Source organism: Tamandua tetradactyla, chromosome 8, assembly GCF_023851605.1.
Source record: "Tamandua tetradactyla isolate mTamTet1 chromosome 8, mTamTet1.pri, whole genome shotgun sequence".
In the NCBI taxonomy this organism is placed as follows: Eukaryota; Metazoa; Chordata; class Mammalia; order Pilosa; family Myrmecophagidae; genus Tamandua; species Tamandua tetradactyla.
The window spans coordinates 78658402-78730490 of NC_135334.1; the positions used below are offsets into that span (position 1 = coordinate 78658402).

Below are 72089 nucleotides of genomic sequence, written 5' to 3' on the forward strand. Positions count from 1 at the left end.
CTTGCTAATTCCTTCTCCTCAGGATAGAGACTTTTGGAAAAATAGAGAGACTCCTCTATTAAATTAGTTATGCTGGAATCCAGCAGTTCATATGTGGCCCTAGAATCTTATTCTTAATGGCATTCCTGGTTTGGGAAGAGCACACATTTGGATCTCCCTTCCACTCTGCGCAATGTATATCATCTCCCTTGTGGGTAACCTTGGCCTTGTGTACCGCATTCAGTATGAAGAGTCCTTACATCATCCAATGTACTTCTTTCTGGCTATGCTGTCCCTTGTTGACCTCTTCACTTGCACCACCACTCTACCCAATGCACTGCGCTTTTCTGGTTCAATCTCAAGGAAATTAACTTCACTGCTTGCTTGGCCCAGATGTTCTTTGTCCATGGGTTTACAGGTGTGGAATCTGGTATGCTCATGCTGATGGCACTGGACCGTTATGTGGCAATTTGCTTTCCATTGCGTTATGCTACCATCCTCACTACTCCTGTCATTGCCAAAGCTGCACTTCCTACCTTCCTGAGGGGTGTGATGCTGATGATTCCTTTCCCATTCTTGGTCAAGCGTTTGCCCTTCTGCCAAAGCAATGCTATCTCCCCTACATATTGTGACCACATGTCTGTGGTGAAGTCATCCTGTGCCAGTATCAAGGTCAACATCGTCTATGGTCTGATGGCCACTCTCCTGATGGAGTGTTTGACATCTGCTGCATCTCTGTGTCCTACAACTATGATTCTCCGAGCTGTCGTCAGCCTCTCATCAGCAGAGCCCAACAGAAGGCCTTCAGCACCTTCACAGCTCATACATCTGCCATCATGATCACCTACGTTCCAGCATCTTCACGTTCTTTACCCACCATTTTGGGGAACACACTATACCTCCTCCTCTTCACATTATTGTGGCTAACCTCTATTTGCTTCTCCTCCCAACGCTGAGTCCCATTGTTTATGGGGTGAAGACAAAACAGATCCAAGAAAGTGTCATAAAGTTCTTCAGGGTGAGAAAAGATCAAATTGATCCAGAGTAACTGAAACTAGATAGAAAGAACACAAATGAAAAACAATAAAGAAGAAAATGGCTGTTCAAGCATGTAGATCATCATACATTTTCCATTTTCTCTCTCAGAGTATGATTTTGCAAGCACAGTGGAGAATTTTATAGCTCACTGTAGATGAATATCTAAGCATCTTTGTCTTTCTTTTTGTATCATCAGTTTTGATTAGGTAATTTATATGAGCTCACTGCAACTTTCCTCTAATACATCTATCTAAGATATTTTTCTTAACCTTTTGAGAAAATCCTTTAATGTTTTGTTTATGTTGATAATCCTTCTCAATCTTGCTGGTCACCACACACACTGGATTATCATAATACACTTACAATAATAACTTTGCTACAGTGTGTTTAGTTAATGATAGAACATGCTTTCTTTGAAGGTGCTTGCTATATATATATTTTTTTTTCCTGTTTTTTTTTTTCATGGGCAGTCACTGGGACTCAAACCCAAGTCTCAGGAATGGCAGGCGAGAATTCTGCCACTGAGCCACTGTTGCACTGCCCTCAGCAAGTTTTTATATTGTAGTTAGTCCATATGAATGAGTGTACATTTCCTGTGCCCTTCTTAGGTTCTAACAATTGGGGAAAAACTAGAAACATTCCCCATCATAAAGAAGGTCACAGTCCAGTTGAGATGTAAAATATTAATAAAAATATATTTAATTATGTGCTTTGCAAGTGGTTTTCACGAGCAGCAGAGGAGTAAAGCCAATTCAAACTGAAAAGGAAAGGAAGGAATTTTGTGTAGTGGAACATCTTCTTCACAGAAAATAAATATGAGTGAATGAAAATTTAGTCATTCAAATGTGCAGTGTAACAGAGATTTGCACAAGTGCTAAAATGTTGCAGAAAATGAGAATTAGAAAGTCACAGAAATGTGGTATTTAAACCAGGATTGAATCATGAGGAAAACTCTCATGATTTTTACATTTCATTTCATTCAGCCAGTCTGTCCTTTACCTGTGTGGCATAATCACTCCAGAGAATTATATTCAATTTATAAATACCTTTATAATGGAAGATTTATGTACTTCTAGTTTGAAAAATTTTATAAATCAGCAAATATAACCGAAGAATGAATTTGAAAAAAGATGCATATTTGAACACTGGTGATTCTTAATGACAATAAAAAGATAAAAATAACAGTCATGTTTTTTTTTAATGGCATTTAGTACACATCATTTTTCTGAAAGAGCTGTGCAGACTAACTTCATAAGAAATAAAGACATGTATAATATATGATAAACTCCCAAAATAATAAATGCAATATAAAACTCAAAGTACACTGATTTTGAATATTGATTTGTTTTTCATGGTTTATTGATCTTAGGACAATTTCTCTACGGAATAAAATTGCTTATTGAGAATACCATGGCCACTGTGTCAGTAAGATTCAAAACTAGCAGAGGAATGAAAGTCACAGAGATGTACTCTCTCCAATATCGTCTCCCAGAAATATTCCTTTTGTAGCTCACAATCATCAGTGATCCATCTTGTTTCTTCCAATCTTATTTATCTCTGGAACTTCTAATATAATAGTTCTTAAAATGTAGTCCATGGATCTCTGGGAACCCAAAAACTTTTGGGGGGGATCTTTAAGGTCACTGATAACATCATAGAAACACTGAGACATTATTTGCAGTTCATATATACTTATATAATAACCTACATCAAACTTTGGAAGATATGCATAATTCAGATTTTATTTTCCAAATAACAAATGCTTGATATTATAAAATGTGGCATGGGTTAAAGATTCATTCAAATGCAAAATAGATAAATAGGTTTTAATGTTACAGAATATAAACATTCATTGTATGGCTTACACTCTATATTTCAATTAGCCTTTAGGAAACAATCACTTATGATTTTAGGGTAATAGTATCAAAGAAGAATAACCACAATTAACTGAAAATATTATTTAAAAATAACACATATTTTTTCCAACTATATAGCTGTATATATACGTGTGAGAGAGACCAGATTTTCTTCATACAGTTTAAACTAAACAACATATTTCAACTTATTGCATGAAGAAACAGAGAAGTGAATCTAGCAATGGTCTCTCATTCGAACATTAAAAGACTTCTGAAATTGTAAAATATTACTCGGCTGAGTTTATTTTATTTTGAAAAAGATGGTTGTGTCATTAAAACATGTGATTACAGTGATATATAATAGAGATATTTTCATTTTAAATGAATTAAAAATATTTTAGAAATTACTCCATTTAATTTTGAATACAGCAAATAGTTACACTATAACTCACATGAACAAATTCCCTTCTTGGTCCCATTTATGTTTAATAGGGCGACCTGAATCCTAAGATGAAAAGCTTTGAGAACCGTTGATCTAACACATTGTGAATACATTCAACTTTAATGACAACTTTTTCTTGAGGTCATCTTTTTATCCCTCAGTATTAGTTTCCTAGCTGATACAACAGATACTGTACTCTGGGTTGATTTAACAGGGGGACTTTATTGGCTCTACTATTTCAGAGGATCTAAGGCTTCTTTCCTATTCTTCCGGATAGCTGGCAAATTGTGGAGTTTCTGGTTCTTCTGTCATATGGCTATGCACAAGGTGATATCGTCTACTTCTCTTCTGGGTTCCATTGACTTCCAATTTATGAAACACGTGCCCCTCTACCCCCATCCCAAGGTTTCTCTTTATTTACCTAATTTCCTTTGCTTATAATGACTTCTGCCATATTGGATTAAGTCTCATCCTCTTTGAGTTTGGGTACATATTGACTAATTTTAAATCTTCAGAGGTCCTATTTACAAACAGTTCCCACCTCCTGACCAAGGGATGGGACCTGAAAATGCCTTTTTGGGGGGACATAATTAAATTTAGGGGGAAAACACTTTTTTAATTAAATTATAATTTATAGAAGGTGACACGCACAAATATCAACTAGAGTGTCTTCTCTTTTGCAGCATAAATCTGCATGTAGCTTTGTTACCAACACCCACACCCATATAAAGATAGTTTATAGCATCCCAGTAGGTTTTACCTGCCCCTCAGTGATAGCCACTATCCATAGATTGACTTGTTTTTAATGTTGTTTTAAAGGAATTATGCAAGATGTTCTCTTTGTGTCTGGTTCCTCTTATCTATGATAGATTTGGGAGAATTATCCATATCACTTCACATAGCAGTACTTCAATTGCTTTTTATTGCTGTGTAGTAGTATATTTTAGAATATATATAATTTCTTCTCTTGTACACACTTATTGACTTTCTTTCCTTTCCTGTCCACTTTTCCTCTCCAACCAGTGTTTCTCAGGGTCATCTCCCAAGTAAAACACTTAAATTAAGCTTTTATCTCAAGTTCTGCTTCTGGGAGACCCATATAAGTTAGTGCATTATTTTGAAGCATATTGATATAATCTCTTCTATTTTATTTATTGCACTGCTGATCTTGGACACAATAATTTCAAGCTGGATTAGTTGGTCTGACCCACCCACCTCTTTTGCAGGTGAAGGCATTGAGGTCCAGCAAGGAACATGATTTCTTGAAGACCATATAATGTCAGAGTTGGAACTGGAAACTAGCTCCCATGTCAACAACAATTATTTGAAACACAACATGCTACCTCATACATTTAATTGCCATTGTTGACAGTGTCTTTTAAACACTATGCCCAAGAACTGACCAGAAAAGTTAAGAAGTAGCTCTTTTTCATTCTATACAAAATATTCACTTTCTGGATGCAAAAGAAAATAGATTGGCATGAGATTAGAAGACAAGAGTCTCTTGCATAAATTATTTGCTAAATTATTCTTCTTGCTAGAGCAAAACTCTGGAAGTATTGTAAACTTAATTCAGCATAAATTCAGATTTATGCTGCCTTAAGCTTCCATTGTCCAATAAATCTAAGCATTCAATGGGTAAAAACTTAGCTATATTTTTTTTTAATACACAATAATTATTTTTGCATTAAAAATATCAAGCATCCAACTTTGTTTTGGAAGGTAATGCATATTCACATTTAGAACTATTAGATCTTGAGCTTTGGCTTATTGTCTTATCTGTAAGGTCTTTAGGCTTTAAAATAAATGTAGTCTCACTAAGGTCTTGCAGGATATTGTGGGGCCAAAGGAAACCTCTAGGACATCTTTTTTCAGCATTTAGTGGACAACAACAAGAAGAAATGATCACTCACAGGTTTTTTTTTTTTCATGATGATAAAAACTAATCTTTATTTAGCAGTAACTGCAGGCTCAGCACTTCACTAAGTACCCCTCTTTTTTAGAAAAGTTTTGTTCATACCCCATTCAATCCATCCTAAGTCTAAAATCAATGATTCTTGGTATAATCACATAGTTATGCATTCACCACTACAGAACATTCTTCTTTCTTCTGAAGAAAAAATTTCCATACCCGGTATGTCCCCCATAATTGACATTTAGCTTTGATATCTTGCCATTGTTACAATTAGTGAAATAATGTTACAAAGTTAGTTAACTATAGCCCTTATTTTACTTTAATTGTATTTTTCCCATACAACATCCTTTTAGTAACACCTTATAATAGCGAAGTATGCATGTTATAGCTCATGTAAGAACTCTCTTATATTTATATCATTAACCACCAGCATTACTTACTCCATGTTTTGCTAAGTTATACAGTCCCAATTTTTATCCCCTTGGTTTCTTTCTGGTACCATACGGTGACATACATAACTCTAGCCTTCCTTTTCCAATTATACTAACATTCTTTTTTGTTAATTATACTTACAGTGTTGTGCTAATATCATTGTGCTATTTATTTTGAACCTTTGCAATGAAACTTATTGAAGATTCTATTCTTCTTAATCATCAATTGCCAAATTTCTGTCCACTTTTTATCTCCTGGTATCCCATGTTATGGAATTTAATTCTCAAGAGTTTCCTCTTTATAGTTAGTTCATAGTGAGCAGTACAGTATTTGTCCTTTTGTTTCTAACGTATTTTGTTCAAAATATGTCCTCACGGTTAATTCGCATTGTTGGGTGCATCATGATTTTATTCCACTTTTCAACCACATATATTCTATCATATATATGTACTACAGTTTGTTTATCCACTTGTCAATTATTGAACATTTAGCTGCTTCCATTTATTGGCAATCATGAATATGCCACTAGAAACATTGGTGTGCAGATGTTGTTTGTGTCCTTGCCTTCAGTTCTTCCAGTATAAACCTAGTAATGGTGTTGCTGAATCATATACAGTTCTATACTTAGCTTTCTTAAGAACTGCCAAATTATCTTCCAGAGTGGCCACACTGTTCTGCTCTCCCACCATAGTGAATAAGTATACTATTTCTCCACATTCTCTCTAGCACTTGTAGTCTTTGTTTTTTTTTTTCAATATAATGGCTATTCTGGTAGGTATGAGACAGTGTCTCACTGTGATTTTGTTTCCCTAATAGCTAGTGAAGTTGAGCACCTTTTCATATGCGTTTTAGCTATTTACATTTCCTCTTTGGAAAAAAAGTATTTACCCATGTTTTTTGTCCATTTGGCAATTTAGGCTGTTTGTGTTATTGCTGTTGAGTACATGAGCTTTTTATATATTTGGATATTAAATGCTTTTTGGATATGTGTCTTCCAAATATTGTCTCCACTGGGTAGACTGCTTTTTACTGCTCTGACAAAATCATTCAATATTTAAGTATTCAATTTTGAGGAGATTCATCTATCTTTTTCTTCTTTCATTGCTTGTGCTTTGGTATAAGGCTAGGAAACCATCTTGGATTGCCGCATACCTAAAAATCTCATTTTGATGTGATATATGCTTGTAAATAACTAAAAGACATGGACACCACCTATTTTAGTCTGCCAGGGTTCTGTAACAAAGCCCCACAGATTAGTTGGTTGAACAACAGGAATTTATTGTCTCATAGTTTTGGGAATTAGAAGGCCAAAATCGAGGTCCTGGCCGGACCATGAGTTCTGTGAAGCCTGTAGTGCTTTGGTGTTGGCTTGCAGGAATGAGTTTGGAGGATGATGCTTACTTACCTCGAAGCACATTAAATGTTCATTAAATGTGCTCAATCTCTACCTCTGCACATGGCCACTCCTCTCCTGACCTTCTCTCTCCATTCCTGACTGGGTCAGATTTCCTCTGCTTATGATTATTCTATCATATTGGATGAAGGTCCTCCCTGATTCAGTTTCACCTCCTATTAGCTAATAATATCTTCAAAGATCCTATTACAAATAAATTCAATCAATAGCACCAACTTTTGGCCAGCGCAATTATCTGAAAATCCATATTGTTTACTTTGCTGTATGCAGCATTCAAGGACTTGCTGCCCGGTGGTTAGATTGTAACACGATTCAGATTACACGCAGGCATGAGTGGATCTGCTCTCGTTCCAGCCTCTCTATTCACTGAGGAAGATTGGAGAGGAAACTGGAAAGAAAATTGTGTGTTTTTTCTGTTAATGTTCAAATCCTCAAGAACTATGTTATAAAAATGATGAAGGATTTACTGTTAAAAGAGAGCCTATTTCATTGTAAGAAAGATATTTGATCTTTACTAGGAGGAAAATATCCTAAACAATAATGACTATTATTATCCCTACATCACAGATAAAAGTCAGAGAAATTATTTGATTTCCATAAAGGTGCCAATTGTGATATAAATCATAAGTCAACAACTTCATATTAAGGTGAAGAAAACCTATTTCCTCGGACAAAAGAAATTGTTTAAAAGTTATACTATGCATCTGGCATTATACTGATGTGTTATTGATAGACGGATGGATCAGTCATTTCTCCTTACATGAGATGTTCAGACCAGAGCTCCCATAGGCATAAAACAAGCACAAATGCTAAGATATAAATTGATACAGTGTGGTACTTAACGTCTTCTCATAATGCAGATAACAGAGTTTTTAACTTTAGAGCCTGTACTTACTATTTAAACATTTGATTGTCAAAAAAAAAAATGGAATAGAGTTTGTTCAACAACACATTATTCTAGTTGTACCCCCAGATCCTAATAGTGTTAATAACCTCAAATTTACATTAAAATTCTAGATAGAAGTGACATTTAAAAGGATTGAATAGTCTATTATTCTTTCTCATTTAAATATACATTTGAGATTGATAGTCTCAAATGTATACTTAAATGAGAAAGAATAATAGAGAAATTTATACCAGGGTAACATTGCTATCCCCTTATAAAACTGCTTGCAGTGCATTTCCTTTTCATGTTATTTCCTTGACCTTCCTAGCTGCATTACATGAAACCATGATAAGCACCTTCCAATTATGTTTGTTGTAGAGATGCTATTGGGAATGCCATAAAATACATCCCTGAGTTATGTTGACTGGGAAACATGAAAATACTATCTCCCACATCTCAGTGTCAGGAATGGTAGGCCTCTACAGAACAACTGATTTGGAGGTGGGGGGTCGAGGGGATGCATGGGCCAAGAATCTAACTGGGTCTCCCTTACGGCACACGAGCTGTCTACCATGGAACCACTGATGTGCCCTGGAACAACTGATTTTGATGAAACTTTTATAAAACTTTTAATTTTCCAGTATTCTCTTATTTTTTATTCAAGATGAATAAAAGTCAATTTGAATACCAGGCATAGCAGTTTATTAGAAAAGCATAGTGGGAATTTCTGTTTGATTATCTTGTGATAGATTATAAATCTTGTTCATATCTCCCTTAGCCCTATCTCTATCAGTTTCTGTTTTTCCCATCCTATGCTTTTTTATAATCCATGTCAAGTCATAAGTTGAATATGTGTCAGTACAGAAAACAACAACAATAAACAGTAAATAAATCACAGAATGATTTGTCCTACTGTACGATAACTTAGAGAGGCCCATCAAATAAGTGCAGATTGAATAAGAGCGAAACTTTGAGTATTTGAATACCCCTTGAAAAAATGGGTAGCCTTGGGAAAAAGAATAAAGGGTTGTAAAAGAGAAAAAACATGAAAGTATTATCCTGGCAAAGAACATGTTTTCGTTTTGTTTCGTTTGTTGTTGTTTTTTGTATACTATATACCTGAAGTCACATTTTGTTCTTTTTCCATGTGAATATCCAGTTATTCAGCACCATTGTTGAGTTTTTGTTTGTTTTTTCTTTCTGTGTTTGCTGTCTTTGGGAAGTGCATGGGCTGGGAATTGAACATGATTCTCTGCAGGCAAGAATTCTACCACTGAACTACCTTTGCACCCCAAACAATGTGTGTTTTTGTGCATATAATTATCAGAGATATTTTTAAAATAGTGAAACCATGGCACTAGCAATATGATTAGCAGTCATGATTCTTTCTCATTCATAAGATTTGTTATATATTTTATACACAGTTACATTGTGAGAATGATTATCTACCTCAAAATAAATTATGTAGAATTTCTTTGTTTTATAATATTTTGTTTTGCTTACCAGTGACAACTTTTCCCAGTTAAGTTCTTCCTCTTTCTAGAAACAATCCTTCATCCCTTCCTATATATCACCTTGTAACCTGTGGAACTCACTTTGCAGGTGCAATAAGCCCCAAGGATGCTTAGTGACATTATAGATCTAAGCACTTGAAATATGAAAAATGAAGGTACTTTGATGATATACAATTTTAGAGTTTTACAAACTTTTTATTAAATAAATATTTTATGATGATAATCATATAACATTTTATAGACGTACAGATTAAAAATGTACTATTCTCAGGGGTTTTAGTTCTTGTTCTGCTAGTATCTTAAGCATATCATGACATCCTCATGTTGAGTGACCCATCAAGGGTCTGATTCTTGGACCATGGTTAATCATTCCAGAAAGGATCTCTCAGACCAAACTGGGGCAATGAGAACACTTCCTGAGTGTTAGGAAAAGGGATAAAATAGTCCAAATGATTCTCAAATGTCTTGAAATAAAATGTATGATCCATCTTGGCCATAGTTACTTTCTTCTTGTGAACTGGAAAATGGAGAAAGATATTCCGCAAAAAAGAAAAAAGAATGTCAAAGACAGATAGGAAGAAAATGTATCAGAAACACAAAAAGTGTCCTGAGGAAATTCAGGTCACATATTCCATTTGATCTTCCCTTGGATTTCTTGAGACAATCAACATTATTATAATAATCACTCTATTTGAGACTTATCTTTGGTTCTTATAGATTTCAAATATTAGTGCTTTCTTTTTGCTTCTTTTTTTTTTTCTTTTTTAGGTTTCAGTACTTGCCACTGATTCCTCATACAAATTGAATAGCTGATACAGAGTCCCTTTTCCTTAGATCTTCTAACTCTAGGAAATCACTGGACAATATAACGAGTGTGTCTGTGGATGTATGAACACATTCTGTACCTTAGTTGCTCTTTTTTTTTTTTTTTTTTTAAAGGAAAGACAGAGAGAAGGAAGGAAGGATAGAAGAAAGGGAAACATCTTTAAACATTTTCTTGTTTTATTGTATTCTGTTTCTCCGTTTTTGTTACATGGGCTGGGGCCGGGAATCGAACCGAGGTCCTCCGGCATAGCAGGCAAGCACTTTGCCCGCTGAGCCACCGCGGCCCGCCCACCTTAGTTGCTCTTGATGCACAGTTTAAGCATTTTATGCAAGCCCTGCCTTAGCGCCTTGGTCTTGAGGGCATAGACCAAGGGGTTGAGGGCAGGGGGGATGACATTGTGTAATACATTGAGAAGAACTGGAAAGATGGGTACTGTCTTTATTGTGCTATGGGTGATGGAAATGACAATAACAACTGTGTAGAAGAAAAGAATTAAGATGAGATGAGATGTACAGGTACTCAGGGCCTTGAATGCAGCTTCTGCTGACTTTAACATTAGCACAGAGTGAAGTATCAATGCATATGATAAAATAATCATACCCAGGTCACTGCCCATTAATGTCCAAGCCAGAAATAGCTGGTAGATACTATTGACCATCCTGTCATCACACGATAAGCTAGTGACTCCAAGGTTAGAGCACAGACAATGATCAATTTGATTGCGGGAGCAGTAGTGTCTCTGAGCAGCCAATACAGGCACCGGGATGGTAAGCAGGCTGTTTCTCAGTAACATGAGCACAGTAGCTTTGACCACAAAAGAGTCAGTAATTATTGATGGGTATTGTAGGGGTCGGCAAATGGCTACATATCTATCTACAGCCATGAATAAGAAGACGCCTGACTCCATGCCCACAAAACAATGGATGGCATACATTTGAGCAAAGCACTCAGGAAGACTTATGGCCTTAGCATTGAACCACAATATGGCAAAAATCTTGGGCATGATGGTGGTAGCCAGACCCATGTCTCCCACAGCCAGGATGCCCAGAAAATAGTACATGGGCTGGTGCAGTGCAACCTCTTGTTTGATGATGATCAGAATCAGGATGTTGGCACTGAGAGCTAAGAGGTAGAGCAGAGCCAAGGGCAGGGAGAGCCAGTGCTGCCACTTGTGAATGCCTGGGAATCCCATGAGGATGAATTCAGAGACCTGGGACTTAGAGCTGTTAAATCTCTGAGAAGCTGCATTATCCTTCACTAAAAGGAAAGTATTCAAATAGTAATTTTACATCACACAGTATGTGAAAGGCAATTACCTACAATTAAGACATTGAATGTGGAATCAATAAAATCCTGTTATTCTCATCATTCCCAAAACATTTTGGTCAAAACATTATATTTTCAATGTGTAATAGAAAGTAACAGCAAAACTGAAATTTATATCTCATTAAAAAATAAAGATTAGGGCAAAATAAGGTGAATGTTTTATACACATATTCTGAATTTGATCCTAATCATTATGAAATAAATCAGAACAAGGGGTAAAATGTAAAGGATAACTGTGGAAAAATGTTTGAAAATGTGAGCAAATATAAGTAATGATTGTTAATTAATGTAATAATGTCTCATAAGAGAAGTACTGATTTATTTTCTGTCTCTTCTGTTAGAATGCATACTGCATAGTGGCAAGAAGTATGCAAGTAGAGAAAGAGGGAAGTAAGAGAGACAGGGGAAAGGGAAGAAAAGTGAGAATAATATAAATTAAGTGAAGGAGAAGAAAATAGAAATTTTATCAAGGCAAAAAAAGTTAAAGAAAAGGGTGAGTATTTGAAAATAGAAGAAGTGAAATCATATACAGCTGTAAACATTGTAATTATTAATAATTTGTGTTTGCCAAATGAAAAACAGAAATTTTCAGACTCATTTTTAAAAACTATGTCTTCTTTATAAAAGACAAACACAAAGTTTGAAAGGAAATCAATGGAATGTATATTGTATTCTTGCAAAAGAAAAATGATTTAACTCTTAATATTAGGTATTTGCAATGATTCAATTAAACATAATTATACAATGATATAAGATAACTTAGGCAGAACGATGTAATATTTGTAGTTCTCCTGAACCTAGGCACATCACCTCAGTTTAGCACAAATTAAAGAAGGTAATGGAAAATTCACAATTACAATAAGAAACACAATATTTGAAACAAAAATTTGTAATGATATAGATTTGACAGTACAATTAATACGCAGCAAAGGATTTCAACATAAATCTACATGCGAAAGAATGGAGATTACGGATTATATTCAGCATGCAAAATATCTAATAAGTATTGTCAATATAGAAGGTTGGAAGCAAGAAACTAGGGTGGTGCGAAGGTGGCTCAGTGACAGAATTCTCACCTCTGTGAAGGAGACTCGGGTTTGATTCCTGGTGCCTGCCCATGAAAAATAATAACGATAAAAATAAAGAATTGATATCATAAGGATTACAAAACAAAATACCAAACAATATTGTTTGCCGACAAGGTAATGGAAATACTTGGAAAAGCTTCTTCATACAATGAAATGATAAATGGCGTAAACGTAAAAGTAATAGAAATCAAAAAAAGAAAAAAAAACTGAAAAATAATAAGTATCTTAAGAGGTTAGGAAAATAGTTCAAATGATATTTAATAAATCACTCTGCATATAATACAAAATTTTGCTAAGGATTAATGGACTAATCATTTATCTCATTGAATTACAATAACTTTACAGTAAACATAAAGTAACAATAAAATGTATAACAATAAATTATTGGAATTGGAAAAAATTAAAGGCTTAATTAAAGATAGGTATAAAATACACAAAATCTAAGAAATGATTCAAGGGAAATAAACACAGGACAAGGCATAGAGAAAGATTAATTTAAAAACACTAAGGAATACAATGAATGACTTTATGATTCAAAATTGAAATTTTTGACTTCATAAACAAGTAACAGATTTTGAATACTATACTGTAACAAATGAAAGAGAAAAAGAAATTTATTTTTAAAATACCAGAAAAACTTGTCAGAAAATATCAATAAGCCTTCATAAAATATATAATTAATACTCTCTGTTTTTCAAGGAATTATAAAAAGAAGAAAAACAGTCCAACCTCTAAGACAATTTTTAACTGGAAAAGACATATCAAAAATAAATTTAGGACTATATTATGAATGTCAATGCTAGGAAATATCATCATGCAACACGTAAAAAAATATACAACATACATGACCACTGTGCTTTGAAATTAGAAATATATCCATTGAAATTACCTACATTAAGAAAATTCAAAAGAAAAATCACAATACAACAAACAGATCAAAATTATATTTGATATACAGTCATAATTTTTTTAAAATTTAACTTAAACCAAGAAAAAGGGGACTTCTGCAGTTAAGTAAGAATTATCTAGTGAACGTTTTAGCATTATTTAATGAACATGACAGAGGGGACCATTATCTCAGGCTCTATTCTTCAGTGCAGTAGAGGACCAAAGGCTAATGGAGTAAAAGATAGAAATGCAACTGACATTTATTTTGTAATGTACGATAAACGGTGTTGAAATGCCAAGAACTTCTACAGACAACCTACAAAAATGTGAAAATTGCCTAGAAGAAAACTCTAATTTATTTTTACAATGGGTTATGTACCCTTATTTAATCTGGTTTATGCTAAATTTAACATTTTCCCTTGGAGGGTATGTAACAGAAACTAAGTGGTCTTTCAGTTCTGGGGATTCCCTGAAGACCACATCCAAGACCACTTCATTCTTATAACGTTCACACATTTTCCTTAACACTGTGATAGAAAGGGGCCCTATGAACTTTGAAAAGTTGCCTTACCCTTTAGCTTCTGCAGTCCTAATCTATAAACTAAGGTGATTCATTTCTAGTTCCTGGAAATGCTGTTAAGGACAAGCTTTCTTGAAAGCTCCTGATTAAAATTCATGAAGATGGAAGAATAATTGGTATTTTTGGAGGTCAATTTACTTGAAGACCTGGATGGTTGTTGCCTCAGTGAAGACAATGGCCACCAACACCTGACACCTCAAAACAACCTCTTCCCCCAGGAGAGAAGAGAACAATTAGCATGAATATTCAAGGGAACTGGAAGATGAATCCTAATACAGCCAGGTAAGCTCTGGACTTGGAAAATTTGTGAAGAATTATAAATATCCAAAATATGTAATTAAATAAAACTGAAGCTTGTTTTCATTTAAAATTACATTGCCTGTCTCATTTGGGGACTAGGGTCTTTAGAACCCAATCCCAGCTCAACCCATTTAAGTCTATAGATATTAATACAAAGGATGCAATAATTGTCAAAAAAAAAAAACTGATTTAGTATGAACAATGAGTCTGCATCTGCTCCTATCACTGCTGGGTCTTATCTTCTATAACTCATCCATCCCACCTCTGTGCAGAAAGATGAAAGGATTGGCTCTGGAACCAGTTTTTGACTGCAGGAAGAAAAGCTTTTTACTACCTGTAGGCCTGGAGTCTTCTTAAAGAATGATCTATATGCCAGAGCTGTTTACAGCTACCACAGATGAATCTAGGACTTTGAAAAGTGAGGAGAAATCCAGGAACTTGTAGTGGTGGAGAGAAAGCAAATTCCTCAGGGTGTAAAACTCAAGTCAGCCCGAGGCTGGTGAAACCCAGGGGATGGAGGATATATTAAGGACAACTACTGAAATCACATTATTTAGCTAAGGTCTTCATTTGACTATGTTTGAGGTGGCTTTTATTAAACATTGGCATAAATATCTAAATTTTAGAGTAGCTTTCTGTTTAAAGAAAGCCTTTTGTGAAGTCTTTTTGAAAGAAAAGCAGATTATAAAACCTCTAACCCTCTGTATTTAGTTTTTTTACAAGTAGATTTCAGAGTGGTTTTCTTTTATTCTGTTGCATAATGATTTGTCCAAATAGGAATTCACTCAGAAATAACTGGGGTTCACAGCTGTAGATATCAGATAATACTAAGTGGTTGACACAATATCATACAAAAAAGTCTTGGATTTATGTATTTTACCTCAATTGGCTTGGTTAGGCTGGGTGCCATTAAAGAAAAGAAAGGGAAGAAAGATGTTCTTAGCTCGAGACTGCAGATGACTGGTTCTCAGTGGGCGTACCAGGAGTAATTTTTAGGAAGAGTTTTATTAATCAACTCAGCACCATTTTGCATCTCACACAAACATACACCATCACAGAAAAGTGCATAATTTTATAATGTTCTATAGTCTGAGATGATCACCATATATGTAGGTTTATAATAACATAGAATTTCCATAACATGCTTTCCCAAACTATTTCCCACAATTAACTATTCTTACTTCATGCAAGCTAGATTCTGAAGTATTTTTCCCAAGACATTGAAAGAAAACACTTACCTAGTACTTCCCATATACCAGAATTTACTCAAATCATTTTACATATTTTAACACAGCTGTCTTTATAATAACTACTATATATTTTTAGATATCATTATTTATTACCCTTTCATAGAAGAGAAATCAGAGGCACATAAATGCTAAGAAACTTGACGGAAATCACACAGTGTATGTACAGCTGCACTTTGAATCTACATGCACACTCTTTCCCTGTGACTTCCTTAAAAATATTTCCAACATTTTAAGATTGTCATTTATCTGATTTTGTTTAAAATCTCTGAGTCAACTTTTGCCCTATTTTTAGCTCTATCCCAAGTTCCATTTCTAGAAAAAATCTTTTGTTTTTTAAGAGCATATTTTCCACTCTGCTAATATCAACACCAGTGACTTTTTAAACTTTTCCCTCTCTTTATCACTCTTTTCCTCTGCTGCATAGTTGTAAAATATCTGAGAATAGGGGTTCACCTTACTCAAATCTGTGTCTTGAATGTCTTGAAAATTACTTGGTACTTTGTAGATGTTGACAAATAGGGGCTTTCAAAGCCCCCCAAATGTACTCCATCCAAATATTTAATTTTTTTCTTACTTTTTTGATGAGTTTTACTATATATAAAAGGTAAATATAAAAGATTCACTCTTTTCATTAGAGAAATGAACACATTTCTTAGGTATTTAGTGAATTTGGGGCCCTTGTGTTAGTTTGTATTAGTGACCCCAATGAATGACCACTCAGAATCCACACACTTTGCTCCATGAATTTGTAGTCCTCCTCACTACTATCCAGGACGGCTCTGTGACTGGCTTTGGTCAGTGGTGCAGTGACAAACCTGATACAAGCATAGACTTTCAAAAATAAATGTGCATTGCTTTGGTTTGCTAATGCTGCTGAAATGCAATATACCAGAAATGGGTTGGCTTTTATAAAGGGAATTTATTAAGTTACAAGTTTACAGTTCTAAGGCCATAAAAAATGTTCAACTAAGGAATCCAGAGAAAGATACCTTGATTAAGAAAAGAGCCTATGAGGTTCGGAGTGTCTCTGTCAGCAGGGAAGGCGCATGACATCCTCTACTAGCTTTCTCTCTGGGCTGCTCATTTCAAAATGGCTTCCCCAGGGGTCTTTTATTTCTGTCTCTCTCAATGTGGGATATTGAGCTTTTCCTCAAATGGTTCCTTCTTAAAGGAATCCAATATGTGGATGTATTAATACCTATCTTGAATGGGTGGATCACATCTCCATAGGAACAACTTAATCAAAAGATCCCACTCAACACTATAAATCAAGATTAAAGAACATGGCTTTTCTGGGGTACACAACAATTTCAAACTGGCACATGCATCTTTTTTGCATCTACCTCCTCTTTTGAAACCTTGTTAACGACAGCTTGAGATGAAACATTAGCTTTCTGGCTCAGGCTGTGGGACCACATTGAGCAGAAATGAGGACTGCCAACCGAGATTGTCTGGCAAGGCCAGCTGATTACCGGATACATCAGTCAGTCCAGTTGAATTAGCCAGATATTCAGACCCAAATTAGGAGAAGAGTTCAATGGACTTCTAAGCTCATGAACAAAAATAAATTTTTTCATTGCATGCCACTGAAGGTCTGTGGTTGTTGGTCAATTAATAGTATTGTGGCACCTGAGCTAATCCTTCATCAGAAAACACTTGCCTTCCTTTAGATTCATGGACATTATAAGTAATAACTCCTTTCACACCTTTGATCATTCCTTTCAAGTTCCTTGTATGGGCCTTTATTCTAATATTCACTTTTTAAATATAGCTGCTCTTCAGGACTCAAATTGAAGATCTCTTTCCTGAAGTCCCTCAACTTTTCATTTTAACTGTTCTACAATTTCATTAAATGCATAAATTCATCAATGCATTTATTTATTCATTCAGCAAATATGCTTTGACTGTTCTCTGTGTATCTTACACACACAGGTGCACACCTGCACTTTGTTGGAAGGTGCAGTTACTTTGCTGAACAAAAAAATAGACAAGTTCCTGCCTTAAGAAAGGTTATTTTTTTTTGGTGGGGAAGAACTGATTAAAAGATTAGACTTAAGGATATTGCAAGAAATAAAATCTTGGTGCGATAGTAACTGGAGAAGCCCCTTTACACACATTTGATGTGAATTTGATGTGAATTACCTCTGACAGAGGATAATAAATAAGTTGCAAATAATATAATTAACAAACGTGAATAGAGAAATAGATATAGAACCCCACAACAAAGAAAGAGAGAACACACATTTTAAAACTTTGATAAGTAAGTCTGTATAAGAACAACTAGAAGATTAAATTTTATTACATTCTGGTGTCAGACAATGTCACAAATAAAACCAAAAAATTATGTCTGAAATTGTGAAAACTACCACATTAAAATTTAAGATATTTTAAAAAGAAATCTGAAATAAAAAAGTGGATCAAGCAAATGAAGTAAGGAGTGTTCAGAAAAGTTGAAGAAAGACAGGAAACACATAGAATTACTGAGGTATTTTTAGAAAGTGAATATTTCAAGACATTAGGAATAAGTGAATTGCATTCATGATTCTTGAGAGTCAGTGTTAGAAAAGAGGATCACCTTTTCAATTTGTCAACAAAAAAGCAGAATGTGAAATTGACTAAAACTTTTGAGATGATGAGTGGGGCAGGAAAGATGAACTATAGGGAGATTGGTTTGAAGTCAAGAAAGTGGACAAAGTGCATATTGACAATTTGTTATTAGAACTTTTGTTTTTACCTGAGTAAAGAAGTAGGTGATATACTGAGGATAATAATATTTTCATGAGGCGGTGTTTTTTTTCTTTAGTAGGATGTTAAAAATGGTAGATGACATCTCAAAATGATTAAATGCAACTTTATAAATACACTGAAATGTAATTAGGAGAAAATGCATGTTCTTGTTAGTTGGATACAGAAAGATTAGAGTAAAAAAAATGAGTTTATGTTCTCATTTACCTTTTGGCATGATTTCTGTAAGGATTAGAGTTAAAAAGTGAGTTTGCTCTATATTCTCATTTAACTTTTGGCATGATCTTTGTAATGTTAATATAAAATTACTATTTTCTTCAGTCTCTCCCCTCACGATAAATTTGTAACAACCTTAAATATTAAGGCAAATGTAGATCTAATTTATTGAATTTCATTCTCAAAAGCAAAGAAGACAAGGTAGGCATTTTCTGCTTCCCCTTACCCTGAGCTAATAATAAATAATATTATGATGATTCTTACATTTGGTTAGTGTTTCTATCACTTCCTCCAGGTTGCATGTTTTCAAAGACCATCCTGAAAGAACTTTATATTTCACTAGAATGTGGGGAAGCAGTTTTGTCTAGGGTCGTGCTAGGAGAGATGTAGTCAGAACATTAATTTATTTTCAGATTAGGAGTCCAGAAGATGAAACTTCATTAGATTAATTACCTGTTTGGATATGTCTTAACTCCCCTCTCTGGAAGACAATTTTGATAAAAGAGAGGACTTTTGGTAATGGGAAAAATACAGCACACAGTTTCCAGAGGAAAGTAACGAATGCCTTTCAATAAGCAAATTCCAATTATTATTTGGAAATAGGACAAAGTAACATCTAGCTGCAAATTACGTCCTTCCACTTTATTCACTTCTCTTTATAATTGCCTCAGCTTACTACAAGGTTTTGTTTTTTTTAGTGGGGGGGTGGTGCGATACATGGGCTGGGAATTGAGCCCGGGCCTTCCACATGGAAACCATACGGTTTTTTTTTTCATGGGGAATTGGTTTAATAAGGAAACCAGGCCTTTACAGAGGTGAGGTGGTACCAAACTCAAAGAGAGGATTTTGGTCATGCCTATGATGTGAAGATTCTGAAGATATTTAATGGGAAAGCACTGCTCAGCATCTTCGGTTATTATGGTCAAAAAAGTATTCTAAGAAATTATTCTGAGATATTAGCTCCTGACTAAACAGCAAGCAGATGCATTCCTTCCCTTCCCTTCCTTTCCCTGACAAATATCTGGTTCATGTGCTGTGGGATTTGGAATCCTTAATCCCTGGAAGGATCTTGAGGACACAGTCTCGTATCTGCTTGGTTTTCACCCCATAAACAACAGGGTTCATTGTGGGAGGCAGGAGCAGATAAATATTTGCCACAATTATGTGGCAAGAAGGAGGGATAATGTGGTCTCCAAAGCGTTGGGAAAAAAAGGAGAAGAAAGCTGGACTGTAGGAGAAGACAATGGCGCAGATGTGGGCAGTGCAGGTGCTGAAGGCCTTCTGCCGAGCATCTGCTGACGAGAGGCTGACCACCGCCCGCAGGATCATGGTGTAGGAGACCGTGATGCACAGAATGTCAAAGCCCCCAATCAAGAGGGCAACCATCAGGCCATACACGGCATTGACCTTGACGTTGCCACACGATAGTTTGGCCACAGACATGTGGTCACAGTAGGTATGGGAAATCACATTGCCTCTGCAATAGGGCAGGCGTTTAGTGAGGAAAGTGAAGGGAATGATGAGCAACATCCCTCTCAGGAAGGTGGCAAGCCCAAGCTTTGCAATGACAGGGTTGGTGAGGATGATAGAGTAACGTAGAGGGTAGCAGATGGCCACGTAGCGGTCCAGGGCCATGAGCATGAGCACCCCGGACTCCATCCCTGTGAAGGTGTGCACAAAGAACATCTGAGCCAGGCATTCATCAAAGCTGATCTCCTTGAAGTGGAACCAGAAGATGCTGAGGGCTTTAGGGATTGTACTAGAACACATGACAAGGTCAGTGAAGGAAAGCATGGCCAAGAAATAGTACATGGGCCTGTGCAGGGAGTCTTCATATCGGATGAGGTAGAGGAGGCCACAGTTGCCTACCATGGCCACAACATACATGGAGCAGAATGGAAAGGAAATCCAGACATGCATGTCTTCCAGGCCTGGGATTCCATTCAGAATGAATGATGCCGGGGTCAGGTCTGTTTTATTCAGCATTAGTGTGACCAGGCTGGTGTAATCATTAAGCAGCTTGTAGTTTTTTTTTGTTTTTTTCCTCCTAGATTGGAAACAGAAGAACACATTTCATTTATGGTCGCTCAATCTCTTAAATGGTACATTTTAATATTAGCCATATTTTTGAAAATCAGAAAACATTTATGTAACTTCAATAAAGCATTGTTTGGTAATTCATTCACTTATTGAGTCATTCAACAAATACATATTTAGCACTAACTATATCCCAGGATCTATTACAGACATTGTGAAAGGACAGAGATTCAATTCTCATTCACATAATCAAATGTAATTGTGTTCTGATATTTTTCAGAGTATTGTTGTTATGATATCTTATTCCAATGGTAAAACTATGTATGTTTTTCTTTAGGTGTTTTAAAAAAAACTCATTGATCATTTTGTCAATAACAAAGAGATATGATAAGGTTGATTTAATTACTGTTGAAGTACTTAATTATAGGTCATATTTAAGTTTGGTATATATGAGCACTGTTCTAAGCATTTTAAAAATATTAACTCATTAATCTTTACTACAAGCTCTGAAGGTATTATTATAACCCTATAATTGAGTAAACAGAGTCATTATTTGATGAGGCTTCTTTATTTCTGAATTGTGCATTTAACACCAAAACTGAGTCATTCTATCATCATTTTAAAAAATTATTTTCCAACATTCATCAAAGAAATGTGTATTTTATTAAATTCAGAGAGAATCATAGGATAATAATGAGAAACAATTATCTGCTCCATTGCACGGGAATATGAAGTCCACTTCCCCATACACGGTCCCTTCCACCTATCTCAGCTCTGGACTAGCATTTACCTCAGTGTTTCAAAATAATATGTATATTCCATTTTTACTTTGTTTGTCTTTCTTTGAAATATTTTTCACTTAAATTATTATGTAGTATTTACATTTTATGTTCATTTAACTATTATCCCTTTCTGAGTAACATGGTTTGACAATTACATTTTCTATTCCTTTCAATATTTTTCCTTTGGATGGATAATTTCCTTTATTTTATTTACTAATTCTCAAAACTTTTTAAATCCCTATCAGAGTTTTCTCTTGTTATCTTATTGATAGTTGAACACAATCTATTAATTTTAGTCCCCCCCCACACTATTGCTCTTCCTTCTGGGAAGTTTCTGTTCTCCTGATGCTCTAATATCTGTTCCCTTGGTTTGCTGCAATATTCCCATCCTGAAATTCCCTCTGCTATTCTTTGTGTTAAATCACTATTTGTGACTTGTATCTTCCTCTTTTTCCATTACTATGAGTTTATAGAATATATGTTTTTAAGAGTGTTAGTGTCTAATATGGGTTTTTTCTCTTCAGGATTTTGCAGGACATAGAATTCTAGGTTAAAATTATGCTGAGTGAGTCCAGCCAAAAACTAAAGAACAGATACTGTATGGCCCCACTGATGTGAACGGACATTCGAGAATAAACTTGGAATATGTCATTGGTAACAGAGACCAGCAGGAGTTAGAAACAGGGTAAGACAATGGGTAATTGGAGCTGAAGGGATACAGACTGTGCAACAGGACTAGATACAAAAACTCAAAAATGGACAGCACAATAATACCTAATTGTAAAGTAATCATGTTAAAACACTGAATGAAGCTGCATCTGAGCTATAGATTTTGTTTGTTTGTTTGTTTGTTTGTTTTTTTACTATTATTATTACTTTTATTTCTTTTCTCTGTATTAACATTCTATATCTTTTTCTGTTGTGTTGCTAGTTCTTCTAAACCAATGCAAATGTACTAAGAAACGATGATCATGCATCTATGTGATGATGTTAAGAATTACTGATTGCATATGTAGAATGGTATGATTTCTAAATGTTGGGTTAATTTCTTTTTTTCCATTAATTAATAAAAAAATTATCTTAACACAAAATTTTGAAGGCATTTCTCTACTGATCTCCATCTTCCATCAAAAACCATTCTGATTTTTGATCTTTTGTACATGTACTGATTTCCTTTTATTTTCTTCATTTTTTTTTTGTATTTGGAATATTTAAGAATATTTTAATATTTCTGTGCTTTGAAATTTCATGGTGATAATAGAGGTGTATGAGAAGGCACATGATTCATTTTACAGACACTTAAAATTCTGTGACCTTTGGTATTGGAAATTGTTCTAATACATATTAACTCTTGATAATTTCTTTCCCACCATTTTCTTCTTATATATTTCTACAACCCTTGTTATTTAGATATTGTATTTCCTGAAATGATCTTCTCTTTTGATTTTTTAAGCTCTTACTTTCCATCTCTCTATTTATCTGCTCCATTTTCTAGGAATGTTACTCAGCTATATCTTCAAAATATCTTGGGTTTTTTTCGTTGTTTATCAAATACAAATTTCCAAGATCTTGTTGTTTTCCAATAATCCTTATACATTTCATAATAATAATTTTAGATATATATGTATATGAATAAGTGAATATTATTTCCATAACTTCTAAGTTTCAATTATTCATTTTATATTATGCCTTTTCATTGCTTTTATTTTGGGTGCTTTTCAAATGTCTGGTAATCCTTGACTGATAATTCATACTACTAAATGAGAAAGGCTGCCTTCCTTTGAGCAAACTTTGGACAGTCTTCTCCTGACTTCAGGTCCCTGACCTCCCTCTCACCCCAGTCACTATTCAGGCACCTAACAGTTGCCTAACTAGAGAGTTCCTTATCTCCCTCTTCCTTGCTCCTGGATTTACAATCTCTAGGTCGCCTAATCAGGGCAGTAGAATATACTCCAAACAAAAGTATTCTAATTCCACACTCAGTAAATCCCTCATCCAGCCCAGTGATCAACCCCCCTCACATCCTTGGTGGCTTTTCCACTAACCCACCCCTTAGCCCTTATAAATTCTGCTGTCCTTTGTCTGGTTGGAGTTGAGTTTAGACTTGATTTCTATTCTCTTTCCATTTCTACAGGAGTCATCTTTCCCTGCTTAACATTTTCTTGTGCAATTTTTCCTCTGACATAAAAAAGAGACTTAAAAGGTTGACTGTAAATTCTGGGTGGAAATTGAGTCCGGTCAATTGGTACAATGTACTTAGAATGCTCAGGGACCACTTCGCTTCACTGAAGCAAAGTATTCATAGGTCTTTTTATGGGACTTTTTAATTTTTCTGAGAATAATCAACCAAAATGCATCCTTGAAGAATATATGGCTGGTTTTCAGTGTTCTTGGAGTTAAATAAGAGAAGAAAACTGTAGATATCACAATGAAATATAAATATTTTAATTCAACCCTCCCACTTATTTTTCAGATGCCTCATCTTTGCCCTTGGCCACCCCTGATTTTTATGCACTGTTAGTATTTGTTAAAGTTTTGCCCAAAATAAACTTCCAGTCGTAAAAGGTTAGTTAACACACAGTTAAAGATAGTATATGAATCAGATATGTCAAATTGTTCCTCATTCAGTCTTTTTATGTATATTGCTATTTTGTTTTTATGTGTTCATACTGAAGGATGATAGAACAGTTATGAAAAAGGCAACTTCTTTTATAAATAATAATGCAAACTATGTTGCTCATATTAATCAAAGGGTTCTTCAAAAACCTTTCTCATATCATTACAAAATCTTGGTGAGGGAATTAGCACAATCTCAGAGAGTAAGAGTTTATAACATACTGTACCCCAACAGAAACATTGAAAAATTGACAAAAACTGACAGAACCAATTTTCTCAAGACTCTAGAAAGCAGGTAAAAGCTTAAAACAACCAAATAAATGCTGAATCTGGAAAAAGGCAACTTAAAGATGGTAAGAAAGCCTTGCATCACTTTTATTATCCCTTCTCCTACCCAACCTTGGTTTGGTACAATATCAGCTTGTGGTGCCATTGTATGTCCTTGGTCCTGATTCCAGAAGGAAGAGAGCCCACCTTATTTACAGTTTGGTGGACATGTATTTCTGTCTCAATTGTCTGGTGACAGCCTGAAAGACTGTCTTTCTCGTCCCAGAACTTACAGTGGTTGGTGAAGCAATAGGTACGGCTGCTAAAACTCTTTAAAAAGAGCAATCAAACATCACTATGTTTGGAATGCCGCATTGTGCGATGGAGACATGCAATTTAGCACCTTTTGGCACAAGTCGCCAAAAAATTCCAGGGAAAATTGGGGCATTAAATTGTGCATGTCCAGTGAAAGATGCATGTTCAGAAAGACAGGTTGCTAAGTGTTCACCATGGCCTGTTATTTAAGTTCTGTGAAAGGCTGACTGAATGCTGAAGAACAGCTCCATCACAGAGCCAGTCTGAAAGTACCAATGAGGTACAATTTTGTTTTTTGTTGCTGTCTTTCTTAACTTCTGGCATTCAAGGAAATCTCTATCATAACATTAAGTGAATATGAGCTAAAGGAATAGAGATTCCACACAACAAGGAATAGTTTTAGCATATGTAATTTGGGAAAATTATAAAACTAGTAGACAACCACAGCTTGCAACAAAAGAAAAATACCCAGCAAATCCTGGAGTAAGGGGATACCTGGTTGCCTAAGAAAGACATTAAAATATTCAAATCTCTATATTTTAGCAAAAATTCACAAGGTATTTTGGAACTGAAAAAGATGACCCACTCAATGGAACAATATAAAGTGACAGACACTGTCCCTGAGAAATCCCAGACACTGGAGTTACTAATCAAAGACATTAAGTCAAGACTCCTAAATAAAGTCAGTGAGCTAAAGAAAATCAGAAAGTCAGGAAAATGATACTTGAAACAAACAGGAATTGAAGAGAAGGCTATTTTTAAAAGAAACCAAAAGCAGAAACTCTGGAGTAGAAAAATACAATGATTGAAATGACATCAAATCACTGGTGAGATTCAATAGCAAAATGGAGTAGGCAGAAGAAAGAATTAGCAAACTTGAAAGCAGGGTAATTAAATTATTCAGCCTAAGAAGCAGAAAGAAAAGAATGAAGAATTGTGAACAGAGTCTAAGGCCCTGTGGGACACCATGAAGGGTCCCAACTCATGCTTTAGGAAAGTACCAAAAGGAGAAGAGAAATAGAGAGGGGTAGAAAGAATATAGGAAGAAATAATGGTTGAAAACTTCTCAAATTTAAAGAGATACATGAATGTTCACATCCAAGAAGCTCAATAAATTCCAAATAAGATGAAAAAAAAAAAGATCCAATAGGGACACATTTTAGTCAAACTGTCAAATGTGAAATAGAGTGAGAATCCTAAAAGCAGCAAGAGAGAGAAGCTTCTTATCATCTACAAGGGATCTTCAATAAGAAGACATATAAAAGGGCAATAAAAGCATGAAAAGATGCTCAATATTGTAAGTCATTAGAAATACTAATCAAAACCACAATGAGATACCACTTTATACCCACCAGGATAGCTATTACTTAAAAAAAATGGAAAATAACAAGTGTTGATGAGAATGTGGAGAAATTAGAACTTTTCAGACATTGCTGGTGATCATGTAAAATGGTTCAGTTGCTGTGGAAAATGGTTTGGTGATTCCTCCAAGTTAAACATAGACATACCATATAATCAAGCAACTCCACTCTTGGGTATATGTCTAAAGGAATTCAGAATAGGGACACAAACAGGTAGTTCTGAAACTACTTTCATGGAAGCATTATTAATAACAGCCAAAAGGTGAAAACAACTCAAGTGTTCATCAACAGATGTATGGACAAACAAATGTGATATACACATAATAGATTAACATTATGTCATAAAAAGTAATAAATTTTGAAATATGAGACAACATGGATGAACCTTGAAAACATTATCCTAAGTGAAATAAGTCAAGCAGAAAGGCTAGATATGGTATGATTCCACTTATAAGAAATTTCTAGAATAAACGAATTTATAGAGATAGAAAATAGAAGTTACCAGAGAATGGAGGGGGTGTGAGGATTAAGAAGTTATAGCCTACTGGATAGAGTTTCTGTTTTTGTTGATGAAAACATTTTGGTAATGGATGATGTGAGTGGTAGCACAACATTGTAAACGTAATTCATGCAACTGAATTATACCTTTAAAATGGTTAACATGACATTTCATGTTACAAATATATGCTACCACAAAGAAAGAAAAAAAACAGAGCAATGAAGGAGCAAACCAAAATCTCAAATTAAGCAAAATGTTAGGAGAAATCAGGAAAAACGTGTAAGGGGAAAGAACAAATGCACTTACTTCTGTCAGGTCAAAATAGAGAAACAATGAACTATTTTCTTCTATTTGCTATATCCTACTCACATCACAGCTGTATTATTAGCTCTGTACTTTTGCATTCCTATATGCTTTGATTCCCATCCCCTCTAACACCCTACCCCCAAAAATCTACTTTCAAATAGAAAGCCTCAACTAGCTCTTGGACAGGATGGTCATTTTTTAAATCTTCTTAAATGAAGTAATTAGAAAAATCTCAGGCTTACAGAGAAGAAAGACACTGTTTTGATTGAGTCAATCTCTTTCACAATATTTATGTCATGATATTATAAAAATATATTTATATTTTTAAATCATCTGCAATTTATAAAAACCCTTCATTATTGGGACAGAGTTATTCATATTTATATCTGTAATATCTAATATGATACCTGGTATTATATGTCAATATATATTTTCTGAGTGAATGAATATATTAAGGAACAAATGTATAAAATTTAATTCTTTACTTCAATGATTATTACACTACGATATTAGTAATATTGCATGCAAAACGTAAAGAGGACAACCAGAAGAAACAAAACTAGAATGTCTACCTCTTAAATGACTAGAAAATACAAATTTCAAAAAAAAATCTCCCTTTATAAAATAGGAAAAATAAAGGGTATACCAATAAAGCAGGAAAAAATAAGGCAGTAGGTGAAGCAATTCTGTAGTTGAAACAATAAAAGTCAATTTATTAAAATACACTACAAATTACTCAAAATTCAAAATGATTTTAAATAAATATATGTTTGTATATATGAAATAAAAATGAGGTACGTCAGAAGGAAAGCGCACTTGAAGTATGTCCATTTTTTTTTTTTTTTAGTAAACAGAAAACGTACCAAACACACCAAAATCAGACCCAGAAATTTGGGAGGAAGTATTAATGTCAGAGAGAGTAGAGATCAAAGCAGGGAAATGTTGGATCCAGACCACTTCTGAGAAATTGCAAATGAAAATCTTGATGGTACAATTAAAGTCGATTGCATCAAATTGTTTTGCTTCAGGTTTGATATTGTTTCTCCACAACCAAAATAACAGAAAATGCTGAAACGCTCTTCTTGACCTTCTGAGTACACTTTTCTTTAACCATATCACAGCTTATTACCTGATTCTCTATATCCTATGTAATCACTGGTCTGGTCCTAAGCAAATAATTGTAAGGCAAAAAAAGCTTTCAATTTGCATTATGGATAAAAGAATAATATGGGTTTACAGTATAAGAATTATGTTTCTTTGAATATCAAAATTGCCATCAAGATTCTTTCTATCAAGCTGGTAAATGAATACTTTATGCTTGTAAACATTACCTTTTTCAGACTGCTTTTATAGATATCATTAAAAGAAAAAATTATAGCAATTCATATACATATATAAATATAAACATATACAAGTACAAATATATATGTACATTTGCATAGATATAATTACACAATTGTCATGGACATAAATAGACTTTTAAATTTATTTCTGATATACATTCAGCTGGCAAATTCCAAATTGTTACAAATAGTTGAAAATATGAGATCAAGACTCTTTTCAACAGTGAATTCTTAACTCTATATATCCATGCATCAGAAGGAAGTAGAGAAATTAGGGAAAATGTACCAAGCTAGAAACTGAAAATAGGATATAAATTTTTGCAATGACTTCTGCTCTATTCTAAACATTACCTATCTGGAAAATGCAATAAATTTCCCATTAATAGTCTTCATATTTCTTTTTTATAGTAATACCTTTATATAACCTGAGCTTGTAATACCAAAATTTAAGTGTTTTCAGTACATTGTAATTTAATATCTTCTGCATGGAGTATTGACTGATATTGTGCTGTGATTGTGGGCATGAATATTTGAATGATAACACTGATATACAAATTTCACCATTTATAAAGTACAACTTGGATATCACCTGATGTCTATCCTTATTCCAAACCTCAAAATCTGTCAATTTGCTTCCTCTCTTGACTTTTCTCAATCCTTAAAACCCATATTTCTCTCTGCAGAAAATAGCAAGTTCATGCTATCCAAAAATGGATGAATTCCAATCATAGCTAAGTCTCTTTAGGAATTCATCAAGAAATTAACTAAGAAAAATTAAACGTTCACATTGATGAATAATCCTTGTAAAGAGCAAAAGTAATCTGACCACTGGCTTTCATGATCAAACCGTTCTCTATCTATTCCCCCATTCCTCCTGTTCATAGGGGTGATTCATACCTGACTTCTACCATGATAGAACCAACACATTCCGTTTCTTTAGGAAAATAGCATAGACATTCACAATAATCATGATAAATTGCCCTAAGCAGAAACATGAGAATTGAGGAAATAATAAGCATTTTCTAAGGAAACCCAACTTCCCACAATATTTCTAACTTCAAACTAAGTACATGGACTCAAACTTGTATTTCTGAGGATATCATCAGCAGTTCATGCACATTCAAAGCTTCTTTCCACTTTATGTTACTTCCTACAAAAGCGCATATCCTTTCATCAGTCTTTTAGTTATGTACTTTAATACCTGATTTTCGGGCTGGCCAGCCAAACAGTGAGCTGATAGCAATCTGCTCCTGCTGCCCAGGGCCTTGGTTGAATAACATCACAATCCTAGAATCAGTGTAGATACAAAGCCCTCTGCCTTTAAATTCCTTGATCTCTTTTTACTCTTGGCCTGAGCCTTTAAAGGAAGATATATATTGTATATCCCAAGGGGATATTTCAGAGCATCTGATACAGAATACTGTTGTGGGAATCCAGCTTATCTCTGTGGAAAGAGGGAACAGAATAAGAACTTTCCATTCTTAATGTGTAAATGATGATACAAAAATATGTAAATACTTTCATTCGTATGTATGTGTGTACTTGTGTGAGATCATTTGTATAGTGTGGAAAGATGAGAATGAATGCAAATTTTTTATTTAAACTTTTATTAAAACAACACACATCCAAATGTACCAGTTTTTACCACATACAAGTGTTTAATTCAGTAGGACTGGTTATATTCATAATATTGTACTACCATCACCAATAATGAATGAACCTTGAAGACATCACGATGGGGAAAATAAACCAAACACTAAAAGAAAAATATTATATGAGTTTGCTCATATGCAATACCTAGAAGAAGCAAAAATTCATGGAAACAGATTGTGGTTTATAAGTTACCAGTGGCCAGGATGGGGGCAGGAAGAATGAGTTACAGTTTAATGGGTGAATAATTTCTGTTAGAAGTGATGAAAAAGTAGGGGTGATGGATATCCATGATGATAGTACATTGTAAAATGCACTGTAAATTGTGGTGGTAGTTCATACTTATTATTACCTTCTTCTACTACCCATTCCATTTTCCCTTTACACTCAGCAAGCATTTGAGCTGACTGTGGTTCTTTTCCAGGTGAGGTGACCCAGACCTTCATTCCTGAAGTTTCTGGGCCCTTGGTAGTTTTGCTTTGATTGGGTTGTTGCAGTTTTTCATTGACTTTAGTCACAGCGCATGGTAGTACTAAGACTCCCAGGGAATCTCCTGTATTTCGGGAAAACTTTATCTAACTCCACTGTGTAGTTGCAGAACTATTTCCCCTTGATAATCAGGATCAATCATCCTTGACAGTACAGTGATTCCCTTTCATGCCTGTTGATTCAATGGCATGAGAAGCCCAGAGTGGCTAGATGTCATTCTTAATTTTCAGTTCAATGCAATCATTGTTTTGTCTCCTAGAATGAGCCCTCCTTCTTTTGGAACTAAGACCTCTAGAACAGAAGAGCTTAAGGTTTCAAGGACAGGAAGCAAATATTTTCCTAGTGGATCCCTAGGGGTGATAATGAGAGGTGCCATTACGTTTTCCACCCCTTGATTCCTGAACCTAAGAATCCTGTTATTGGAGAAACAGCACCATACAGTGGGTGCTGATTCAGAGATACACACCCTCCTGGAGAACATTGTCCAAACTGTGCAATGCATCACCACCTAGCTGGCACTATAAATGGGTCTTAGAAAGGCCATTCCACTGTTATACCAACCCAGAGGACTGTGGATAATGGGGAACATGGCAAGACCAGATAATTCCATGAGCATGTGCCCATTTCCACACTATTTTCTGTGAAGTGAATTCCTTCATCAGAAGCAATACTGTGTGGAATACCATGACAGTGGATAAGGCATTCTGTAAGTCCACAGATAGTAGTTTTTGTGGAAGCATTGTGTGCTGGGTGTGCAAATCCATATCCATAGTATGTGTCTGTTCCAGTTGGAACAAATCACTGTACCCTCCATAATGGGAGTGGTTCCATATAATCAACCTGCCACCAAGTAGCAGGCTGCTCACCTTGAGGAATGGTTCCATACTGGGGACTGAGTGTGGGTCTCTGCTGCTGACATATTGGGCACCCAGCAGTGGCCATAGCCAAGTTGGCCTTGGTTGGGTGGAAGTTCATGTAGTTGAGTCCATGCATAACCTCCATCCCTACCACCATACCCACTTTTTTCATGAACCCGTTGGGCAATGGCAGGAGTTGCTGAGGAAAGAGGATGGTTTATATTGATAAGATGGGTCATTTCATCCACTTGATTATTAAAACCTTCTTCTGGTGAAGTCAGCCTCTCATGTGCATTCGCATGGGAAACAAATATCTCCATGTTCTTTGCCCACTCAAAAAGTTCTATCTGCATGCCTCTTCCCCAGACCTCTTTGTCACCAATTTACTATCATGCTCCTTCCAAGTCCCGGACCCTCCAGCCAAACCATAAGCAAAACCCATGAGTCAGTATACAAATGTACCTCTGGCCAGTTCTCCTTTCAAGCAAAATGAACAACCATGCGCAGTATTCGAAGTTCCGCCCACTAGAAGGATTTCCTCTCACCTCTGTCCTTTAAGGACATTTCAGAATGGGGTTGTAGTGATACAATTGTCCACATCTAGGTGGTATCTGAATAATGTGCAGAACCATCTGTAAACCAGGCTTGAGTTTCCTCTTCCTTTTCCAGAAAACTGACTGTGAAGAACAGCCCAAGAGGCCATCGCTCTGGTCTGGGAAAAAGAAGGTACTGTGGCAGAAATGGGGTCCATGGGCATCTGGGCTCCTTCCTCCTGTAACTTACTTGTGCCTTCAGGACCTGTTTAAGCATTATTTCTAATATTCCATTTCCATTTTCTGATGTAGTGCTGCTGTGCATGCCCAACTTTATGACTTGGTGCGTCAGAAAACACTTAGCTCATGATAGGCAGCTTGGGTCTCATGGTAACTTGGTGGCCCTTAATTAAGCATTCAGTCTCTACTAAGGCCAAGCAGCAGACTCAAACTTGTTTCTCAAAAGGAGAATAGTTATCTTCAGCCTTTGTAAGCTTTGCTCCAAAATCCTAAGGGTCTGCACTGTGATTCTTCTATAGGGGCCTGAGACATGGTCCAGACAACATGCTTATTTTCCACAAACACTTCCAGCACCATTGGTACTTCAGGATCATATGGCTCAAGTGGAAAAGCAGCTTGCTCAGGAGCGTGGAAATGATGCAGAGCCTCCTCTTGTTCAGGTCTCCACTCAAAACTCACACCTTTGCTGGTCACTCGGTAATAGGGTTGGAGTAGCACACACAAATGAGAAGTATGTTGTCTCCAAAATCCAAAGAGCCCAACTAGGCATTGTACCTCTTTTTCAGTCATAAGAGAGGCCAGATGTAACATCTTATCCTTCACATTACAAGTGATATCTCAACATGTTCCACAACCACTGGATACCTAGAATATCACTGTGGTGGCAACCCCTGTATTTTTGTTGGATTTATTTCCCATCCTCTGCCACACAAATGCCTTTTGAATAAGTCTAGAGTAGATGCTATTTCTTGCTCACTAATTCAATAGTATGATATTGTCAATATAATGGACCAGTGTGATGTCTTGCAGGAGGGAGAAATAATATAGTTCCCAGCAGACAAGATTTTGACTTAGGACTGGATAGTTGACATACCTGTGAGGCAGGACAGTGAAAATATACTGCAGGCCTTGCCAGCTGAATGCAAACTGTTTCTGATGGTCCTTACTAACAGCTATTGAGAAAAAAACATTTACCAGATCAATAGCTGCATACCAGGTACCAGGCGATATATTGATTTGCTCAAGCAATGATACCACATCTGGAATAGCAGCTGCAATTGGAGTCACCTCCTGGTTAAATTTACAATAATACACTGTCATCCTCCAAGTCCCATCTGTTTTCTGTGCAGCCCAAATAGGAGAGTTGAGTGCAGATGAGGTAGGAGCCTCCACCCTTACATACTCCAAGTACTTAAGCGTGGCACTAATGTCTGCAAGCCCTCAAGGAATGTGCTAGCGCTTCTAATTCATTATTTTGCTTGTTAGGGGCGGTTCTAGTGTCTTTCACTAGGCCTGTCCTACCATAAACAGCCCTCACTTCATGAATCTGAGAACCAATGTGGGGATTCTGCCAGTTGCTAAGTATGTCGATTCAAATTATGTGTTCTGAAACTGGGGAAATGACCACAGAATGTGTCTGGGGACACATTGGACTCACTGTGAGATGGACCTGAGCTTAAACTCCATCACCCCTTAACCTCCATAAACCTCTACTCTGGTGGACCAGAGTGACATTTTGGGTCTCCTGGAATTAGTGTCACTTCTGAGTCAGTGTCTAATCCCTGAAATACCTGATAATTTCCTGTTCCCCAGTGCACAGTCACCCCTGTAAAAGGCTATGATTTTCCTTGGGAAAGGCTGGGAGGAAGGTTAACAGTGTACATTTTGGTCAACGTAAAAGGGTTCTTCTCCAAGGATACCTGGCCTTCCCCTCATTCAAGGGGTCTTGATCTGTAAACTGTCTCAAGTCTGGGAATTGATTAAGAGGCCTTGACTCTGTTTTTTTTTTTTTTAATTAATTAACGGAAAAAAAGAAATTAACCCAACATTTAGAAATCATACCATTCTACATACGCAATCAGTAATTCTTAACATCGTCACATAGATGCATGATCATCGTTTCTTAGTACATTTGCATCGGTTTAGAAGAACTAGCAACACAACAGAAAAAGATATAGAATGTTAATATAGAGAAAAAAACAAAAGTAATAATAATAGTAAAAAAAAAAAAGACAAACAAACAACCAGACAGACAAAAACAAAAACAAAACAAAACAAACAAACAAACAAAAAACAAAACAAAAAAACAAAAACCTATAGCTCAGATGCAGCTTCATTCAGTGTTTTAACATGATTACTTTACAATTAGGTATTATTGTGCTGTCCATTTTTGAGTTTTTGTATCTAGTCCTGTTGCACAGTCTGTATCCCTTCAGCTCCAATTACCCATTATCTTACCCTGTTTCTAACTCCTGCTGGACTTTGTTACCAATGACATATTCCAAGTTTATTCTCGAATGTCGGTTCACACCAGTGGGACCATACAGTATTTGTCCTTTAGTTTTTGGCTAGACTCACTCAGCATAATGTTCTCTAGGTCCATCCACGTTATTACATGCTTCATAAATTTATCCTGTCTTAAAGCTGCATAATATTCCATCGTATGTATATAGTACAGTTTGTTTAGTCACTCGTCTGTTGATGGACATTTTGGCTGTTTCCATCTCTTTGCAATTGTAAATAACGCTGCTATAAACATTGGTGTGCAAATGTCCGTTTGTGTCTTTGCCCTTAAGTCCTTTGAGTAGATACCCAGCAATGGTATTGCTGGGTCGTATGGCAATTCTATATTCAGCTTTTTGAGGAACTGCCAAACTGCCTTCCACAGTGGTTGCACCATTTGACATTCCCGCCAACAGCGGATAAGGGTACCTCTTTCTCTGCATCCTCTCCAGCACTTGTCATTTTCTGTTTTGTTGATAATGGCCATTCTGGTGGGTGTGAGATGATATCTCATTGTGGTTTTGATTTGCATTTCTCTAATGGCCAGGGACATTGAGCATCTCTTCATGTGCCTTTTGGCCATTTGTATTTCCTCTTCTGATAGGTGTCTGTTCAAGTCTTTTTCCCATTTTGTAATTGGGTTGACTGTCTTTTTATGTTGAGTTGAACAATCTCTTTATAAATTCTGGATACTAGACCTTTATCTGATATGTCATTTCCAAATATTGTCTCCCATTGTGTAGGCTGTCTTTCTACTTTCTTGATGAAGTTCTTTGATGCACAAAAGTGTTTAATTTTGAGGAGCTCCCATTTATTTATTTCCTTCTTCAGTGCTCTTGCTTTAGGTTTAAGGTCCATAAAACCGCCTCCAGTTGTAAGATCCATAAGATATCTCCCAGCATTTTCCTCTAACTGTTTTATGGTCTTAGACCTAATGTTTAGATCTTTGATCCATTTTGAGTTAACTTTTGTATAGGGTGTGAGAGATGGGTCTTCTTTCATTCTTTTGCATATGGATATCCAGTTCTCTAGGCACCATTTATTGAAGAGACTGTTCTGTCCCAGGTGAGTTGGCTTGACTGCCTTATCAAAGATCAAATGTCCATAGATGAGAGGGTCTATATCTGAGCACTCTATTCGATTCCATTGGTCGATATATCTATCTTTATGCCAATACCATGCTGTTTTGACCACTGTGGCTTCATAATATGCCTTAAAGTCAGGCAGCGCTAGACCTCCAGCTTCGTTTTTTTTCCTCAAGATGTTTTTAGCAATTCTGGGCACCCTGCCCTTCCAGATAAATTTGCTTATTGGTTTTTCTATTTCTGAAAAATAAGTTGTTGGGATTTTGATTGGCATTTTTGCAAATCAGGTTAGAGTTCTGTTCACTTGACTTAGTATTCGTCTGCTTATACAGCTCAAACAAGAATTTATTAAACTACCCATCTATTTTACTTCTAGGTATCCCATGATCTACTAGCCAATGTCACAGGTCACTGTGAGTCAGATTATTTTGATTGCTGCTTTGAGTCTGTTGTCCATTATGTTGGTGACATCCACCTTATCAGTGGGGATTAGCTGTCACCACAGGGCTTCTACCCACTTGGGATTTGATCATTCCCATTGTGTTTAAGGATTCCAGATCCTTGGCCTACAGATAAAGGTGACTTCAGAGCTCTTCAGGGAAGATGGAGTTAGTCTCACGAATTTATTTCTCAAGATTCTGGTGAAAGGTGTATCCTCTGGACCTTCCTGAGGTGTGTGAGCAGGTCTTTCAGGATAAATCACTCTAACATTCCCATCTTTCTAATCTTCTGGTTCCTTTCATCTACATTATACCACAGCAGCTCTGGCTTTTCAACCTCAGTTAATGTCAGTCAGCCACCTTTTTTTTTTCCTTTTTTTTATTAATTAAAAAAATTAACAAAACATTTAGAAATCATTCCACTCTACATGTACAATCAGTAATTCTTGATATCATCACATAGTTGCATATTCATTTCTTAGTATGTTTGCATTGATTTAGAAAAAGAAATAAAAAGACAACAGAATAAGAATTAAAACGTTAATAGAGAGAAAAAAAAAAACCTATACCTCACATGCAGCTTCATTCAATGTTTTAACATAATTGCATTACAATTAGGTAGTATTGTGCTGTCCATTTCTGAGTTTTTATATCCAGTCCTGTTGCACAGTCTGTATCCCTTCAAGTCAGCCACCTTTTGATTCATGTTTCAGTCAACCATCCAAAAAAACTCTTAATACCTTTTCTCACAGCTCAAGCTACAACCTTGAATGCAGAATCTCAGCTTAATGGGACCATATCAATAAATTGAGCATGATCCAACTTTATATTCCTTCCACCATTATCCTACACCCTTAATATCCATTCCCACGCATATTCCCCTGATTTATGTCTATATAGATTGGATAACTCAGGCAGTTCTTTTGGAGTTTTTAGCTAGCCTCCTAATGGGTCACACTTTGTATGTCACCTTTCAAGCCTGTTGGTATGTTGGTCTAACTATAGATCTTAAAGGAAAAACAGTTGGTGAGGGTGGGTCATGAAAAGAAATAGAAGTGTCTTTCAAGCCAATTACCTCATGGCATTCCTTTGCAGTTTCATTTGGTGGAAAAGATTAGTCACTCCAGACAGAGAAGTGAGGGCTATTTCCCCAGAGGAGGTAGTTGCAGGGTTAGCAGGCACTGAATGTTAATCTGGTTAGGAAGAGGTTGGATGGAAGACTCCTTTGAGGAGACTTGAAGCTGATAAATTGTTACTTCAAGGCAGAATGTAGGTCAGGAACCTCTTTCCTTATGGCAGATCTATCTAGCAAAGGCTCAGCAGGTTCCAGGGATCCCATCTCCCCATTGTCATCATTATCAAGCTATATATCACCATCCCATATTTCAGAAGCCTATTGTCTTCCAATCAAAGCCCTTACAATTATTTTTTTCCCCAGTGCATACAGAAGTTACGTGGATGCTTTATTGTAGTCTATTAAGTATGCAATAGCACTACGTCTGGAAAAAACAATGTATATGCTTTAACAAAAATAATTTATTGCTAAAAAAATGCTAACCATTATCTTGCTGCACTACCTTACACTTTTATGTTATGGATCATGAACCAACCTTTGCAAGGCTTCAGAGTTTTCTTCCACAGTATCCTCACCTCTCTCAACTTTCATAGAATTGAAGAGCTAGGGCCTTACTCTGGATTAGGCTTTGGATTAAGGGAATTAGCAGTGGTTTGATCTTTTATCCATACCACTAAACCTTTCTCCATATCAACAATAAGGCTGATTTGCTTTCTTATCATTCATGTATTCACTGGAGTAGCACTTTCAATTTCCTTTAAGAACTTTCCTTTGCATTCATAACTTGAAAGTCCTTACTTTAATAGCTGATACCTGCAAGGTTGACATTTTGGTTTATGTTGTAAATCCGGTATTAACAAAATGAGGCTTTGTGTCTGGTTTTCAGAGCTCTCAAGTCTGCAACCAGAGTAAATAAGATTTTCTTTCAGGGCACACATGGAAACTTTCATATCATTCAAATGGAGCTTAAGGCACAAACTTGAAGTCAACTGATAAGATTATGTTGTTATGAGAGGCACACACTAGTTGTTGGCAGATGTAATCAGCCACAGATGCAATCAACTGACTGATGATTTAATACACCAGCCTTCCAGTTTATCCTCCAGCCATGAAATATCCTTGCAGCAATGGTCAGGCCAGTGTTTGCCTGACCAGACAACTGGGTATCACCTCTTGGCCAAGTTGACACCAGAGCCTAGCCATCACACTAAGAAAGTTAAACATTGAATTATCATATAACTTGGCAATTCCACTTCTTGGTATATACCTCCAAAAACTGAAAGCAGGGGCTCGAACAGATATTTGCACACCAATACTCATAGTAGCATTATCCACAATTGCCAAAGGATGGACACACCCAAGTGTGCATCAACCAATGAATGGATAAACAAAATTAGGTATATGCATACAATGGAATATTACTTGGCTATAAAAAGGAATAAAATTCTGATGCATACTAAAACATTATCGAACCCTAAAGAAATCATGTTGAGCGAATAAGACAGACAGAAAAGCAGAAATATTGTATACTCTCATGAATATGAAATGGTTAGACTAAGCAACATTGCCCCTGATTTATAGCTGATTTTCTCACTCGATTCATCAATCAAGCAAAGCCTTCTCTAGTTTTCTGCACTGTGCTGCAATCTGGCTGCCACTCCCAACAGAATTCTTTCACCTGTTTTATATCACAATTGCATCCTGAAACCCAACTCTAGCCCTCACCATTAAAATGTCTTCTAACTTTATCATGTATTGCTCGTGGGATTTAAAATTGGTTTAGCCCCTTTTGTAAGTGTAAGGTAAAGCAGCATGATAACGGTTAGCACTTTTTTAGCACTTTTTTAGCAATGAAGCTATTTCCCTGTATGAATCAAAAACTTTGAAAATATTGTACCATACATTATATTGAGTAAAAATGTAATAGCTGTGAAACTCACTCAACAAAATAATATGCAACCATTGAAATATATAAAAATATTGTAATAGGCTGACATTTGCACATCAGTGTTTATAGCAACATTATTCTTAATAGGCAAAAGGTGGAATCAATCCATGTGTCTATGAGCAGATGAATGGATGAACAAAATGTAGCATATTGACAAAATTCAGGCGTGAAAAGGAATGAAGTTCTGGTACAAGCTACAGCATGGATGATCTCTGAAGACATCGTATTGAGTGAAATAACCCAAATGCAAGATGACAATCATTGTGTGATCTCACCTGGAATAAGTAAAATTCCTCGAGACAGATAGATTATAGGTTACCAGGTGTTCTAGTTTGCTAGCTGCTGGAATGCAATATACCAGAAACGGAATGGCTTTTAACAAGGGGAATTTAATGAGTTGCTAGTTTACAGATCTAAGGCCGAGAAAATGTCCCAATTAAAACAAGTCTATAGAAATGTCCAATCAAAGGCATCCGGGGAAAGATACCTTGGTTCAAGAAGGCCGATGAAGTTCAGGGTTTCTCTCTCATCTGGAAAGGCACATGGTGAACGCAGTCAGGGCTCCTCTCTCGGCTGGACAGGCACATGGCGAATACGGTATCATCTGCTAGCTTTGTCTCCTGGCTTCCTGTTTCATGAAGCTCCCCGGGAGGCGTTTTCCTTCTTCATCTCCAAAGGTCGCTGGCTGGTGGACTTTCTGCTTCGTGGTGCTGCAGCATTCTCTGCTCTCTCTGAGTCTCTCTGAATCTATTTCTCCAAAATGTTTCCTCTTTTATAGGACTCCAGTAAACCAATCAATACCCACTCAAATGGGTGGAGACATATCATCCCCTAATCCAGTTTAACAACCGTTCTTAACTAAATCTCATCAACCAGGGAGATGATCCCATCACAGTCCCAAATACACAGCATTGAATAGAGACTATTCTACCTTTAAGAAATGGGATTTATATTAAAACATGACTTTTCTTAGGGGGCATACTTCCTTTCAAACCAGCACACCAGGAGCCAGATGAGAGGTGAGGAGGTGGGGGTGTAGCTGGGTAGAGGAGAAGAGGGAGTTATTGCTACATGGTTGCAGAGTTTATGTTTAAGGTGATGAAAAAGTTGGGATAATGAATATTGGTGATGGTAGCACAATATTATGAGTGTAATTAATACCACAGAATTGTACAATTGACTGTGGCCAAATTGAGAAAGTTTGAATTGTACATATGTTACTACAATTAAAAAGTTAAAGAATAAACTAAAGTCTGAGTGACAAAGTAAACAACAGATTGAGATCTTTAACACAATAAGATGTATTTAAGTTGAAATACATAAAGTCACTAAATTTACATTTTCAAATATATTCACATATCCCAAAAGATAAGCCAAAACATTGTAGAGAAAGCAAAGGATGAGAAATAGGAGTATAGTCAGAGGGGAAAAATGAAGGTTTGCACTGTCAAAACAGTTTATTGTGAAAAACAAGTATATGGAAACAGTTCTCTGAACCTTAGCTTCACCTTGAGAATATTAGTGTACAGATAATATTTAGGGGCAATGCAACTGAAAAAGAATTCCTAGGAAGAAAATGTAGAAAAAAAATTAGGGCTAAATCCAAAGATATGCCGAATATGTAAAAATCTGGCATAAAGAAAGAGTATCTAGAAAATAAGGATGTAAACAAGTATTCAGCAAAAATAAAGAAAATCATGAAGGTGAATGCTTTTGAAGCAAAAAATGGGAGTATTTCAAGGTATCAGGAATAGTGAATGAAATTCAAGTATTTCTGACAGGTAGTGTTATGTGCACACAGAAAGAGATGCTTGCTTATTAATATGGAAGGCACTGATGAAATTGACAAAAGAAATTTCAGGTGATTGGAGAGAGAGCAGAAAGACAAATCAGAGGAACAGTGATTTGAGAAAAATAGGGGGAGATACATTGACATGTTAAGGAGAACAGGTGATTAAAATAGAGGGCAATTATATTTCAGAGGCAGGATAATTTTTGAAGGCTTTTTGAATGATAGATAATAAAAGATGACTCAAAAAATATTAAATACAATTTGGTGAGAATAATTAACTGAATTAGGGTGAAGCAATGTCATTCTTTTCCATTCAATAGGTGGAAATATGAGTAAAAAATTTATTCTCATATAGTGACATTTTCTGAAACATTAATATAAAACTACTGTTTTCTTTAGTCTCATTTAATGTACAAGGGTTTTTAATATTAGCAAGAAGGAAATTTAATTTTCTTTTTAAATTTCACAATTGAAAATAAGATTATACAAGTATTCTTGCTACCCTCTCATACTGTTTTAATGAAAAAAAAAACTTTTTTCGGTCAAGAGATTTATCATTCTCTGCAGGCCGTGTGCTTTAAAAAGTCCTCTTAAAGGAATCAGAATATGCAATTATTCTGCAGTGAAACAATTATGTTGTGTGGCCTGGTTTAGAGAAAGTTTCTCAACTGAATAGTATAATTCTCATAAGACACCCATAAACAAAAATGTCATTACACTGAAGACTTCATGGAATATTTCCCATCTTCTCCTATAGTAAGAAATCATTGAGAAAAAAGACACCATTTGGTAATGATGAGAAAAATGTAGCAGATATATTCCAGAGGAAAGTAGCAAATGGCTATAATTCTGGAAATTAGAGTCACTGATTTAAAACAGGATCCAGAACAAGATGATCTGGTCCCAGAATGTCTCTTTCAACTTTATTTATTTGTTCATGAAAAACTGACTCATTACTTTTTGTTCAAACAAACTTGGGAAAATAATTGGGGTTGCTTTCCCCAAAAGTGAAAAAGCACGGAGATCAGAGACAAGTTGTGGGTCATACCTGAGATGTTGAGATTCTCAGGACATTTATTTACAATGCACCATTTACCAACCCCCCTTTCCATGGACCAAACAGTACTCCCAGAAACGTTTTATCAGCCACCAAAACAGACAGATAAAAGAAATCCTTCCCTTCTCTTTTAATCCCTAGCAAATGTTTGTTCATATACTGTGGGATTTGGAATCCTTAATTCCTGAAAGAATCTTGAGGACACAGTCTCGTATCTGCTTGGTTTTCACCCCATAAACAACAGGGTTCATTGTGGGAGGCAGGAGCAGATAAATATTTGCCACAATTATGTGGCAAGAAGGAGGGATAATGTGGTCTCCAAAGCGGTGGGAAAAAAAGGAGAAGAAAGCTGGACTGTAGGAGAAGACAATGGCGCAGATGTGGGCAGTGCAGGTGCTGAAGGCCTTCTGCCGAGCATCTGCTGACGAGAGGCTGACCACCGCCCGCAGGATCATGGTGTAGGAGACCGTGATGCACAGAATGTCAAAGCCCCCAATCAAGAGGGCAACCATCAGGCCATACACAGCATTGACCTTGATGTTGCCACACGATAGTTTGGCCACAGACATGTGGTCACAGTAGGTATGGGAAATCACATTGCCTCTGCAATAGGGCAGGCGTTTAGTGAGGAAAGTGAAGGGAATGATGAGCAACATCCCTCTCAGGAAGGTGGCAAGCCCAAGCTTTGCAATGACAGGGTTGGTGAGGATGATAGAGTAACGTAGAGGGTAGCAGATGGCCACGTAGCGGTCCAGGGCCATGAGCATGAGCACCCCGGACTCCATCCCTGTGAAGGTGTGCACAAAGAACATCTGAGCCAGGCATTCATCAAAGCTGATCTCCTTGAAGTGGAACCAGAAGATGCTGAGGGCTTTAGGGATTGTACTAGAGCATATGACAAGGTCAGTGAAGGAAAGCATGGCCAAGAAGTAGTACATGGGCCTGTGCAGGGAGTCTTCATACCGGACGAGGTAGAGGAGGCCACAGTTGCCTACCATGGCCACAACATACATGGAGCAGAATGGAAAGGAAATCCAGACATGCATGTCTTCCAGGCCTGGGATTCCATTCAGAATGAATGATGCTGGTGTCAGGTCTGTTTTATTCAGCATTAGCGTGAGCATCTGTTAGCACCAGTATACATTTAAAAAATTTTATGTGCTTCCTAGAGTAAGAAAAAGAGAAAGGAAAATATAGATTGTTGTCATTGTCTTACCTTCCCTCAACTTTTTTTGATTCCATAGTGCATTTTAATGATAAAGCACCAAGTTTTCTGAGAGACAAAGAATAGCTTTTTATTTGTTTATTTAAGTGTTGTTTATTCAACATTACTGAGCAATATTATAGAGATCCTACGATGTTCCAGTTCTCCTCACCTACATTGACACTACATTAATTTTTAAAAGACATATTTAATTTTAAATATAAAATTAAATGGCTTATATTTATATATAAATAATTAATTTTAATTATTTATATATAATTATATATATTAACAATTTATAATATAAATTTTTAAATTTATATTATAAATTTTTAATCAAGTGTAAATCTTTTCTAATTTTTCTAAAGGGATTTTTGTTAGGATACGTTACTTGACTGTTAATAACTACACATGTTTCCCTTTTTCAGGTGCTGTTCTATGCATTTGGGAGGTATTAAATCATTTATTCCTCAATAGTACTTAGGATCTTACAATGCAGTGTGACGATTTTGATTCAGTCTTCTCACCCTTTAAGATGCTTCATCTTTGATGTTGTCTTTGCTGACGTATATTTATAGTATTGTTTTTAAATTTCTCCCCAGCTGGCCATGAATGGCTAGTTAACATTATTTAGGATGGTGATTATATCAGTGGAATCACATCTTTCCTTTTACTCTATCTTTCTATGAATCTCACTTTTACCATCAAGTACTGCCTTTTAAATTTTCTGGTGTCTGTGAGAAAAATAACAATCTTATTATTAATACACATTAGCAAAGACATTAATATACCTTGCTCAAGTTCTTCTAGTTCTCTATCTAATACTGATCATTCAGTAATATGTTGACGTCTTTAATTTTCATTTCCTTGACCGTTCTGCCTGACCTTTTGGGTTTATGATTTTTATAACTTTAAAAATGGAACTCATTTTCATTGGTTTACAATATAAATACAAATTTCTATGTGATATTTCTAACCATATGTCAAATTTATTTCTAATCCAGGAGCAAAATCATTTTGTCCCGTATTCTGTACTTAAATGTAAACCTTATTTTCAAGTTAACTAAAACATGAAACAATAACCTCTCATTGTTTCACCCATCTCTTTATTTCTCATGCATATTTATTGAACACCTACGGTGTCACAATATGAGGGCCATGACACAGTTTCATTCCTTAAGAATATCAGAGTTTAATAGAGAAATCAGTATGCATATGAATAATCACAGTCAGTGTGACAAGAACTAAAATAGAACATTTGCAAGAACAATGAACAGGAGACTACTAAAGTAGATTTGGATTGTTAGTGATGGAGTGTTTGGAGGAAGAATTGGTTATTGTCAAAATGGGCTATTTTTAAAAGAAGGTATTTGATATCTATTTTGAAGGAAGACAAGTTGTAAGGGAAATACACTTGTGAAATTAATTCCAGGTAGAAAAACCTACATGTGAAAGCATAGGTGTCAGAACAATGAAGTTTAGGTGGGCCACAGTGGCTGGAGCCCCAGGTTTGATTCCCGGTGCCAGCCCATGCAAAAACAAAGACAAAAACAAAAACAATCAAGATTGTGAGAATTAAAAAAAATAATCATGTGCCTGGTAAACCATCAAGTAAATAAGTGCAAATTGAATTTCTCATGACGTAGCAGTATATGGCAAACAGAGGAGCTAAAATTAAAAAGATCAATAATACTGAGAATTGGCAAGGATGTACAGCAAGTGGAAGTCTCACACATGGCTGGTAGGAATATAAATTAGAGCAACTATTTGTGAAGTATCTTGTAACAATAAACATATTCATAACCAACAGTTCCATTCCCAACAAAATGTGTACATACAATCATCAGCACACTAGAACTAGAATGTGTATTGTAGCACTGTTTGTAATAGACTAAAACTTGAAAATACCAAAAATGCCAATCAACAATGGATAAATAAATTTTGGTACACTCCCACAAGGGAGTTCAATGTAACAATGAGAATAAAGGACTACTATGACATGCTATAGTATAGATGAATCTCATAAACATAGCATTAATTTCTAAAATAATTTATAATTTTTATGCCACTTATATAAAATACAAAAATGGGTTGAACTACTTTGATATTAGCCATAAGGCACTGGTTTCCTTTATTGGGAGAGAGTAATAACTAGATTGAAACATAACGAGAAGTCTTGAAAGTTGCTGTTAGAGTTCCTTATCTTAATTTACTTGTAGGGTATATGGGGACTCAGGTTGTAAGAATCCATCAGGATGTAATTTGATTGACTGTACAAGTTTCATATGAATATTATAATTTTAAAAAACAAAAATACTGTCGAGAGGGGCAATGGCAGCTTAGTGGCAGAGATCTTGCCTGCTGTGTGGGAGATCCAGGTTCATTTCCCAGTGCCTGACCACGCAAATATATATATATATATATATATATGCTGAGAGGATTGAATGAAGCAGTATGTCAATTCATCTTATTGTACTTTAGGTATTCAACACCCATATTTTTGTATCCCATTTTGGCAATGCTTACACAAATTAATGCCATAGGAAGCCATTATGTGCCATCAAACGAATGTTCTCCTGTGCCTTGTTAGAAGAAAGATTCCTCCTGCCCTCCATTAATAATAAAATAAACTACTTTAAGATTGTTATCTGATAAGAGAATGCAGTTACACAGAAATTCTACATTATAAAGTAACACCAAGCAATGGCACGTCGTATTTATCAAAAGGTAACTGACTTGTGTTGGAAATGGCAAAGCAACCCACTGTTGAACATGTTAATAAGCATGCGCTTCTAGGACTTCACTTCACATCTTTACAGAATAATAGAGTTATAAAGGGTGCAACAGGAGCACCTGAATACTCAACCTAGTCTCGGGTAAATCAGGGAAATCTTCCAAGAGGAACAGACAAATGCTCTTAGACGGGAAGAATGTTTAGGATTCCAAAATATTAAAATTGGAGGAACAGCCTAATCTCCTGTTGCTTTTGCTATTTTGGTGCTTCCCCTACCAAACCCCACCAACTCCCAGAACCCACGCCAGATATAGCTAATCCCTACTCATTCTTAAGTCAGACCCAACTCTACCTTTGACGTGATATTGAACCATTCTCTAAATGGTCTTAAAATGATCTATCTACAATGAGGCACAATTAGAGTTAAGAAATTGATTTATTGAAATAATTCTTTTCTTTCATAATATTTTTCTCATGGTACTATACAAGTCAACTCATCTTTGTGAATCCTCCACAATTCAATTAATTCACTGATATTAGGAACAGTTTGCATTTACACTTATGCATTAAATTGACCATAATTCTAATTATTTTAAAATTATACATACAATACAAAAGAGTGCATTATAGTGAACATACAGATTTAAAAATCACAAAGGTTTGAAAAAATGTAGGCATACTTTTTTTTTATGTAGTCAGAAAGCACATCAAAGAATTGAGAAGGATATGTTAATGCCAGACAAAGAGAATTTAAAGCAAAAACACTTGAATCAAGAACACTTTGGGGAAATAAAATGTTTGATAGTGTGCAACTAAAGTTGATTGTTCCAAATTTCTTCATTTCGAGCTTTGAAAAGTTTTCTCCCCAACCCAAATCATGAATAACACTGAAACTCACTTCCCCACTTTGCTAAAACAAACTGGAGTTTTAAAAATGAAAACCTTTCAAATTTACCTGTAAATCACATAGCAGCTTATAACCTGACTTTCAATTTTCTATTTACGGTTAGCGATTTGTAAGCTGACATATTAGTTCTGGAATTTCAAGGAATATACTTATTTGTATTTTAATAAAAACATCAAATGTGGAGCATTTATATAAGAAACATTTATCCTTGGAGCCCAAAATTTCATTCAGTTAATTATTTATGTTTGTACACAACATTTATACTTTCAGGTTGCTTTCAAATATATAATTAACAGAAATACAAATTTAAAAACTACGTATACATTCTTGTATATATGCAATTACAGTTGTAATAAGATAGATTTATAAATCATGTCTCAAAAACTTGTGATCATTATTGCAAACTAATCAAATAGGATTTGTTTTGATTTCTCCAAATGCTCCTTTAATACACTGAACTGTTTCTTTTAAGTTTGATCTTCAGCGATATGTTTCAGTGTAGAATGCGCTGTCGCAGCTTCTCTTGTAATTAGAGTATATGATGACAAGAGCAAACAAGTTAGTTATGTTTTAATGATTTCTACACAGAAAGAACAATTACCTGGAGTTGGAGAGGCTTTGAGAAGATAGATCAATTGTCCACATCTGAATTCTACTGCTCATGAACTAAGGAGTCTTATTTGGTGCAGAAAATACCATATCTAGGCATAATCATCATGATAACACTGAATCTTAATGCTAGAATTGGGAATATGAACATTTTCCAAGAAAATCCAACTTCATATAAGATTTCTGCTTACAAAGTGGCTAGATAGAATCAAACATTTATTTCTGGAAAAATAATAAATAAATGATATATTCAAAGCCTATCCAATTTTTCTTACTGCCTACAAGAAAAAAAATCCCTGTTGCTAGCCCTTTTTTGTAGATACTTTAATACCTTAGTGTCTGGATATCAATATAGTGGGCTGAACGCAATCAGGTCCAGTTGTCCAGGGCCTTGATTGAAAAACATCATAATCCTAGAGTCAATGTACATACACAACCCTCCACCTCTAAATTCCTTGATCTTTGTGTACTATTGACCTCAGCTTTTAAAGGAAAATATGTGTTATATGTCCCAAGAGGACATCTCAGAGCATCACAGGTGTAGCTGCTGGTTGGGTATCTAGATAACTGCAACGGGGAGAAGGAAAAAAAATAGTAAGAGCTTTCTGTCTTCTGTACTCAAATAATGTTACATGAATGTCTAAGTGAATAATTTCATACGTGTATTTATTTGTGCTTTTATGTGTAAGTATGTATATATGGGAGCGATAATGAAAATGAGCAAAAGCTAATTTTAATGAAAATTAGTGATTTTAATCTTTATTGAAGATTTGTATTACCATCTTTTCCAGTGGCCTGTGGGAAGTAGGTACTAAATGCTTAAGTAAAGAATGTTTCATTCAGTTACACACTGTTTCATTTGTCTATTTCTTTTTTTATTCATGTGTTCATGAACAACATTAAAGGAACCTTGCACTTACATAATTTTTACTTTCTGATTTCCTTTTGTTGCCATATAAATTTGTGCATGTAAATATATATTTTTTGAAATTCCAATCCTAATAATCTATCCACTTTTGTAGTGTGATGTTCATCTTTATTCTGCTTTTATTAGATATGGATATTTATTTTTGCTTCATATATGAAAATACATTAAAATTTTATTCAATAATAAAATGTAAATAATATCATTAAGGATTTAAAGAAAAATAGAAAGTGAATCTTTGGTGTGGAAATATTCTAAACCTGAAACAAATTTAAACAAAAAATTTAACGTATTTGAGTATACATATATTGAGTCATTGTATGATCATACATCATAAAATAAACAAGTTATAATGACAATTTTAACACATAGAAATCAAATGAGAGCAAGGATTTTTGTCTGTTTTGTTCATTTTTATTTTCTTAGAATGTAACAAGTGTTTAGTATCGAAGCTTTAAAAATATTGACTGAAATAATATTATATGGGCAAGAATTACTTTTGAAAGGTGGCACACAGGAGACATAGATGATCGTGTGTATAATGTGTGACTTTTTTTGCCCTGCTCCCAGCTTAGGGTTGTAGATTAAAATAAGATGTATGGACAAGTCCTTTCTAAGTTACAAAGTGCTTCCAATAAATTAATTTACATAGACTATTCCATTCTCTGTCTCTTTCTTCTACCACTCAGTTAATCATTTTTGAGTTTGAACTTGTGTTTAATCTTGTGTGAGAAACTGAGAAATAAGTAACATAGACCCACAGATGTTTCTTTTCCTTATTTTCTTGGCTGAAAAGTACTTCATATCATAGTAATAGCTACTGTTATTAAGTAGGTACTCTGTTCAAAATAAAAGGACTTACCCATATAATTTCATTCATCAACTCAAGAAGACAACTCAATCAGAAAGATATTAAATCCATTTTGCATGATAGGGAAATTGATGCTCGTGATACAATAATACAGTCCATACAGCTATTAAATAACATGTTTGAATTTTAACTTACATTTAGCTGACTAATAATTATGAAGCATTAATTGTAATTTATGTCAAAGCCATGGTAATGAAGCAAAAGAATTCAGTGATTCTAAGATGAGGATTATTATTCAGTAGCGAATTCAGTATATGTTTTGTTCTGTTGTCTGCCCGTTCGGTTCTATATTAGAAACAATTCTGATTGTAAAGTCAGAAAGTGTAGTTTTCAATGCAATCATATCTCTTCTAATTATGTATTTTAAATTGATTATTTGAAAGCTATGTCAATTCCTCCATTCTTCAAATCACAATTAATATGTTAATTATAGTCAACAAATATTTATTACCCTATTATTCCAGATATTAACTAGAATTTTGGAGCTCCATCATAAAATAAAAAATAAATTAGGGTGTGGTGCAATGTTTCTTAATGCGTTGTCCAAGAAGAACATCAGAATCACCAGATGAATTCTATACGTTAAAGTTATTAGATAAATGTAAGACATCCAAATAAAATACTACATGTCTGAGATGAAAACTACTTCCAGTGGGATCATACAGATTAGGCATGATAAATGAAAATATTTGTGACCTTAATCATATTGCACTAGAAACTATTCAAATGAAAACACAGAAAAAAAAAGAATGCTACAAACTAAAGAGCAGTATTGAACTGTGAGAAAACTTCAAGCTTATTATGTATGTAATCATAGTCTGAAAGAAAGGTGGTGGAATTGGGGACAAAAAAAGAAAATTGAAGAAATAACGGTGGAAACTTCGTCCAAATTTGGTAACAGACACACAAAGCAAAAAAAAAAAAAAAGAACAAGAAGAGGAGCCATAAAACTACACCAAGACACATCAAAATGGATTAGAGCCAATGATAAGGAGAATAGAGCAAACAGCAAACAGAGGAGGGAAAACAGAAGGACGTGTTACAGCTGGAGGAGGACAAGAATGATAACAGATTTCTTGTCAGAAATAACGTGCACAAGAAGAGAGTACAGAAAAAAATTAAACTCCTATAAGGAAAAGAAATTTTCAACCTAAAAATATATAAAGACAATATATCTCAAAACACAGACAAAATAAAGGCATTTTCACATATTAAAGCTGAAAGAATACATCACTGGTAGATTGGCACTACAGGAAATGTTAAAGGATGTCCTTCAGGAAAAAGGACAATAATATCAGAGGAAAATCTGGATCTATGCAAAAAAATGAAGTGCACTGGAAGTGCCGTCTACATGAAAAAATGTATGAGGTTGTTTTCACATTACCTAAATCCTTTTAAAAGATAATTGAGGGCCACAGTGGCTCAGCAGGCAGAGTTCTCGCCTGCCTTGCAGGAGACCAGGTTCAGTTCCCAGTGCCTGCCCATGCAAAATAAACAAACAAACAAACAAGCAAAAAAGATAATTGCTTTGGGGGCAAATTGAATTATGCACTCCAGGAAAAAAAAATGTTCTGAATCTTAATCCCATAACTGTGGGTGTGAATCCATTTTAAACAGGACCTTTGGAAAATGTCATTATTAGTTGAGATGTTGCCAACTGAATCAGGATGTGTCTTAATCTTATTAGTAGGGCCTAATAGAAAGAAAGCCATGGGGAAAAGACAAAATTCAGAAGTCAACAAAACCAAGAAGAAGCAAGAGAGGACATTGCCATGTGGTGGGAAAGTCAAGGAACCCAGGAATTACCAGCCAGCCAGAATGCTACCAACCGCGGGAGGAAGCAAGTGTTTGAGTTCTGAAACTATGAGCCAATAAACGCTTGTTAAACCCACTCCTGTGTGCTATTTGTCTTAGCAGCCTGGTAAACGAATACAACTGAATACACAAAAATAATAACAATGAATTGTGGACTTGATAACATAGGTATAAGCAACTACGTGACACTAATAGCATAAAAGCCAGGGGGGCAGAAAAGAAGTTTGCAATTATAAAGTGCTTATCTTATAAATGAGGTGTATAATGTTATTTGAAGGTAGAAGATACCCTAAAGCAACTACTAAAATGGCAAAAAATGACTCATAGCTAATAAAACCAACAAGGGAGATAAAATGCAATCATAAAAAATACTGAATCCAAAAGAAGGCAGTAAGAGGAAAGGGTAACAAAAAAGCAGATGGCCTAAACAAACAGCAAAATAATAGATGTGTCTAACCATATTAATAATCAAATTTATGTGAATGGTTTAAACATCCTAAATAAAAGCATCGATTTGTCAGATTAGAGGAAAAAGCATGAGCCAATATTATGCTAACTACAAGAAATATATCTCAATGAAATTCCATCAAAAAAAAAAAGACAAGAAAGCTGAAGTGGCTATTTTAGTATAAGATAAAATATATTTCAGAGCAAAGAACATCATCAATGGTAAAAATGATAAATTGCATAATTCTAGTGGGGTAAATAAACAGCAGGACATAAAAATCTTAAATGTTTATACCCTTAATAAGAGAACTTCAAAATACAGCAGCAAAAACTGATAAAACTAAAAGGAGAAATAGCAAAGCCAAAAATAGATGTGCAGCCCTGGAGAAAACTTTAAATGAACACTTTTGTTCATTGGACTTGCATCTGAACTATTTCTTATCTTTTTTTAAATTGGAATATCAAAGAATGTATTGGTAAAATCAGTGGCTGCATATCAAGTATCTGGGGCCCTTTGATCTGTTCTAGCATGCATATAATCTCAGGCACAGCAGTTGCAATTCTACTACTATTTCATTGAGATTGCATTAATGTACAATAGGTTCCATCTTATTTCTTCAGGGATCAAACTGGAGAATTAAACCAAGATTTGATAGGGACCAAAATAACTGCATCCTGGAGATCTTCAACAGTGGCACTGATCTCTTCCATCCCCTCCAGGAAGTGATATTTGTTACCTGCTCCCCCTAAGCCCTCATTCTTACAAGGGATCTTGATGATATTTTGAGTGTTTAGTTATTAATGTCAACTCAGATGCTCTATCCCAGCAGTACACAAAATGCCTGAATATTCCCATTACTTCACATATATTCACCCAAGTAAATAGCTATGAGTCCATTTGTGAAAGGACTGAAAGAATCATTACAGATTATACTTGCTGTAGTATATAGTTACAGGAAGGTCTTTGCCCCTGGGGACTTGCACATTTCTTCAACTAAAGGGGTCTGAATAAGAAAATTGGCCTAAGATGAACCAGGCAAAGAATCATGGCATTGCCTGCAGCTTCCTATTCCTTTATTTTTCCTTTCTTTCAGTTGTAGAAGTGAAGCAGAACCCTTGTGGGCTGCCTATTTTACACTGATGAAGCCAAGTTCAGTTAAATGGCTTCATATCTCCCTGCAATTGAAGTCCTCTTAGCTGCCCCCCTGACCTTGCTGCTTAAATTACATTCCTCCTGGTTTCTGGCAATTACTTGCCTTCACCTGTCCTTTATTACTTCAAGGTTCCATCATCTCTACAGATACCAATCAGCCCTGTTCTCTGACTGCCTTTCCTACTGTCAGATTTGAGGAGAGACATATCTGGATATTTCAGTGATGCTGGTGCCCCTTTCACAGTTGCATTCCTTAGCAAATGTTGTGTTCTCCAGGCCCTTCCAAAGAACATAATCGTTTAATGACTCTTCTAGCCTTACATAACATATATATTTCAAAATGCCCACTTTCTTCAATGTTTTCATTGCTTTCTCCGTAGCTTCTAGGGAAATCCAGACATTTCCGACTGCTTCATCAATGACCATCAATTTCTTCAGACTTGGAAGAGCCACTTTGAGAGTGAGTTTGACCCATCTCTTGGAGTTCTTTAGGGTATTAAGTATAGTGTCACAAGTCAAAAATTATTTCTTATCTTCTCATATATTCTGTTCCCCTTGATTAATCAATCCTAAATTCTAATCCCCGAGCCCTTGTCAGTACATGCTATCCATTTCTTGCAGTTCATTCAGGGTGAAATCTCACCGAGATTAACCCTAGTTACTAGCATGACAATGGAGAGGAGATGGGGAAAACTCCTGAGAGTAATAGCCATAACCTTGAAGGCAGAGACTTTCAGTGTCTTCTTGCAAAAACATAGCGTTCACTCTTTATGGAGGCGTGTACCGCCTTGCAATCAACCAGCATTTCTTGGGATATGAAGAGCTACACCATGAGGGGTATTCATCCAGATATCCACATGGCATGTTTCAGGGCCCTAAGCTTTCCCAATCAGGGCCTAGACCTAAATGTAATAGACTATCATACTGAGCATTAAATCACTGTTGGGTTTGAGACTCAGTTATCCAGCCCAGAGTTTGCTTCTCTGTGTCCTCTATTTTACTGCAGGATATAAGAATGTCTTTACAAGCTCTTTGCAAGCTCTCAAACTTAGTTTTAGTATTTGTTAGTACTCTTTGGTTTCTCATCTGTTTGCATAGTGTCGATACAAACTATCGTAATAATGAGGCAAGTCCGTTGTTCTTCTATGCACTGTGACTCTTGCATAAATGGCTGGTATTTTCAGCACTGCCAGACTCATAACGCGTGTGCTATTTCTGCTGGGATAACATGCAATTGTTTTGTTTCAATGACCTTCTTTCCTATCGTGCTTATTTTTATTTAATAGAAACACTATTTTATTATATCTTTGTTGAAAATATCAAAGATACACGTTCTTGAATTATTTTTCTTCTATTTCCTAAAGCATATTGTTTTGAAAAAAAATTAGTTTTATATATTTACATAACATTGAGTCTTCTCTCCTTATAAGTCTTTAAGTGACGAGAATCAACTCAGTTTTATTTGGAAAGCTAAACTAATGCAGAAGAAACATCTCATTATTCTCATTATACATAAAAGAGCTGATAGAAATGACCTTTTAGGGCGGGCCACGGTGGCTCAGCAGGCAAGAATGGTCACCTGCCATGCCAGAGGACCCGGGTTCAATTCCTGGTGCCTGCCCATGTTAAAAAAAAAAAAAAAGAATTGACCTTTTATATGTAACTGGAGGGCAAGTAGCTGTACAAAATGTCTTACTTAGCAAGGAGCATCTGTCCCAAATTCGGTGTGCAAAATATATCTCATAAAATAGTCCACCTAGCTAATGACACATTCTAAGCACGGGCTCAATGGAAATAAGCCCAGAGCAGAATGAAATACATGACAATAATAGGCTAAGCCTCATTTCTATTTTTCACTGATTTTAAGATCCTAAAAAAAGAAAAAAAAATTGGGGTTAACAATTTACACTGGGACAAAAATTCTGTATCTATCTCCTGTCTTAAAGGTTTATTTTCTTCTATTCATCTAAAGATTTCCTCTTAACTCCTCAAGCTACAGGTGTGGCTGTAGAAGTACTAGCAGTCATAGGAGAAGCGGTGGTGGTTTAGATAAAGCTGGTGAATTAAAGTTCCAGCAAGAAAAAAATGCTCACTGAAAAAAACCTAAAAAGAACAATGAAAATTATATGAACTGATTTTATATGGGGTAAGTAAACAAAATTGGATGTTAAAAAATCAAAAAAAAAGGATGTTGGGGCACCCAGAGACTAATATCAGAAAGATTTTGCCCTGAGGGGGCAAGGGAAGAAAAAGCGTTCCAGGAGAGTTGTAAGAATTAGAAACCCCTAGCAAATGATTTACAGAAAACATCTGATCAGAGCCCTGAGGTCAAAGCAGACCCAAACTCTCTTGCCTCTTCCACTCCTGCCAGTGCCTCCTATGGACCCAATTCAACCAAATTCGGATAATACATAGGAGCTTGAGTTATGTAGTACATGAAAGTCAGTCTTCAGGGGAACAGATCAGTGAAGAAAGGGCAGGACAAGGATCTGATGAGACAAATGGAACAGAAGCAGATTCCTGTCCTTACATAGCTTTTGGTTCCACTTGCCCATGTTGGATCATTTTCCCATATTCTACCTAGATCCTGTTATAGTATGTTTTCACTCTGCTGATCTGAAGTGTTTTCTATGCCTGATTCTGCATTCCATGTTACTAGAGTGATGCTTCTTCAGACTGACTGAATTCTCTGCTCCCAGGTTGCAACCATCAGTGAGCAAGCAAGACCTGTAATTTGTTTCCCAATCACTTCATTCTTTGGTCGGTGTGTGTGTTGGGTGTTTATATGTACATGTTTGCTTTTATTTCTAGGGGTTACAAATCAATCATTAATTCTGGATTTTGATTCCAAGTAACTGGTTTGGTGGACTGTTCTCCCATTTTGAAGATACTAACATGTTTTTTTTTCCCCTCAGATTTTTCCACTATCATTATTTTAAAAATGTGAAAAGGGGTCTCAAAGGCATTTACATACACTTTCATCCTCCTTTATGTATTCGTTTTAGAAGAAACTGAATTCCATGTATAACATGGAAAAGGTTTCTATGCATCATTTGTTTTTAGGCCCAAACCAAGCACCTTTTGGAAACCTGCCCTAAGATCTTTTGTCCTAAGTGCATAGACCATGGGGTTTAGGGCAGGGGGGATGATGTTGTGCAGCACATTAAGTAGAACTGGAATCAAAGTAGCCTTACTTTCTGCCAGGTGAGTTACTGAAATCACTACGATGACAGTATAGAAAAAGAGAATGAGAATGAGGTGGGAACTACAAGTTCTCAGAGCTTTGGAGGCAGCTTCAGCTGAGTTCAGTCTAAGGACAGAACGTAGAATCAAAGTATATGACAGCATGATAAGACTTAGATCACTTCCCATGCCAAGCCAAGCCAGAACTAGTTGGCAAATGCTGTTTGGTCTCCTGTCATCACAAGCCAGGCTTGTGACCCCAAGATTAGAACACAGACAATGCTCAATCTCATTCTTGGAGCAATAATTACGTTGAGCTGCAAGGACAGGCACTGGAATAACGAACAAGCCATTTCTAAGCACCATGAACAGGGAAGCTTTTAAGATTAAGGCATTGGTAACAATTGATGGGTATCGAAGAGGGTGACAAATAGCTACATATCTATCAAAAGCCATGCAGAGGAATATACCAGACTCCATGCCAACAAAGCAGTGGATTGCATAAATCTGAGCAAAACACTCAGGGAGACTAATGATCTTGGCATCAAACCAGAAGATGGCCAAGATCTTGGGCATGATGGTGGTGGCCAAGCCCAGGTCTACCACAGAAAGTATGCCTAAGAAATAGTACATGGGTTGCTGTAGAGCAGGATCCTGGTGGATGGTGATGAGGATGAGTATATTAGCACCAATTGCTAATAGGTAGAGGAGTGCAAAGGGTAAGGAGAGCCAGTGTTGCCATCCATGAATGCCTGGGAATCCCATCAGGATGAACTCAGAGACCTGGAATTTGGAGCTATTAGAGGTTTTTAGAGATGCAGCCATATTTTCCTGAGGAACAAAAAAAAATTCAATGTTGCTGTCACCAAGTGTAATCACAATTAAACACTATTTTTAAACTTTCTCTACATAATTCAAGTTTGGTGCTAAAACAAGATGAGTTCCGCAGTCTGTCTCTTATAGCAATTTATGGCAGATCATAGAAAATTCTAGGACTTTACCAGCAGAAGACAAGGTTAAAAATAATTATCAATTTTGACAATCCAAAGAAAATTCAACATGTATCTCAAATCTCTGTTTGTATTTTCTTCAGTTATCCTGAGTTAGGGCCACTGTATAAATATAATTCTTTCCGGTTTTTCTCAAAACCTTTCTTCAGATGCTTGAAAAATTTTGTGGGATCAAGTGTATGTGTTTGTTTTCTTCACATTTTTCTCCATCTAGCTTGTATCTAGCAGTATAATAGCTGGATTTTCAAAAATGTTGAATTAGTATAGATTAAATTTTATAGTTGTACCATTCCGTGTTCGTATATATGGGCATTAATGTTTTACAAATGTTTCAAAAAACATGATAATATAGCCTTTTAAAGAGTTACAGATATAGGATGGGCCACGGTAGCTCAGCAGGCAGAGTTCTTGCCTGCCATGCCAGAGACCTGGGTTCGACTTTGGTGCCTCCCAATGAAAAAAAAAAAAAAGAGCTACAGCTATATAAAGCTTATTGTAGATTGAGAAAGAGGAAGCTTTTCATCAATAGTCTAGTTTGTGTGGACTTCTGAAGAGATCATAAAAAAATAGTTTAAAAGGAAGTTAAGCCATCCTGGCTGGAGCTGTATATTTCAGTACTCATACATTGGAAACATAAACAGGAAGTAATGTTTTTTTCTGGTTGAGTCTTGGAGAACCTAAATAGAAAGATAAGTACAGAATATATGTACAAGCATAAATTGCTTCATATCCTATTTTAGAAAGAAGAATTACTTGATGTAACTGCCATGTGATTCTCAGAATCATGCTCAAGACTAGATTCATTATCTTTCCTTAAATTCTGTGGCTTTTCATATGTTTTTTGTCCTGCACAGTGTCCCAACCAGCCATTCAGCCAGCCTAGTCTGAAACTAGCATATCGGTTGCCCCCTTTCATTATGCCTCACCAACAATTGCTTCCTTAGCCTGTGGAAGTAATTCGAGGAAGGGTTATGCACTCCTTCCCTACAGTACTAGTGTTTCTGATGCAATTCAAATAGAAATAACCAAGGTTGTGGTTACGCTTGTCTCTCATTCATCCATGCTTCTTTCTTTTTGTCAGCAGTTTGATCTTTCAAAAACTGGTATACCTTTACTTAAAAAACATCCATGCCTTCACGTTGTCCTTCAAATAAAGTTCAAACTCCTTTATAATATGTAAGGCACTCTTGAATATGATACAAACCAATTATGTGTCATACCTTATACAAACCTTCTAGTATCCTACACCTCACATACACGTAATATCTGCTGTTTATTAAAATTATTGATTTTGTAAAGCATTTCATTCTCAAAATTTTTGCAGTTTTATGTGCAAGAAAAAGCAAAGTGAAAAACAGGTACCAAAGTTTTAAAAAGCCATCTTAAAAGTAGGATTGTTAGCAATTTTTATTATATTTAATACAGGTTTATTTTTTATATCATTGCTTTTAATACAGAAAAAAAATTTGAAAAAAAAGGAAAAGTCCCCATATCATCAACAAGAGAATATTCTCATTATCAACTAGAGGCATTTCCTCTTGAATATTTCTTGCTGTCTTCAGGTTTGAATAGACGTATACTCACTAACAGTTGATTAAATCATCCTTCTTTAATGATGAGTTGAGGAAAAGTCAAATAAAATAAATCCATAGCAAAATTTAAAGAATGACAGGTACAAACAGGCTTAAAGATGAAGCCAGTTTTATATCAAGCATTTAGATATGAATTCTGAAGAAGTTCAACATAATAGTTCAGTTTTGAGAGTTTGCAAGTGCATAAGCTATTTGATTACACAAACCCTGGCATTTCTGCCAAACAGTCACAGTCATTTATTACTATATATCATCATATTAATCATACAGCCTATACTTTGATGTTTTCTCTATTTTATTTTAGATGTTGCTCTCAAATTAATAATTGTGTGAAACACTTAAGATAAGGAACAGATTTGCTCTCACAAAGGGAAAAAGTATTTTTAATAATTATCAATTTGTAGATAGCAAAAAATAGAATGTGACTCTGTTATATAAAAATGTTATTATACTAATCCTAAATTTAGCAGAGATTAAATAGCACTGGTCAGTATTTTTATAAATAAGATCATATTTAGACCATCATATGCTCTTGATATTTCCAAACAGTAGATCCATCCCCCTTTGTGATCAGTTCCTGTTGGAGTACGTTCCTAAAATAACACAAGGAGAACTTTAGGATGTGCCATTGGAAGCTCTTGGATTTAGCCAAGGTGACTGTGCCAAAATTTCAGTACTTACTATTGTTAAAGCAGAAACTCATAGTCTGAAGTTCACCATAACAAGTTTCCTTCTGGACAAAACCAGAAATTACTGACAAAGGAGCTTACAGTTGAGATGACATGCTCTCAACTGATACAGGACACAGAAATTATGGGCTTCTGCAATTTATGGTAAGTAATAATGAGTTCAATGATCTAAAGATAATAGACCTACTTTGGAGACCTGTGTGGGCATGGCCCATAGAGGAACCTCAGTTCCTAGGATATTAAATCCCTAAAGATTGGAAAGAAAATTAACTCAGAGATGTGTTTCTTCTGGAAGTAACCTGAGAATTTACATAAGCAGAAAATGTCTTCATTCTGAAACTATAATGTGGAAAATTTTATTACAGTGTTTGACTTGTTCTTAAGTACAAGATGTAAGTGTTTCTAAATTTTTTGGTTAAGATGTTACTTTAAATATTCTTAAATCAGAAAATATTTATTCTATCAAGAATGCCTATTAGGGAGGATACTAATAGGATACTAATACTTATCCAACAGAAATAAAAAGGATCATAAGAGGGTACTATGAACAACTGTATGCCAATAAATTAAGCCTAGATAAGATGGGTAAATTCCTAGAAACACACAAACTACCTACACTGACTCTAGAAGAAATGGAAGACTTCAACAGATCAATTACATGTAAAGTGAATCCATTCTATTGGATATTTATATCATTGCATTTAAATATATAGTTGCTTAATAACCAAAGATGTTGAATTTTTATTGTAGTTTCTAAAATAAAAACTAATAGTTTCGTAGTTTAGTTTCTAGTTTTATTGCACTAAGTTCTGAAGTTTTCAATTTATTTATTTTTATAGAGCTTGTTCTGGTTTCCTTATTGATCTAATACAATTTCTTTGATATTTATAAATTCAAAATATTTGTTTTATAAGCAGAAGTATAAGAAAGAATATTCTCTTGTTGGGAAATAAAGTACAGTTTGTTTTTCTTTTATTTTCAAGCTTTATGCATCTTTCAATATTTTGCATTAGACAAATCTTCAAAACTATTGAGTGCTGCTTTTGAAATTGTGGATTTTCCTAATCTTGAAAACAAGAATTTCACTTTTAAGAATGGCACTGTCCAACCACAGAAATATCTCAGACCATCATACCTGAGTACTGTTTGGTAGAGTTTCATATCTAATGGAATAGCTTGAAATTACTTCAAATCCAAAGATGGTAAAAAGCTGCCCCAGCTGCTTATCAGGTGGGAAATTTGCACAAAGTTTGCTTGATACATACTTTTAGCTCAGTGGCTCTTGGGCATTATAAGCTTTTCTCCATTCCAAGGCACAGTGGAGTGTGGAACTGCTGTCCCTGGACTCTGAAGCAAGTAGTTGAACTCCCTTGGGATTGGCCATTATGGATTCTCTTCCCTGCTCTTCTGGACCCATGGCTATAAGAAAGTGGTCATTAGCTGAAAGTCTCTATTGTGACTGAGCCTGTACTCCCATGATCCACCATGTAGCAGCTCATTCCACATATTTATTATAATTTTTTGCTTTATTAAAATCAATAATACATTTTCCATTTGTGGTTAACAATGTATGTTACATATCTATGCATTTATAATTTATTTTAAACTTTTGCCACAAATTATTTCTATCAAAATTCTGCTAAACCTGAGTATTTGTTTAGAATCATCTTTCAGAGAAGTGGAATAAATCTTTATATTGTGTAATGTTTCTAATTTCCAACAAAAATAAATGCAAAAGAAATTTTTCTGAGACTTTGGAAAAAAGAGCATCTATAACATTCCTGTTACTTTGGTTTGTATCAGCCAGAAATAGGTTGGCTAAATCAACATTTTTTTCTGTCAAAATTCTCCACATGTACAGCATTGTCTTCTGCTAGTTAGTGCTACAGAAAAGTACAAGTCTAACTTAACATATACTCTTTTGTAGAAGTAGTTTACTGCTTTTCTGGTTTCAATATTTTTCTAATATTTCATTGGGAAAATTCTATATGATTATATTTAAATGTATGCCTCCTTTGTCAATTTTATCAAAATAATATGTAACCTGGATGTAGACATTTGGTTGAAAGAAAACACATGGATGGTGCATTTATAATTGCTGTTTATGTTATATTAACTAAAACAGGGATCCATTACTGTTATCTGCAGCCCAAATTTAGCCTGTTGTCTATTGGAAACCATGTCAATATTTCTACTAAACCCAAATTAATTGTATCCACCATTAAACTTCCCCTAGCTAGAACCTGAAGATGCTCACAATCACTCTTACAGCATCTAAGGGGAAGTGGAATAGTTAAAGAAGAAAAAAAAACTGACTTTAGGAACTTTAACTACCTCTAATTTAAACTACCTTAGAATTTTGCAAATTAATTAAAACAAAGATATGCAAAAATAAATAAATAAATAAGAGAAAAAACAAAAGAGAAAAGCAAATACTAAGTAACTAAAAATAAAAAAACAAATATAAAACACACACAAAGAAAAAAAAACTGTCATGTGAATTTCTACATTATCCTCCCAGGATTTTGGAATTTGTTCCTGCAAGGGAGAGTCTTGAAGTTTAAGCTTTATTAGCTGCAAGGACATTCTGTTTCTGCACACGGTTGAAGATTGCCAGCACCTGGTGAAACACTGAGCTCCATAACTAACCTCATGACTAGTTCTGTCACCCAGCAAAATCTGAATTATGTCTCCAAATACTAATTACAAGTTATTGAGAGAAATAAATTCATTAGTTCAAGAGGAATCAAGAGTCTACATCCACTTCCATTAACTATTGCTTGGATTAAGTAGCTCAAACTTAGTCACAGGACCACACTCAGAAACGGTAATCAAATCTCTGAGATAAAAGAGAGAATGTCTGGGCATGTTCAAAATACTGAGCTCCTGAAAATTATTATGGTAGACCTCTGAATCTTTATAAGGATTATTTCCAAGTCTCTGGAAATCATGTGTCTAGCAAGGCCTTAGATATTCTTTCTTACCACATTTGTTATGATTATTATGGACCCAGATGATGTTGTAACTGAGAAGTTAGGATTTAAGGGATAATTATGATAGCTGGATTATTATATAGATATTGCTTTTTACTTTCTGCTATATTAGAGCAGACAGAGGGTAATACCTGAAATCTTTGAATTATAATACAGCTGCCTTAATCTCTGATAATTACTGTGTAGCCTTCATCTGTGCCCTTGTGATACTACCCTTCACTGTACCCATGCATCTAGTTTTTTTCTTTTTATTTTAGAGTCTTGTGATCACTAAAGACAGCACTTAATGTTTATTAATGAAGGGTCTTGGATCAGCCCAGAACTAACCCATCAAGTCAAACTGAAACAGGATCTAATAAAAATGGGCCCACCTGACAGGTGCAGTAGCTTAGACTATAAATCATCTATACATCATTATAATACTAAAAATCATGCCCATACAATTATATTAAGGCCACCATTTTTTTGGCATACATTCTGTGACTAAACATGTAATCAATCTGCACATGCTCAATAATTAAATCACCTCTATCATCTGGGACCGTTGTGTTCATTACCCTAACACTTGTCCATCTTTTGATCCTATAAAACTATCAAAATTACTACAGTTTATGGAGACATTTTTGGGCCAATAGGCCATATGATCTCCTACTTTGCAGTTAGTAATAAACTCTTTCTCTCTGAAACCTTGGCGTCTCAAGAGTTAGTCATTTGAGCACATCTTACAGAAGAATCCGCTATCTTTGTCTGGTAACAATGTGTTATTTCCTGCCCAGATAAACCAAATTTCTTTGTATTGTTATGAGAGGAGAGACTTGATGAAGTGCTGAGTAATGGCTATAAATGTATACTATTGTCCATGTCAAGTGAATGCAAGTGATTGCAAATTCTTTCTGAAATTCCTTTGTGGTAGATATGAGAAAAAATAAATTCACATTTTTGTTTGTTTGCTTACTCTGTACCTGAGGATACGCTAATCTGGTATAGTATTGTGCAAAACCAGGGACAAGGCTACAAGCCTCCAAATGTTGCGCAGAAACAGAAAAGCTGGGCCAAGGCTCCAAAGTTTCAGGAAGTAGGTTTCATTGTCTATGGCCATAGGGCTCAGCCAAGGGGCCTCTGAAAGTGTGAGCCCTGAATAAAAGGTTAACATCAGTTTTTATAGACTGGATGACATGTTAAAGACAAGGTGAATGATTGGCTGGTTTAAATCAGGAAGGGCATGAAGCTGGGTTTACAAAAGCAGATGAGTGGTTAATAGGGAGGGGGCTTCACAGGGACCTCTCTTATCCTGCCTATTGATAGTCCTTGGGGCCTGGGAGATTTTTCAAAGAGGGAATGGCCTGAGTAAACAGGTGCCTGCCTGCTGCAACAGGAAGTGGCTTTAACAAACAGGGCTGCCTGCAGAATTTCCCCTTTTGCTGCTTGCTCATGCCAGTGGGCAATAGCATCACCTATATCTTGTCCCTTTCTTGTTGTAGGTGTTGGTATGTTCCAATCTGAGCTGGGCATGGGAAACAAGGTAGCCATGCAAGGTTTAGCCATGCAAAGTTGGGGGAATGAGGGTCTGTGACCCACCTCTGTTGGCCTCAAGTTTTCTCCTATGGGCCCTTTGCTACTGTGCCTGTCTTAGGTTGTTTCTTCCCTGAGGAATCTTACCCATCTCTGCCTAACCAGCCATCCTCCAGGGCCAAACAGAGTTATGTGAGGTTTACAAGTGAGGGAGGGGCAATGCTCCCTGAGAGGATCTAATCTGTCTTCCCAACCACCTATGCCCCCTGGCCTCCATGCCCAGCACTTGCCTTGGGATTCCCTCACCTGCTGGTGGGGCCCTGGCTTTGTGCGCATGCTTTGGGGAACTTAGGTTTTTGTTTTGATTTTCTCTAGTAAGGGCCCAGCTCATAGTTTTGAGCACAAGATAAGCTGCATGGCACCAGCTCCCAGGAGGCCTCCACCTAAGCACAGCCAAGAGCTCTCCCAGTTTTGTACACATTGCGCTACCAGGAGGATCACACCAGGAAAGGTGTCAGATTCAGTGGGGGGAAAAACTATACATACGTTGAAGGTCAGGTGGGTTTGGGAACTGCTTCCCTTTCTAAGGGTTATGGCAACAACCTTGCCACCTTAGAGTAGCGAAAACAGCCCCACTGAACCTGGCAAGGTGGGATTATAGCATACTGGTGCACCTTCCTTTAGGGTACATACAGCATAATGCAGGTCTGAGAGCTGTCCTGGCGTGAATACTGGTTATAGTTTCCACCTTTTTCCCAACACAGGTGGTTTTGAGGCAGGCCTGGCAGGTGTCTTTCCCCTTGGAAGGCTTATAGCTATGCTGAGCAGAAACAGAGGAGTGAGGTACATGGTGCTGGCTATGGGGAGTGCCACCACATGAATGAACAATTAGCCTCAGAGAAGGAATGGAGACACACACTCTGGGCAGCAGCTAGGAAGGGGGATGTTACTTGGGTAAGAGGGATCCCACCAAAATTAGAGTAAAGTTGGATTTCAGGAAGATCTCCAGGTGACCTATTTCCAGGAGGGCTATAACTGCTAAACGAAAGACAAATGCAAAGAGCAAGAAAAGACGATTAGTCCACAGACCCAGTAGGCCGGGATGTTCATGCATCAGTTCCTTAATCTTCAGTCATGTGTAGATCAGTCAGCTTCTGGAGTGACTGAGGCAGGGCTCAGAGGTCTCCTTAGGCTTCAGCCATGCATTGACTAGCTGCTTCTGGTGAGCTAGAGCAGGACAACAACGGTCATTTAGGCCTCAGTCAGGGCTGGTCAGCTGACCTTGGCTGTGATGGAGAAGGGCACAGTGGCTTCTGGTTAATGATATGCGTTGGGTGTTCAGTATCAGGGGTGCACTTCCAGTAGCCTTCTGTGGTGCCCTCTTGACCCAAGAGTGGTGAATTCATGGGATGATCTCTGCGACTCTGAAAGCTGTTGGAGTTACTAAAATAACACAGTAAGGACCTCTCCATTGAGGCTGAAGGGAGCCCTTTTTTCCCATTCTTTCACCCACACCAAGTTCCCTGGTTCAAACTCATGTAAGGGAGGGTAGATGCTAAAGGTCCAGGTACTGCTTCCAACACCTTCTCTTTTAATTCCCCTAAAACTTTTCCTAACTTTGACCATAATTTTCTTTTCCACAAATGTTCAGCAACTTACTATATTTGTTCAGGCTTTGTCTTACTTTTTTTTTTTCATTTTGTAACAGCCACTTACTTCATCTTAGTATGAAACTACTTTTTTTCCCCTTTTAGTAAAAACACATCCTTTATATCATTCATATTTAAGTCATTACTTCAAACAAACATTTTACCACATACAATAACCATCAGAATCAAATTTGTCAGAATAATGGTAAATACTTGAAATGCTTTAGTTATGCATGTTTGAAACATCAATATACAATTTTTTAATAAGAATTAATGACACATATCAAGACTTTTTTTTAAAAAAACTGTGAGAATAAAACTTGCAAGCAAGGAGTTTCTCAATATTAAACATCTTCCCCAATTTAAAAATATGAAACTTAAAACCAAAGGGGAGCCACAAATTTGGAGTCAAAGATAATGGGGTTTGGCCTAATCCCTTTGTCTGGAAGAAAGGGATTAAATGAGGGTACAGAGGTGCCAAGGGAGCTGGACGCAGGTCTTCTGCCTTGTCAGGATCAGGAGCACTATTTACTTTAAAATTATAACTTGATTTACATTTTTCTTCATATATTCTCTTTATTCAATTATTTGACAAAACGTTAATAATTTTATGGTTGACCCCAGCTTCCAGCAGGGCTTGGAACATGCTGGAGGTGCTGCCTTAGTGATAGCATTTCTTTGTGAAGCATTGGCAGGGAGGAGGCGGTATGTGTCAGCCTCTCCCAATAGAATTCCTGACTTCATAACTTCCTTTTTAATTTCTGCATAGCATCTCACAAAGTGTGCCAGCGTCAATTAGTTTGTGGCCATATACTGTTAGCCAGGCATGGCTTATTACATCTTTGTGCAGCCAATGCCAGCAAGTTAGAATTTTTTCCAGTCTCCTGAGTAAACTGAAAATCAGTTAGTATAAAGGATTGGTGCTAATTCCTACAAGTTTCATGCAACCAGCATAGTCCAGCACCACTCTTCCAGCCCCTGCATCAGCAATTCTGACCATCCAGGTAATTAATGGCTCACCAATTTCTGAGTAAAATGTCTAAGAATGTCAGTTATTTTTGTTCTTTTATAGTGGTTTTGAAAGTAATCTGATTGTCCTTTTTCTTTTCTTTTTGCCTTTATATTGGGCAAGCCTTATTTCTGGAGGCTATTTACTCTTTTCTTTCTGACAAACTTTCTCATCCAAAATATTCCCATCTTTTCATTATCTACTTCATCCCACACATCACCACCCCACTGAGCAGGGTCCCAATCAGCAGTGGCTGTGGCTAATACCATATGTACCTTCCCTTTGTTTACTTTACTTTGTCTCTTTTTTATATTTATATTGGGCCAATAGACTGCAACCCTCTCAGCTACTGACTAATAATTACAATTTTGATTTTCCAAAACAAAATTTTGATTCTGCAGTATACACAGTTTTTCCTGTAATTCTGCCAATTTTTCACAATTCACAATTTTTTCAGAGATTGCTTGATCTTTCTGTTCACACATTTTTAACATTCCATTAGCAAAGCTCATCCTCTTCTACACACCCCAATTATTTCTTTCCCTTTTTTTCTAATGGAGTGTTTTCTAGACACAGAGCAACCTGAATGAGCTCTCCAGTTTAATTCTATTTCCCCAACCTTCACAGGGTTGTGTGCATTTTGCCCGTCACTTTGCAAGTGAGGAGTGAGGTAAATCATCCCATCCTGAGATTTCTTGGTTCGTTACTTTGAGCTTAGAGGTCTTTTCCAATAATTACATTATCATCTAATCTATTAGGTGATTATTAGGCTCACTATTAATCTATTTCAAATAAAGTTAGAAGAGAGGTTACTGACTTAAAAATTCCTGAATGTCTTATAGCATTATAAAGTACAAACCAGAGAGACAAACCATTTAAATCCAAAACATTCTGCATACAAGAAGGAAAAGAAACCAGCAACTTTAAATTTATCAAGAATGGTCCTAATAAAGCATTACAATATTCAGAAGAATATAGTCCATATTTTCTGTACAAATTTTTTTACGGCTTGTCTTACTGATCTTCACCACTAGAAGCCATGGTGAAATGCGAATCCTGCTCACAGCACCAATTTTGTCACATGAAATGCAATGTGATATTTGTGGCTGTTTAATTTATAGGTTCAGATTTGTGAACAAACAGACTTCAGTGATATAAAAACAAATTTTATTATCAAAGTAATTAAAGAAAATAATAAAAAGATAATAATTAAAAAGGTCCTAAAAAATAAAGCATAGTTACATCACCAAATAAGACGGCAACAACACCTGAAGAGAAGTGCTGGAGAGTTTCAGAAGTGGCATTTCAACTCTCATTAGTTAAAAATTCACAGCAATCTTGGAGACAGCATTCAGTCTCCTTAGTTAAAATCCCTAGCAGAGGGTGGGCCATGGTGGCTCAGCAAGCAAGGATGCTTGCCTGCCATGCCAGAGGACCCAGGTTCGATTCCCAGTGCCTGCCCATGTAAAATAACTAACTAAATAAAAATCCTTAGCAGAGCATAAGATTCTGATGAGGTGCTCTCCCTCGCTCATAAGATTCTTTTCTGTCTTCTTCTCCTAAGTTTCTCCTCTTTCTTTCTCTGACTGCTTGCATGCAGGGTTTTTTTGTTTTATTTTGTTTTTTTTTTTTTTTTAATGATATCTTCACATAATAGTGGCCAAATTCCAATTAGCTTATGTGACCAGGCCCAGTTTGGTCCTCTGGGAACTGGCTAGGGACCAAGAAGAGCTTCCTGGAACCTAGATATTTCTATTAAAGTACACATCCTTCCAGGAGGATAGCCAGTCCACCCAGCTAGAGTGCACATTTCAACTGTTTTTTTTAACCAAGGTCATGCAATGGCAACATCAGTTGTACAGAGTGGACTCTCTTAATGAGATAAATTTTAAAACCCCTACACATATGTTCTCTTCTTACTCTGAAATGTGAAAATTTTAATTTATAAGACAGAGTAATGATAAGCTGTAACCCAAGAGAATTTCTTTTTATCCTCCCTAAAAGTGGCCCACTTTAATTCACACAGTTTCCTAAGTTGGCTGGGAAGCTTCACTCCCCAGTCACCAGTAAAAGCTTTCTTAATGTTAGACATCATGCGCGGCAGTAGTGTCTTACTCACTTCCCTTCTCACATCTGTGGCACCAATGATTAGGGAGAGGGCTTACAGTCAAGCAACAAAGGGTTTTGAATAAACTGTCACTTTGTTCAGTCTGGCCGCTCTCCTAGTGGGGAAGTTGGGCACCTCTTGGCTTTGGTGGTCTGGTATAAACCCCTGGTTGGCCTCCCTTTTGGAGTTGCCCACCCTGAGTCATATGAGGATCACCACGAACTCACAGAATCCAAACTCACTCGTGGCCTGGTGCATGGCTCCTGTGGCCCAGGACTTCCTCTCATTCATGCAATTAAATGCACACATGCCAATACCCCTCCCACACTGCCCTTCCCAAATCCAGACCTGAAGATTTCCATTTCCCCTGGTCCTCCAACTGGAGACCGGTACTCACAGAATCTCTGGGAGGTGATCAAGCTCCCCTTCCACTCAGGGCCCCCTAGCCTTTTACAAATGGGCTGAAACAGGTGCATCTGGGTGCTTACCTGTCAGACAGGTGGTGCTCCTAGGAACTTGATTCCAAAAACTGTCCCAGATCCATCGCCACTCTGGCAGTGACAAGTGCCCTGGCTGGGGAGGTTAGGAATCCGAACGATGGGGAAAAGCCCCATTGCCGGCACTGTCAGGTCTCTGGTCTGGGTGATGCTGCCGCTGCAGGCGAGGGAGGTGATAATGTCACTAGCCTCTCAATCCTGGATGAGAAATGGGCAAAACCAGGGACAAGGCTGCAAGCCTCCAGGAATGTTACATGGAAATAGAACAAACTGGGGCCAAGGCTCCCAAGTTTCAGGAAGTAGGTTTTATTGTCTATGGCCATAGGGCTCAGTCGTGTAGCCTCTGAACTTCTGCGCCCTGAACATCAGTTAACATCAGTTTTTACAGACAGGATGACAAATTAAAGATAAGGTGAACGATTGGCTGATTTAGATCGGAAAGGGCATGAAGCTGGGTTTACAGAAGAAGATGAGTGGTTAGCGGGGAGGGGGCTTCACAGGGACCTCTCTTATCCTGCCTATTGACTGTCCTAAGGTTCTGGAAGATTTTTCAGAAATGGAATGGCCCGAGAAAACAGGGTCCTGCCTGCTGCAACAGGAAGTGGCTTTATCAAACAGGGGCTGCCTGCAACAATAGCCCATCTAGTACAATAGTGGCAATTGGAACTACTACTGTTAAGTTTACTCTCATCCTCAAGGGTCAGTACCATTTTTGTAGGGGTCAGACTGATGAAATAAATGGAAGATGGAAGCAATCAACTTTGAATACTTTTGGCCTTTATGGGTATCATTAACCTCTGTTTTTATCTTTCCCTCCCCTCAATGTAATGTTGTATTTGGCCAGTGAGGGAAAATGAAGCAGATGCATAGCAAAAGGCAAGAGAGACTATAAAACACAAATGTGAAGGGAAAATTTGGGTGCCTGATGATGATGCAGTTTCCAGTTCTAGAGGGCACATTTTCTCTTTTGACATTAAGCAACACTATTTTTTTTTTACTAGATTTCAAATTTTGTTTTAAGTGATTTTGAGTGAGTCTATGTTTCCTACAATGAAGAAGATTTATTGGTTTCCAGGCTTGGTATTAAATATTTAGATAGAGCAAATGCTTTTAAATTTATTTCTTCAATGAACATTTGTAGCTGAGAAATTGGGATTTAAGAGATGATTTTGAATACTGAATCATTATATGGATATTCTTTCTTGCTTCCTAGTTTATTGCAGTAGACACAGGAGAATACCTGAAATCCCTAAACTATAATTCAGCTGCCCTGAATTCTGAAATGATTGCAAAAGCCCTGATTTTGTGCTTTTGTGACTGTAAGAGCTGCTACCCCCTTTATATGGCCATTTACTTGTAGGGCAAAGGCCATAATGCTAATGAAGAGTTAGAAGTCAGCCACTAACAGTTTCAGCTCCAGATATCTGTAAATCATAGTGGCTAGAATCTGCTAGTGAAAGATAACTTGTCTCCCTTCCATTCAACTTACAACTTTAGTAATGAAGTGATAGCTCTGCCTCCCCTCCTTTCAGCTTATGTTTTCCTATTGAAATGTAACACTGTCTCTTCTTTTCTGCTTAGAACTTGCTTTTTGAGATTGTAATGACCTCATGGCCCCTTGGGAAAATCCTTAAAAACATTGAACCCTTTTAGTTAATAAGCTGCCAGAATGTAATATACCAGAACTGGAATGGCTTTTACAAAGAGAGTTTAATAGATTACAAGTTTACAATTCTAAAGACATGAAAGCATCCAGGTTAAGTAAGGCACCACCAAGAGGTTACCTTCACTCAAGAAAGGCCGATGGTCAGGAACTCTTCTGTCATCTGGGAAGTCATAAGGATGACATCTGCTACTTCCTTGCACTTGGGCTCTGTTGCTTTCAGACTCTGTTCCTGTGGCAGGTCCTCACTTTACTTCTCTAGGGCTGGCTTTCATCTCTTGGCTTCTATCACATGGCAATGTCTGCTAGGATCCAAGCATTCCCAAGCATCCACATCTCTGTTTTCCAAGTGTCCACATCTGTGTCAGCTCTGCTGTGAAACTTCTTTTGGCTCTGAGTTTTCTGTCATTTCTGACTCTCTCCAAAATATTTCCTCTTTTAAAGGATTCCAGTAAATGAATCAAGACCCACCTGGAATGGGTGAGTCACAACGCCATCTAATCAAAGGTCATACCCACAATTTAGTGTGTCACATCTCCGTGGAGATCATCTAATCAAGTTTCCAACCTATAGGGATGAATCAGGATTAAAAGAAACAGCTGCCTCCACAAGATTGAATCAGGATTAAAACATGACCTTTCTGAGGTATATAATACTTTCAAACTGGTGCACTTGGGAGATAGATTTTGGGCTGATAGGCCATCTGCTCTCTTACCACCCACCTAGTAATAAACTGTTCTCTCTGGGAAGCCCCAGTATCTCAAAAATTGGTCATGAGTGTGCCAGGCAAAAGAATCCAGGGCCTTTGTCTGGTAATACATTTCCATTTTGTTTTCTTCTCTGTAATGACTTATATTGGGTTTATTTCTGCTTAATCTTCCTTCATTGTTCTCCACATTTACATTTCTTTTTTTTAATTTCATAACTGTTTTAAAAATTCTTTTTTGAGGATGGCATAGATTGTTGGCACTTTTAATTCTGCTTAATGTCATTGTATAAGTTTCAGTATTCCACTTTCCTCTTAACAGAATCTATTTGTATCATATAAAAATATTTTCCTCCTGCATGTTTTTAAAGAAATACATTAGGTAATTTATTAAATTATTTTCTATTTACTGAAATATTTTGTTGTCAATTTTTTTCCTTATAAGTTCACAGGGCATTGATGTATTCTCTTTGTGAAGTAAATGAAAATAAACTAGTCATAACAACAGATTCAAAATCTAGAATTTTGTCATTTGATCAGGTACAGATCCTATTTCTCTATTCTATTTGATCAGGAGATCTATAACCCAAGAAAAAAGTTATCTGACCCACACATACCCAATTTATGGAAGGATAACTACAACAACAGTTCTTATTTGACAAGGGGAAAATTAGAGTCACATAGCCTGAGGGCAACAATTCTGAACTCCTACTGGGCAAATGTGGTCCAGTTATTCCCACTGTAGGATTGAAAAATACACCTTATGAGACCCCATCTCTGATCCCTGAGAGTGGCTACCCAGTACTTACTTGGCTTTTGTTCTGTCCTCTGAGATAACTTCCTTCTCTCATCATTCTTTCTGGCTACTTCTGAAGAAGGCACTGAAAGATATGCCCTTAGGGAATAATTCTCTCAGCCTCTTATTCTAGGCTGGCAGCACTTTTCTTACACAAATTCCTTAAAAGATTTTGGACTACGTGTGTGAGTGCAATGAATTCCCTACATCAAAATCCATACTCATCTAATCGCTGCTGCTTTAGGCACATCCAGCTGCTGAGAGACAATACTCTTAATATTTCTTGAAGCCCTGGGGAAGAATTCAGAGACTCTACTAGGTAAAATTTCATCCCCACAGAGGTCTTTA

General features: G+C 36.2%; 4 protein-coding genes, 1 long non-coding RNA gene and 1 pseudogene across 5 annotated transcripts; 2 read left to right on the forward strand and 4 right to left on the reverse strand.

Annotated features, from left to right (window-relative positions):
• Positions 1-69: 69 nt before the first annotated feature.
• LOC143645199 (olfactory receptor 52N5-like) lies at positions 70-1027 on the forward strand (annotated as a pseudogene).
• Positions 1028-10594: 9567 nt separating this feature from the next.
• On the reverse strand, positions 10595-11563 carry OR56B2 (olfactory receptor family 56 subfamily B member 2; the record flags this gene model as incomplete). Its single annotated transcript, XM_077114769.1, has 1 exon — positions 10595-11563. A coding segment is annotated over one exon (969 nt), but the record flags the coding sequence as incomplete, so codon positions are not given.
• A 2743-nt stretch (positions 11564-14306) lies between these two features.
• LOC143643586 (uncharacterized) lies at positions 14307-53134 on the forward strand. The gene is made up of 3 exons (XR_013156306.1): positions 14307-14466; positions 52716-52795; positions 52957-53134. It is a non-coding gene; the product is annotated as an uncharacterized LOC143643586 (long non-coding RNA).
• LOC143643918 (olfactory receptor 52N4) lies at positions 19722-20681 on the reverse strand. Its single transcript, XM_077112335.1, has one exon. The coding sequence runs from the start codon at positions 20679-20681 to the stop codon at positions 19722-19724; it is 960 nt and encodes a 319-aa protein (XP_076968450.1).
• On the reverse strand, positions 41823-42794 carry LOC143643585 (olfactory receptor 52N4-like). The gene has a single exon (XM_077112196.1). It carries the CDS (start codon positions 42792-42794, stop codon positions 41823-41825), a length of 972 nt encoding a protein of 323 aa, XP_076968311.1.
• A 2243-nt stretch (positions 53135-55377) lies between the features above and the next one.
• LOC143645201 (olfactory receptor 56B1-like) lies at positions 55378-56343 on the reverse strand. The gene has a single exon (XM_077114770.1). It carries the CDS (start codon positions 56341-56343, stop codon positions 55378-55380), a length of 966 nt encoding a protein of 321 aa, XP_076970885.1.
• Positions 56344-72089: the final 15746 nt, after the last annotated feature.

Coding starts and splice junctions, on each gene's coding strand:
- LOC143643585 (XM_077112196.1), bottom strand. CDS start 42,794: ATGCTCACGCTAATGCTGAATAAAACAGACCTGACACCAGCATCATTC.
- LOC143645201 (XM_077114770.1), bottom strand. CDS start 56,343: ATGGCTGCATCTCTAAAAACCTCTAATAGCTCCAAATTCCAGGTCTCT.
- LOC143643918 (XM_077112335.1), bottom strand. CDS start 20,681: ATGCTGAATAAAACAGACCTGACCCCGGCATCATTCATTCTGAATGGA.